The 72089-nt window shown below is 38.5% G+C and overlaps 1 long non-coding RNA gene across 1 annotated transcript; it reads right to left on the bottom strand.

Moving 5' to 3' along the window:
• Positions 1-23872: 23872 nt before the first annotated feature.
• Positions 23873-41198, bottom strand: LOC122683570. The gene is made up of 3 exons (XR_006337779.1): positions 41083-41198; positions 30543-30547; positions 23873-23888 (listed from the first exon to the last, which is right to left on the bottom strand). It is a non-coding gene; the product is annotated as an uncharacterized LOC122683570 (long non-coding RNA).
• Positions 41199-72089: the final 30891 nt, after the last annotated feature.

The raw sequence follows: 72089 nt of genomic DNA, 5'->3' as shown, positions 1-72089 counted from the left end.
ATTTGAGACCTTTCTTATTTTCTACAATAGGCCCTTAATGCTATAAATTCTCCTCTAATAGATGTTTCAGCAACATTCCATAACTGTGGTTTTATTTTCATTCACTTCAAAATATTGCCTAATTCTTCTCATGGTTTCTTTTTGACCCATGAATCACATATAATATTATTTAGGTTCTACATGTTATTTATTTAGAGATTTTTCAGATCTCTTTTATTGATTTCTAATTTATTTTCACTATAGTCAGAGAACATATTTTACATGAATCTTTCTGAACTTATTGAGACTTGGTTTTATGGCCCAGAATATGGTCTATCTTGATAAATGTTCTGGGTGGACTTGAAAAGAATGATGCTGTTGAGGAGAGAGCTTTAAAATGTCAACTGAATCAAAGTAGTTGTCAATATGAAAATCTTCTGTATGTTTGCAGACTTTCTGTCTACTTGTTTTATCCATTATTGAGAGTACAGTATTGAAATTTTAATTTGTGACTGTGTCTATTTCTATATGTTTTTTGCAGCTCTTTTATTACACAGATACATGTTTGGAATTGTGTCCTCTTGATGTTGTCACTGCTTTAATATTATAAATCACCTTTTTTAAAATCCATGGAAATATTCTTTGCTTTAAAATATATTTCTCTGATATAATTATAGCCATTCTAGCTTTCTTTTTTTTTTTTTAATTTTTTTTAAAATTTTTTTTTTTTGGTCATACATTGATATGAATCAGCCATAGATTTACACGTATTCCCCATCCCGATCCCCCCTCCCACCTCCCTTTGACTAGTTTTAGTGTGGTATATCATTTATCATCCTTTTACTTTTCACTATTTGTGTCTTCATATTTAAAATTTTTTTTGGTATGCTTTATATAGTTGAGTATTGATTTTTAAAAGTCCATTTTTAAATGATTCCATATTCTCTCTTTTGCTGGATTATTAACTATAATTGTTTGTTTCATCATATAGGTGATTGTTTTATGTTAAACAACTCTAATCTACCACAATTTACTTTCAAGTGATATTATACCACTTCACATATATATATATAAGAACTGTTGTACAGTATACTTTAATTTTTATCCTCCTGGCTTTAATGCTATTTTTCATTATGTGTTTATACATATGCATCCCACAAAACAGTTATTATTATATTTAATAAGGTATTTAAATAATAAGAAAAATCTTACTTATTTACCAGTTTATCATGTAGTTACCATTCCTTTGTGTGGCTCTAGTTTTCTATTTAGTATTATTTTTCTATTATCTTAAGATCTACTAGTGATGAATATTTATTCTAAAATATATTTTTGCTGGGTATAAATTTGTAGTTTGACAGTTTTTTTCCTTTTAGTACTTTAAAAATATAGCTGTCTTTTCACCTCTGTAAGTTTGCTTTGAGTTTTTTATTTCTTCTCTTTCTCAACTTAATTTTTTAAACATCTGGAATACAGTTATAAAAATAACTTTGTAATGCCCATCTGGTAATTCTAACATCTGTGTCATTCTGATTTGGTTTCAGTTGGTTGATTTTTGTCCTCATTATGGGATATATTTTTTGACTCCTTTCTATGTCTGATAATCTTTAATTAGATGCCTATTTAATTGGCATTGTGATTTTACCTGCTTGGGTTATGGGCATTTTGTATTCTTAAAATTTGTATTTAAATTACTGCTGCTGCTGCTAAGTCGCTTCAGTCGTGTCTGACTCTGTGCGACCCCATAGACGGCAGCCCACCAGGCTCCCCTGTCCCTGGGATTCTCCAGGCAAGAACACTGGAGTGGGTTGCCATTTCCTTCTCCAACGCATGAAAGTGAAAAGTGAAAGTGAAGTCGCTCAGTTGTGTCTGACTCTTAGCGACCCCATTTAAATTACTAGGAAACAGTTTAATCCTTTTAAGTTTGCTTTTAAGAGTTGTTAGATGGAATCAGAGTAGCATTTAGTCTAAGGGTAATTTTAAATTTCTTCCCTTTTACTGAAGCAACTCCATTTGAGTTATTTCCCATGTCTTGTGAATCATCAGGTTTATTGCCTGGTTAGTGCAAAAAGGCACTGCACTCAGCAGTAGCCTCTCCATTCTTTTCTTGGATTCAGATGGTTTCCTCATATTCATACACCAGTCAGAAGTCAGTTAAGTATTTATCTCTAAAATTATTTCTCTGTGAAGCTCTGTCCTGTTCAGTACTTTGTCCTGTAAACTCTAGCTTCCTTGATCTCCTGGACAAGGTCTGCCTCCTCAACTCAGGGAGTCTTCTAGGCTCCTCCTGAGTTCCCCCACCTAAACAGAAGACTATAAACTCTCTCAAGAGAGTAAGCCAGGGTAATAATAGAGCTTGCTTCATTTGCTCTCCGTCTCCCAGTGATCACTGTCCTTTATGTCTTAATTTCTGATGTCTCAAGAACAGCTGCTGCTGTTGGTCAGTTGCTCAGTCATGTCCAACTCTTTGTAGTAGCTTCGTGTATTTTGTTTTTCATTTTTTGTCATTGTTTCTTTTCTGTTTTTTTTCTTGTTGTTGTTCTTATTTCAATTGGAGGTATGAATATGATCCATATTACTCAATCTATTCCAGAAGCAGAAGTAACTAAGCTTTTTCAGTTGCTTTTATTTTATTATAGATTATAATTTTTAATGGTTAGTGATTTCAGTGTCCTGTTTAAGCAATCTTTGACTCTTCCCAGGGAACAAAGATATTACCTTTGTTTTCACTTAAAAGGGTTTATTTGTTTCACCATTCACATTTAGATCTGCAATCAATCTGGAATTAATTTTTATATGGTATAAAGTAGGGGTCAAGAAACATTTTTTTCGTATTAAATGTAATTGACCCAGCACTACTTATTGAAAAGGCCATACTTTCTGTACTTCAGTGTAGCATCGACCTTTGCCATAAATCAGGTGAATGAATGTACATTTATTTCTTTGCTTATGGACTCTGTTGTGTTCCATTTGTCAGGCTGCCTATAATTTCATCAACACTACACTTTTATAATTAGTACAGCTTACAGTGAGTCTTGGTCATAACTTTCTTTCCAAGGAGTAAGCTCCTTTTAATTTCATGGCTGCAGTCACCATCTGCAGTGATTTTAGAGCTCCCCCAAAATAAAATCTGTCACTGTTTCCACTCTTTCCCCATCTATTTGCCATGAAGTGATGGGACCAGATGCCATGATCTTAGTTTTCTGAATGTTGAAGTTTAAGCCAACTTTTCCTACTCTCCTCTTTCACTTTATCAAGAAGATCTTTAGTTCTTCTACACTTTCTGCCATAAGGATGGTGTCATCTGCATATCTGGGATTCTTGATATTTCTCCTGGAAATCTTGATTCCAGCCTGTGTTTCATCCTGCCTGGCATTTTGCATGATGTACTTTGCATATAAGTTAAATAAACAGGGTGACAATATACAGCCTTGACGTACTCCTTTTCCTATTTGGAACCAGTCTGTTGATCCATGTCCAGTTCTAACAGTTGCTTCCTGACCTGCATTCAGATTTCTCAAGACGCAGGTCAGGTGGTCTGGTATTCCCATCTCTTTCAGAATTTTCCACAATTTATTGTGATTCAGACAGTCAAAGGCTTTGGCATAGTCAATAAAGCAGAAATAGATGTTTTTCTGGGACTCTCTTGCTTTTTTGATGATCCAGTGGATGCTGGCAATTTGATCTCTGGTTCCTCTGCCTTTTCTAAAACCAGCTTGAACATCTAGAAGTTCACAGTTCACATATTGCTGAAGCCTGGCTTGGAGAATTTTGAGCATTACTTTACTAGCGTGTGAGATGAGTGCAATTGTGTGGTAGTTTGAGCATTCTTTGGCTTTGCCTTTCTTTGGGGTTGGAATGAAAACTGATCTTTTCTAGTCCTGTGGCCACTGCTGAGTTTTCCAAATTTGCTGGCATATTGAGTGCAGTACGTTCACAGCATCATCTTTTAGGATTTGAAAGTTATGACCAACCTAGACAGCATATTAAAAAGCAGAGACATTACTTTGTCAACAAAGGTCCATCTAGTCAAGGCTATGGTTTTTCCAGTAGTCTTGTATGAATGTGAGAGTTGGACTATAAAGAAAGCTGAGCACTGAAGAATCGATGCTTTTGAACTGTGGTGTTGGAGAAGACTCTTGAGAGTCCTTTGGACTGCAAGGAGATCCAACCAGTCCATCATAAAGGAGATCAGTCCTGAGTGTTCATTGGAAGGACTGATGTTGAAGCTGAAACTCTAATACTTTGGCCACCTGATGTGAAGAGCTGACTCATTTGAAAAGACTCTGATGCTGGGAAAGATTGAAGGTGGGAGGAGAAGGGGACAACAGAGGATGAGATGGCTGGATGGCATCACTGACTCGATGGATATGAGTTTGAGTAAACTCTGGGAGTTTGTGATGGACAGGGAGGCCTGGAGTGCTGCAGTCCATGGGGTCGCAAAGAGTCGGACACGATTGAGTGACTGAACCGAATTGAACAGTGCGTCTTAATATATGGTAGTAAGACCTCCAGTTTTAAAATTTATTGTTCTTAAACATTTACTGGTCTATTCAGAAGCCTTTTCTTTTATGTATGAATTTTAGAATTATCAACCTCTTAGATTTTGAGCAGATTACTTTGAATTGACAGATTAGTTTATGGGTACATTGACATCTTTAAATACCGAATCTTCTCATCCATTAACTAATATGCCCCTGCATTTGTCTATGTAGATTCTTTTGAAAGTGAAAATGTTACTCAGTTGTGTCTGACTCTGTGACCCTATAGACTGTAGACCACCAGACTTCTCTGTCCATGGAATTCTCCAGGCAAGAATACTGAAGTGGGTAGCCATTCCCTTCTCTAGGGGATTTTCCCAACCCAGGGATCGAACCTGGGTATATCCTAAAGTTTTCAGTGTAGAGTATTATACATCTTTGATCTGCTCAGTATTTTAAAAGTTGTTCATATTAATAGGGACCATTGTCTCACTTTCTCTTCAAATATTTCTTAAGATCACATAATGGTAACAAAAACCAGACATGGATTTGTCCTCATGAAGCATAAAATCTCGTGCTACTAAAAAGTTTATCATATTCATAAGTTAAATTGTAATTTTGTATCACTAAAGCAACCATATAACTCATATTAAATTAATATTTAATTTTATGGATTTCATGAGCCTATTTTTGCTCTTAGATTTATTTAAGTTTTATTATATAAAATCAAACAGTTTAATTAACATCATGATAAAAATATTCCATTGTTGGGGATCTACAAGAACTTTTTCCTTACAAAATATATCAGTGAAGTTTGAAAAATTGCTTAGGGAAATATTTTTTGCCTTTTTCATGTTAATTGACAAGTTGAGTGTCAAATGCATAAGTATATAATTGTGGACAAAACAGCTCAAAGAACTTTCCAGAAATAGCCTTTAAATCTATGGTCAAAGATTTTAGTTGCTTTTTTATTTTTATTTTTATAAAATTTTTTATAAGATTTTTATTTTTTCCTGATGTTCTTCCTGAAGAAAATATTCTCCCCCAAAACACTCATTAAATATGAAGTGTCAGAGGAAAAATTCTGACATGTCAGAAGACATAGGTAAGCTCCAAGTCTATGGTCCATGAGAAGTTAACTTGTAGTTTTTGGTCATTTATTTATGGGCCATTGTTCATACCTGGTTGAAACACTGATGCTATCTTGGTAGTGTTCTTCTGAGAAACAAAAAGTGTAAAAATACATGAGCTATTTTTTTGGACTAAATTTAAACCCAATGGATTTTAGAGAATTTTTGTTGAGGTTTTCTTGTTTGTTTTTGTTTTTATATTTGATTTAACAGGATCTCTGGAACATGTTCTATGAGCACTTTGAGTAAGCTAATTGAAGTGTAAAGTAAGACAAGATTCAGGTATATTTATAGAAACACCCAATCTTTGGGTGAAAAGTGAAGACCTTAAAATTGATCAGATTTTTCCAAAGTGGTATATTTGACATCATGTAATTTAAACATTCAGATGTACTATCAGTTTCCTCTCTTCCTCCCTGCCCCCAGTGTTTGACATCAGTAACCATGGTTGTTGTTGTTGTTCAGCCCCTAAGTCACATCCAACTCTTTGAGACCCTGTGGAACACAGCATGCCAGGTTCTTCTGTTCCTCCACTAGCTCTTGGAGTTTGCATAAATTCATGTCCACTGAGTTGATGATGCTATCCAACCATTTCATCCTCTGCTGCTCCCTTCTTTTGCCTTCTAGCTTTCTTAGTATCCGGGTATTTTTCAGTGAGTTGGCTTTTTGCATCAGGTGGCCAAAGTATTGGAGCTTCAGCTTCAGTATCAGTCCTTCCAATGAGTATTTAGGGTTGATTTCCTTTAGGATTGACTGATTTGATCTCCTTGTTGTCCCAGGGACTCTCAATAGTCTTCTGACTGATTTGATCTCCTTATTGTCCAAGGGGCTCTCAATAGTCTTCTCTAGACTACAATTCAAAAGCATCAGTTCTTCAGCACTCAACCATCTTTATGATCCAACTCTCACATCCATACATAACTACTGGAAAAACCATAGCACTGACTATATGGATTTTGTCAGCAAAGTGATGTCTCTGCTTTTTAATACACTGTCTAGGTTTGTCATGACTTTCTTTTCAAGGAGCAAGCATATTTAAATTTCATGGCTGCAGTCACTGTCTGCAGTGATTTTGGAGCCCAAGAAAAGAAAATATGTCACTGCTTCCACTTTTCCCCCTTTCTATTTGCCATGAAGTGATGGGACTTGATGTCATGATGTTAGTTTTTTGAATGCTGAGTTTCGAGTCAGCTTTTTCACTCTCTTCTTTCACCTTCATCAGGAGGCTCTTTACCTCCTCTTCACTTTGTGCCATTGGAGTGATATCATTTGCCAGTCTGAGGTTGTTGATATTTCTCCCAGCAATCCTGATTCTAGCTTGTGAGTTACCCAGCCTGACATTCTGAATGATGTACTCTGTATAGACGTTAAATAACCAGGGTGACATATAGCCTTGTCATACTCCTTTCCTAATTTTGAACTAGTCAGTTGTTCCATGTCTGGTTCTAACTGTTGCTTCTTGACCCACATACAGGTTTCTTAGGAGACAGGCAAGATGGCCTGGTACTTCTATTTCTTTAAGAATTTTCCGCATTTTGTTGTGATCCATACAGTCAAAGGCTTAATCATAGTCAATGAAGCAGAAGTAGATTTTTTTTTTTGGAATCCCCTTGCTTTCTCTGTGATCCAACGAGTGTGTTGGCAATTTGATATCTGGTTCCCCTGCATTTTCTAAACCCAGCTTGTACATCTGGAAGTTCTTGGTTCACATACTGCTGAAGCCTTGCTTGGAGGATTTTAAGCATAATTTTGCTAGCATGTGAAATGAGTACAATTGTATGGTAGTTTGAACATTCTTTGGTATTGCCCTTCTTTGGGATTGGAATGAAAACTGACCTTTTCCAGTCCTGTGGCCACTGCTTAGTTTTCCAAATTTGCTGACATATTGAGTAACCAGGGTGGTAATCTCAAATACCAGGTTCTGTGTTTTATAAATATGTGTTGAATTGAAATAGATTAGCTTATGAATGCAGAGAAAATTTTGTTTGTAAAAAAAAAATAGTGCTGTTAACTCAAGAAAAAGCCATGTGAAAAATAATTTCTATAAAGGTATCATTCATCTTACTATATCTATAAGCTCATTATGAAAGATCTAAAAATGTAGACATTTGAAATTAGGGGAAAGAGAGGCCTTAGTTTTTTTTCAAGATGTTATTCTCCAACTAGTGTGTGACTAATAGGGAAGGTATGTGACTCCTGGGGCATCCCTTAAGGTGGAGTGAATGAGCAAATTCTTAGCTGCATTATGACATCACCAGAGAGCATGACTTGGGTCAAGAGCTTGGCAGGAGACTTGGGAACCGTAGAATCAACAGCAATCAAGACTGGCAAGCCAACACACTGGCCACCATAAAACTGAAAAGGGAGCTTATTGTACCCCATGCACAGCAGCAGGTTTAACAGAGAGTAGACATGTTTATAGTCCCAGATTTACAGCACACCTTATAAACACCTTATTACTTAGAATCCAGTCTGCTGTCCTAGAAACTAAGAATGTGACTTTGTTAAGCAGTAGGATTTGTTGACAGAAATGTCTTGACTAAGTTTGCCATTGTGGTTAACCAAAATGCACTTACCCCTGGGAAAGTAAACACAAGCAAACAAAATGCCTCTTATACTACAATACAGTAAGTTTCAAATTGACCAAACTTAATGCTATGACATAAATATGCTTAATGTTTATGGAATTTTTTAGAAACCTTTTGCCATGTTGGGCTTACCATCCTGTATAAGTCTTACTGAATGGGAATGTGTTTTCAGAATTACATGTGCTTAAAGACTTCATCAGAAATATCCAGAAAACCTGCCATGAATACCAGGGCTGACCACGCAGCAAATAAAATGGGTCATGGTCTCCTTAGACATTAACATAGACAATTCAGTTCTGCACCATGTAATAGCTACATACTGAAATAGTTAGCAACAATTAAAAATAGAGAACTAATGGAAGATAATGTTGAATAAATATTATAAAGCCACATGAAAGTACTTTCAAGGAGAGCAAAGTATCTGGTTGAAACCCACACAGTTGAGGAAATTCCTAGGGAAGAATAAAAATTCAGACCAATCTTCTGGTGTTTAAAAATTCATGTATTTAACAGTAGATAAAATGCCTGGTTTGGAGGTAATAGACTTTTGAAATTACAGACTCATAGCACCATGGGAGTATAACCAAATCAGCTTAGCAGGTTTGTTATCCTTTCAGGCTTATAGTCACCCCTCTCCAAACCTCAAAAATTCTATGGTAAGAAAGTTCTTTATGTCAGATATAAATGGGTATCCATGACTATATAGTTTGGATCTGAAATAATCCATTTTTTTGCAACAAAATTTATATCAACAAAGACCTACAGGTCATTACTAAAAAGATGGTGTCTGTGTTATAAAATGTGAATAAATAGTCATCAATTTACTGAATCCCACGAAGTAGACTTTTTAAATGACAAAAGCCTGGAAATCTTTTAACAAAACTGTGTAACTGACTTCAGGAGCCACAGCAAAGGAAACTAACCACATGAAGCCATAAAAACATTTTTACAAGTTTAAAATATGAGAGATGTTGCTCTATAGTAGCATATTAAAGAAAATCTGTGTTTGTTGACTAAGCTCCATGGATCTCCTCCAAATCAATTGCAATTATAGGCCACATTAACAGAAATAGAATGTTTTAAATGAAAGAGTTGATGGTTGCAATCAAGATAGGAATTACTGTTCACAGTTCTGGGCATACAAATTAAAACTGACATTAACAACCTGAAGTTAATTCAAAGGAAAGCAATTTGAATAAAAAGATTAGTATCACACATTCTCACATTATGAGAAATTAAAAAAAATCAGAGATGTTTGGCTTGTAAAAAATCTTTTTTCTAAGGAATGTGATCATTGACTCAAATACATTGGATAGAGCACAATCTAGTTTTGTCCTAGGTCCAAAAAATAGAGAAATTATAAGGAAACCAACAAAACTTGAGAATGAATTTTCTAAACAAATAAGTAAAGCTGTTCAAAAATAAGAGAGCCTTCCTTGGGAGGACAGACCACTGAAAGTGATGCAATGTTGAATAAGTCAATGGTAGTTGTTGTAGGAGGGAATGAAACTCTGGAGGGAAGAGGGGACTGGACTATAGTTTTAAAATGGTTAAGTGGAATCTTAGCATCTGCAAAGAAACAAAAAGACTGAGTAATATGTTGGGGTTCTGTCTCCCTCTTCAGCCAAAGCATATTTTACTAAATCTATTTTATATGGTGCTCTATCCATGATTTTATTTTATAAAAGGCATGTCCTATTAAAAAATTTATAAACCATCTGGTAAGATGATTTCTGAAGTCAATTCTGATGCTATTCTAGGTTTCAGATCTTCTAGAAAACTTACTTCTTTATGGTGTGACCTACTGTCATTTTACTGACTAAAGTAGCTCTGTTTATTGAAATGCTAGTACTCAGAGTGCTTGGAGCATCACACATGAAGGTTAACTTGCTGTCTGCTGCCAAGAATATGGCTTGGGCAGAAGAGAATAATTCATAAGCAGAGATATGGGGAAGGTAATATCTAGGTAAATCAGAAGAGAAAACCTGCAATTTAGAGATATGAGATATTGCAGTAATTTTCAGGACCACATGAATGCTGCTCACAGCAGTGTGAAAGAGGAAACACCCTTGGCCTCCAAGGAGTTTCTCAGTGCTAATACTACTCAAATTAGATTGCATTTACAGTGGGGCACTAATTTTATGAGTTGCTTGTAGAAAACTTAAATCTCTGAGGACAGGAAAGAAAGAAGGCTGATTTCATTTTTCAGATATTTTAGCATGTTAAGACCTCTGGGTTAATTCCAAATAAAGTGTACATCCTTGTTCAGCCATCCTCTTTCACAGAGAAGCAGTTGATAATTTAGAAGTGTTTTTCCAGACATGATCTCATTTGTCTCTCAATGATGACCGAAGGATACAGGACATGCATTTTCTTTCAATCTCATTTTCCAGATGAGGGAATTGGAAACAATAAGTGACCAGATCAGGTCATACAACTACTAAGTAGGGAGGCCAGGATGAAATCTTTCTTGATCCCAAGTTTAAAGGTCTTTTGCAATATATTTAGCACAAGAATTCTTCAACTAACAAGCTCTGATAAAGCTCATAGTGCCCTAAACTTTGTCTTTTTTCTTACTATTTCTTTGTGTCCGATACACAGTTAACTGCTACTTGACACAGCCTTAGCATTGGATATATAAGTGGACCAAAAAACCCCACTTGGATTCAAATAGTAACATCTCTATTAAAAATCAACAGTCCTCTAGAAATAAACAGGTCTATTTAAAAAAATTTAATTCAGTGACTCAGCAAATCGTGCTGTGATAGCTTTCAGTAATTACTTTTTATTTTTGTTTTTGTTTTCTTAAGTGTCTATGGTAAGAGAAGCATGCAGAAAAACATCATGCTTTGCGTGCTCTTTTATTTTCATTGCCTCTTCTACCACTTGAGAATGTCTGGCCTTTGCCAGCCTTTTGAATGCCTGGCAGATGGACCTGTCTTGGTAAATCACCTTGAATTATATCAGCCAAAAACAAATGTAAGAGCCGGTAAGAAGCAAGATTTTCCCCAAATGGTGTCCTTGAACAGTGTCGGGTTTTTTTATTATTTTTTTTTCCTTTTTATTAAACTTTTCATTTTGTATTGCAGTATGGCCGATTAGCAATGTTGTGATAGTTTCAGCTGGACAGCAAAGAGATTCAGCCATACATATCCATTTCCCCCTAGACTCGCTCCCATCCAGGCTGGCACATAACATTGAGCAGTCATTTTTTTTGATAATTTAATCTCCAGTTTGAGACTTCAAAGTATGGAATGCCAGGGTCTTGGGTGCAAGGATTATTAAAAAAAAAAAGTAAATTCTAGAATGGCCCCTATGGGAAACAGAGAAAAAGCCGCATGGATACTCTTATCTACTTTTTTTTCTTATCTACTTTTATACTTCGAATTTTCTTCACTGTTTTCAAGAAGAGAGTGGTGCTGCTGCTGCTGCTAAGTCGCTTCAGTCCTGTCTGACTCTGTGTGACCCCATAGACGGCAGCCCACCAGGCTCCTCCGTCCCTGGGATTCTCCAGGCAAGAACACTGGAGTGGGTTGCCATTTCTTTCTCCAATGAAGGAAAGTGAAAAGTGAAAGTGAAGTCGCTCAGTTGTGTCCGACTCTTAGCGACCCCATGGACTGCAGCCTACCAGGCTCCTCCGTCCGTGGGATTTTCCAGGCAAGAGTACTGGAGTGGGGTGCCATTGCCTTCTCCGCAAGAAGAGAGTAGATGGTATCTATTAGGAGACCATTTACTCTCGCAACCAAAGCAGAGCAATATCCGTAAGATCAGTTCTGTTCTCTTGGGTTAGTCCAGATGAAGATAGAGTTTCTCAAAGGATAGTCCTTGTCCTGTGCAATATCTGGCATAAGAGCTCCGTTTTCAACCGCATAATATATCCCTTCTGTGCAGAACCATAGTTATATGAGAAATCCCACAGTTAAGAAATTGATTGTTCTTTGTTTAACCTAGCATGTCTCAAAGCTTGTTGGCCATTGTGCTGATCCTGTGCTTGCCCTTTCTCTGCTCTCCCCAAATTGGGGGAAAAGTGGAAGGGAGAGGGCACTCTGGCAAGCTGTGTTTTTTCAGGCTTCCATGGAAACTAGCCTCCTGCTGTGTTTGGCTAATGTCAGGCTATGATGGGAAACTGGGAGAAAAGAAGAAGGAGAAACCAGGGTGTTCTTTCTTCTAATGGGTGGTCCTAGATTCACTTCTTGGAGAAGGAAATGGCAATCCACTCCAGTATTCTTGCCTGGAGAATCCCAGGGACAGCGGAGCCTGGTGGGCTGTCATTTATGGGGTCGCACAGTTGGACACAACTGACGCGACTTAGCAGCAGCAGCAGCAGATTAACTTCTTTCCTTTGCACTGTGAGTAGTAGGGGATTCCTGCTATTGCTAACCTATGAGTTGTTTTCCAAGTGGTGGGCCAGGTGGTTTTCCAGAAGTGTCCATAGCATTCTGCCTGCCAAGGCTCACAGAACACGCTCACTTGTCCTGGTGGTGGAGCACTAGCTGCATAGATGTCAGTATGGTGGAAATATTATTTTAAATAGCAGAGATATTATGGAAATATTTCAGTGCTTTCTGTGTATCTGGCCCAAACTTATAAAGCTATATATGTAGCTATATGTATGTATGTACATTTATAATTATTTAATTAAATATTAAATTAAATTCAATATTAAATATTTAATTAAATATTAATTAAAAAATATAATTTCTTTTCCTAGAGACATCTGAAATTCGTATTTGTAAAAGAGATTTATTTATTCACAAGCATTCAAATTCAGCACTACCAGTAAATTTGGTACATAAATTTGGTACCTCAATTTCTCAAGACTTTAATAACACAAAATTCCTAAATATGAAGTCATTTGGATAAGTTTCTACATTGTAGAATAAAAATCGCTATCAATTTATTCAGCAATTTTATAAATGCTCTACCTAAAATTTTGATAATACAAGTTTTCTATGACACATATCTCTGAGATGGTAGGTCTTAAAATACTTAAAAATCTGCAATGGTCATTATAAAATCACTCCCTCAGAAAAAGAGAAAAGTAGAAATAGAAAGAGACTGAATTTAAATTTGTATTGAAAAAAATCTCAGGTTGGGTATGAAAAAAATACCTTGGGAATGGGTGGCCTCTGCAATCTTAATAAGGTAAAAGTAGGAAGACAGTTGAGTCATGCTAACAGGAAGAATTTCCTGACAGAAATATTTTCTGGATCTGGTTTATGAAACAGATCTCATGATTGTATATTATCATTTATGTTGTTCCTTGAGGAGCCTAAGATATTTCAAAATATGTTACCTTGAATACTTCAAATAATTTTCTTTTAACATTGTTTATATTATTATTTTCCAAAGAAAATTACTTCAAATAGATGTTCCAGAGGAACACTTCTGCCAAGCCTTTATTGAAATGATGTAGATTTTTTTTTTGAAATGATGTAGATTTTATGAGTGGGTCTTGGTCTGAATCCACAAGCTTCTCATAACTTGGTATCTTTAGATAAGCAGAGATTAAGCCCACATCAAGAGTTAAAGATTAGCAACAAGGTTAATGACTGTCACAAAGATCTAATCTCGCTTTATACAGATGGGGTTATATAAATAGCCTTCTTGACATTATTGTGGCCTCACTGAGTATCATGAGGCTTCCTTTATAGCTCAGTTGGTAAAGAATCTGCCTGCAATGCAGGAGACCCAGGTTCAATTCTTGGATCAGAAAGATCTCCTGGAGAAGAAAATGGCAACCCACTCCAGTATTCTTGCCTGGAGAATCCCATGGACAGAGAGGCCTGGCAGGCTACAGTCCATGGGGTTGCAAGAGTTGGACACAACTTAGCAACTAAACCACCACCGCTGAGTGTCACAGAAACACTACCTTAGTTTACAGAAATTCTCACTGGCTTAAAATTCCTTATATTTTAAGGGAATTGTTCCCTCTAAGTCTAGATCAGGAAACAGTGTACACATGATAGTTATGTCATACTTGTGGCATCTAAGCTGCTCAGAGTCTATGCTTGTGGCGGTGGCAAATGGTAAACACCTATATAGCCATCATTATGCACCAGGCACTGCTCCAAACCAGGCCTTCCACAAGCAGCCAGTGAAACCCCAACTACTTCAAACACCTTTAAAGTCAATCACTGCACTACTAGCTATCAGCTGTTTACAAAAATTGCATTTTTCTATTTTCAGTATAGTGAAACCTCATGAGCTCTGGAGTCAATTTGTTTCCACCCTTTACTATTTGAAGTCATAAAAGCTAACTTCTTTGAGATTCCGTTTCCTCATCTTAAAACCAAATAGAACACCCTCTCCTCCCTTTCCCATGCAGAGGGGCCAAGGCAGCTCTGAGTGGGATGCAATGATGTTAGGGCTGGAGTTCAGGTCCTCCAAAGAGAAATTTGGCAGGAGACATTAGCCTTTAGTCAGCCAGGAGCACACACACACAGGAGTGCAAGTCTGTGTTCTTATCAAAGACAGTTGCCAATGAGAGATTTACCACCTGATGATGTGCCAGGGCTCATCTGAACCCTGGGAAAATAAAACAGCCAATTCAGTGCTTGCCTACTGCACAGTCATCACACTTGGGTAAGGACGTGTTGAAATTCTAAGGTTTTTTGATCACTCACACAAACACACACACAGAGAGAATGAATTTCTTCATTAACATACTTTAGGTGGGATGGAGAAGGCTAAGTGGATTTGCTAGCAGGAACATTCCATTCTCTAAGGACTATTTACCCTAGAATGGGGAATTTATAAATTGGGTAAATATCCTAGAGGACCTTTGGAAAGGGATAGGAGAGTTTAGATTTAGAGGTAGCATTCACTGAATAACAACAAGATGACTAACTTGCATTTAGTTGTTATTTTGGAACTATTAAAAATACATTCAAATACAAAAATTACTCTCTACCATGGAAAATTGTATCTTTACAGTGAGTTAAAGCATATCAATTCTGATCAGGGTCATTTTGTCTTTATTTGCATTCATATCTTAATGCAGACAGATGGAAATATAGAAATGAAATTAACAAAATGTTTAAACTCACAACAGTGAGTATAGTTTAGTTTAAAAAATAATAAAGGGACTAGATATCCTGAAAAATTTCCCACTAAAACACATTAAGTACTGAATGAAATACTTCACACGTCTTTCATACTTATGGCTCATTTGAATTCTCAGAGAAAGCAGAGTGGGAAGCTGATACCAAATCTTCAGCTGCTCAGGGCATTTGACAATCTGATGTCTTGAAGCTTGGGTATGAAGGTGGGTGGATGGGGGAAAGCAAGATGTGAAGAAGGAACTGAGACCCCAGATTAAAACTGGGATGCCTGAAGGTCTGTGCCTTGAGTCAGAGTTTGCTGTATTATTCTTTATACATTTTTATATGTCTGGAATATTTCATTATACTTATTTTTAAGTTTTAAAAGGAATTAAAAGCATGGAAAATTACTTTTTTTTTCTTGAGGGTTACATAAATTAATTTTTATTTACCTAGCTAAATATTAAAGTGAATTTTTATTTTAGCAATTTCTAATTTAACAGTTTTTGACCTGTTAGGGGAGTGTAATCTCCTTGGTTCTGTCTTGTCTCAACAAAAATCTGAAGCGACAGACATCAAAGCCCTCAGCATGTCACAGCTCTTAGACAGACCATGTTATAGCTCTCGGGTCTTGAACAGATCATGTTATAGCTGTTAGACAGATCAGTGTCACAGCCTAGTTTTATTTAGAAAATAGCAGGAAAATACATCCTCAAGGTGTAGGGAATGCCAACCCAAAGATGTGCAGAGAAGAGAGGGCCCAGGCCCTTAGGCTCCTCTTTTTATATGCTTTTTCCTCCCCAACGCCCCCGCCCCTGGGCCTGCCCTTGTAAACTGGCCTAGCCAGGAGTGCGGTTTGTTCTACCTGAGGTCCTCACTCTGGTCCTCGGACCTTCCTTTGTTCTATTTTCATGGGCTTTTCCCCTCCTTCTCTTTTAGCCACTGCCATTCTGGACTCCTGTTTCCTGTTCTAACTACCTAACAGACCCATAATAGTATAAAAAAATACTGGATAATTGCTTCTCAATTATGAAAAGTATGGTATGGATAAGCCTGGCTAACTAAAAGTAATTTCTTCTAGGGTTTTGACAGTTTTACAGTCTAGTTACTCAACCAACTTAAGTGGTATACAGGCTACTCTAACATGTATCCCATGGGTTGAAGCCCCTCCCTGCTCACTCAAACACCTCCATTTTTAACTGCTCTTTCTGGTGCTGATCCTCAAGAAGTCTCTTTGGCTCTTTATCATCAGTGAGAGAAACTCCATACCAGTGCAGAAGCCCACATGCCCCCCCCACAGGGAGCACGTGCATGACTAGATTTTGGCTACATAAGCTCTTCCTTGATCTGGCTTTGGTGATAAAGCCACCAAGCAAAACTGGATGCACCTTTTCAGATCCAGACCTTGGAGCATAATTTGAAATAAATAAGAGTGGGCACCAAAATATTAGCATTCCTGAGGAGAATGGATGTACATTTGTTTTCTCAATAAGAACAGCAATCTTCATTATGAGCCAGGAAAAAATTCTAAATACTTTCAATTTATCTTGTTTAATTGTCAAAACATTACAGAAGAAGAAATATAATCATTTCCATTTTGTAAATGAGGAAATTGAGGCTCAGAGATGTTAAGTGTCTTGCCAACACGTTTAGATGTTGATAGAGTCAGTGGTGAAGCCAGCGTTTGGACCAAGGCAATTCATCTCCCCAAATACAGAGTTCTGGGGCTTTTACCTTCTCAATCATGAAGGAAGATGGCTTCGCTAGACAGATATATGAGTAGATGGACTTCTTTCATCTTGGCTAACCTTGGGGAGTAAGTACTAGGGAAATACCTAGCTTATATGAAAAGAATCTTTTTGTTCTGGTTTTGATCTAGTTCCCTGGCAGGCTTCTTAGGATCTGTCTTAACACATACATTTCCCTTGCCAAAGCACACGTGGTATGTTTGGACATATGGTCTCATTTTTATGATCTTTTAACCTTTACATATTTTAAATACTTCATGTTGGGGTTAATTATTTGTGGTGACCAAGATTGGCAGCAGGTCTGATGAGGCCATGTTTAGCATCCCTAAGGAATGAGAGGATTGATGCCCTGTAGAACATACTTTCAAAGATAAATATATAAATGCAAAGGAGAGATTCTTGACACACATTAATTAAAAAAAAAACCCTAGTGATATCTCACAGCAAATTTGTAAATTTATTGTGAGACCTATAATTATAAATGGTTTTGTGATCAACCTTACTGTACTTTGAGACATTTTTTTTAATGGATAAATATTAGGTAATCTGAATTACTTAGAAAATGATCATTTTAGTCTTTATATGTACTGAAGACATAGTTGGGCCGGAATGGTAAAAAAAAAAAAACTGAAAACAGTAAGATTGGATATATGATTCCAACCTTATTAAGCTTTAAAAATTTGCCTCAGGTAACTGGATGGTGTGAATGTCATAGAATTATAAATAACTGTAAAATGTGATAGTAAATCAAGTTCTTATGTCTCTAGGAACTCTTTGATAAGGCAGTTAAAAATGAAATAAAGTGAGTGAAACACCAAGTGAAGTCAAGAGCAGATGTATGCTATTCAAAGACCTTATACAATATAAAATTTATATGGTACACATATAATATATGTTTACCATTGCTTGTCAGACTTTATTTTTTTGGGCTCCAAAATCACTGCAGATGGTGATTGCAGCCATGAAATTAAAAGATACTTACTCCTTGGAAGGAAAGTTATGACCAACATAGATAGCATATTAAAAAGCAGAAACATTACTTTGCCAACAAAGGTCCATCTAGTCAAGCTATGGTTTTTCCAATGGTCATGTATGGATGTGAGAGTTGGACTGTGAAGAAAGCTGAGCGTTGAAGAATTGATGCTTTTGAACTGTGGTGTTGGAGAACACTCTTGAGAGTCCCTTGGACTGCAAGGAGATCCAACCAGTCCATCCTAAATGAGATCAGTCCTGGGTGTTCATTGGAAGGACTGATGTTGAAGTTGAAACTCCAATACTTTGGCCACCTCATGCAAAGAGTTGACTCATTGGAAAAGACCCTGATGCTGGGAGGGATTGGGGGCAGGAGGAGAAGGGGACGACAGAGGATGAGATGACTGGATGGCAACACCGACTTGATGGACATGAGTTTGTGTAAACTCTGGGAGTTGGTGATGGACAGGGAGGCCTGGTGTGCTGCGGTTCATGGGGTCGCAAAGAGTCGGACATGACTGAGTGACTGGACTGAACTGAACCATTGCTTCAACTGCTTGGCTTTAACAAACATGTCAGTGGACATGAGTCTGTCTGTAGAAGTACTGAAGAGGCTAGATTCTGGGACATAGTTTACTGAAGTTTGAATCTATCATATAAGGTTGTGGGTCTAAATCTTGGACACCTGAATGGCTTGTTTCCCTACTCTATAAACAAGCAGCAATTTTTACCCCCAGGGGACATTTAGTAAAGTCTGGAAATATTTTTGTTTGTCATAACTGTGAAGGGGGTACTACCAGGGATCCTGTTAACCATTTGACAATGCATAGGAGAACTGCCCAACCCCACAACAAGGAATTATTCAACCCCAAATAAAACAGTGTTGAAGGTGAGAAAGTTTATGTAAACCAAGATCACCTAAGTTGGTTTTTATAGATACAAGCAGGTTTCTGATTGGATCTTAGAAAAGTCTCTCATGCTGTGCAGCTAATTAAAAAGGTCAATCCTGCTCTCCAAAGGCTCCCATCCTACCCCACCTGGTGGGTAGCCTCTGCCAGCATTAGTGTTCCTCCAAAGTGGCTCCTGCTCTGGGGGTCAGCCCCACATAGCCACAACAGTTGTGGCCAAAATTCTCAGCCAGCCGACCCACCAGTCTACCTGCAGTAGTCAGAACTCAACCAAAACAGGAGAGCATGTGCAGCCCACACGTGGGGTACCCTGGAGCACCTAGCTCTGGTGCCCAGAGGGGATTGAGCCACTGGGCACCACAGGACACCAACTACATAAGGTCACTCTTTCTAACTGGGAAATGCAGCTGATCTATATGCAATACACAGAGACAAACACAGAGTTAGGCAAGATAAGAAGACAAAAGAATGCCTTCCAAACAAAAGAACATGCCCCCTCCAAATAAATGAAATGGAGATAAGCAATTTACCAGACAGAGTTGAAAGTAACAGTCATAAATGTGCTCACTGAACCTTGGAGAAGAATGGATGAACACAATGAGAACTTTGACTAAAAAGTAGAAATTATTTTTAAAAAAAGGAACCAATCAAAACTGAAGAATATAACGACAAATAAAAAATATACTAATGGGAATGAACAGCAGATTAGAGCATGTAGAAGAATGGATCAATAATCTAAAAGACAGGGTGGTGGAAATCACCTGGTCAGAACACCAAAAAGATAAAAGAATGAAGATAGGGACCTCTGAGACAACATCAAGCATACTTATTGTTGCATTTTAGAAGTCTCAAGAAAAGAACAGAGAGAAAAAGGGTTTGAAACACCTATTTGAAAAATTAATGGCTGAAAACTTCCCTAACCTGGTGAAGGAAACAAAAATCCAAGTCTAGGAACACAGTGAGTCCCAAAAAAAGATAAACTGAAACTCACACCAAGACATATTATAATTAAAATGCCAAATGCTAAAGATAAAGAGAGACTTTTAAAAGTATGAAGAGAAAAACAACTAGTTATGTACAAGGGAACTACCCTATAGAACTATCAACTGATCTTACAGCAAAAACTTTACTATCCTGGAGCAACTAATACTATATATTCAAAGTGTTGAAAGAAAAAGAAATTACAGCCAGGAATACTTTACCTGAGAATGTTCTCATTCAGAACTGAAGAAGAGATAAAGAGTTTCTAGACAAGCAAAAGCTAAAGGAGTTCATCACCACTTAAGCTGCCCTTACAAAAAATATTAAAGGGGCTTTTTTAAAAGGAAAAGGTAATAATTAGAAATAAAATTATGAAGGAAAAAAATCTTACTGGTAAAAGCAAACATATAGTACAGGTAGTGGACAACTACCTATTAAGCTATTATGAAAGTTAAAAGGCAATATAGCAAAAATCATCTATATCTACAAAAGTTAATCAATACACAAAACAAAAAGATGCAAAATATGATGCCAAAAACATAAATATGTGGTAAGACAGGCAACCATCAACTTAAAATAGACTGCTATATACAAAGGGTGTTATAAATGAACCTCATGGTAACCACAAACCAAAAACCCATAACAGATATAAAAAAAAAAATAAAGAGAAAGGAGTGCAACCGTAGAACCAAAGAAAGTCATCAGGGTTTCCCTGGTAGCTCAGTGGTAAAGAATCCACCTGCCAAAGAAAAAAAAAGAATCTGCCTGCCAATGCAGGGGACACAGATTCAATCCCTGGTTTGGGAATATCCCACATGCTGTGGAGCAACTAAACTTGTGCACCACAACTATTGAGTCTGAGCTCTAGAGCCTGAGAACCACAACTACTGAGCCCACGTGCCGCAACTACTGAAGCCTGTGCGCTCTAGAGTCTGGGCTACACAACAAGAGAAGCCAACGCAATGAGAAGCCCATGCACCACAGCTAGAGAGTAGCCCCTGCTCACCACAACTAGAGAAAAGCCGTACAGCAACAAAGATCCAGCACAGCCAAAAATAAATGCATAAAAAAAGAAAGTCATCAAATCACAAGAAAAAATAATCAGAAAAGAAATGAACAGAGAACTACAAAAATAATCAGAAAAAAATGATCAAAGTAGCAATAAGTACATATCTATCAATAATTATTTTAAGTGTAAAGGGACTAAATGTTCCAATTAAAACACATAGTGTGGCTGGATGGAATTTTAAAAAGATCCATATATATGCTGCACACAAGAGACTCACTTCAGATCTAAAGACACACAAACTGAAAATGAAATGTTCCATGGAAATGGAAATGAAAAGCTAGGGTAGCAATACTTAAGGCTGACAAAATAGACTTTAAAACAAAGACTGTAACAAGAGACAAAGAATAGCAACACATAAAAGGATCACTTTAAGAAGAAGATATAACACCAGGTAGCTCAGTGGTAAAGAATCTGCCTGTCAATGCAGGAGGCACAATTCTGGGTCTGGGAGGATCACCTGGAGAAAGAAACGGTAACCCACTTTATTTTTATTTATCATTTATTTTTATTAGTTGGAGGCTAATTACTTTACAATATTGTAGTGGCTTTTGTCATACATTGACATGAATCAGCCATGGATTTACCTGTGTTCCCCATCCTGATCCCCCCTCCAACCTCCCTCCCCATCCCATCCCTCTGGGTCTTCCCAGTGCACCAGCCCTAAGCACTTGTCTCATGCATCCAACCTGGGCTGGTGATCTGTTTCACACTTGATAGTATACTTTCAATGCTATTCTCTCAGAACATCCCACCCTCGCCTTCTCCCACAGAGTCCAAAAGTCTGTTCTACACATCTGTGTCTCTTTTTCTGTTTTGCATATAGGGTTATCGTTACCATCTTTTTAAATTCCATATATATGCGTTAGTATACTGTATTTGAGTTTATCTTTCTGGCTTACTTCACTCTGTATAATGGGCTCCAGTTTCATCCATCTCATTAGAGCTGATTCAAATGTATTCTTTTTAATGGCTGAGTAATATTCCATTGTGTATATATACCATAGCTTCCTTATCCATTCGTCTGCTGATGGGCATCTAGGTTGCTTCCATGTCCTGGCTATTATGAGCAGTGCTGTGATGAACATTGTGGTGCACGTGTCTCTTTCAGATCTGGTTTCCTCGGTGTGTATGCCGAGGAGTGGGATTGCTGGGTCATATGGCAGTTCTATTTCCAGTTTTTTAAGGAATCTCCACACTGTTCTCCATAGTGGCTGTACTAGTTTACATTCCCACCAACAGTGTAAGAGGGTTACTTTTTCTCCATACCCTCTCCAGCGTTTATTGCTTGTAGACTTTTGGATAGCAGCCATCCTGACTGGCATGTAATGGTACCTCATTGTGGTATTCTAGCCTGGGAAATCCCATGCACAGAGGAGCCTGTTGGGCTACAATTCATGGGTCAGACACAACTTAGCAACTAAACAACAACAAGAACAAAATACGTACCCAACATAGGAGAATGTAAATAAATAAATAAATAAAGCAAACAGTACTACATATAAAGAGAGACATTCACAGTAATATAATAAGAGTAGGGAACTTTAATAACCCCCTACATCAATGGATAGATCATCCAGACAAAAAAACAATTAAGAAACAATGACCCTTGAATGACACGTTAGCCTAATGAACTTGATAGCTAAACAGAACAACACACTAAAAAACAACAGAAAACACATTGTTTTTAAGTGCAAATGGTACTTTCTCCAGTATATATCATATTTAGCCATAAAACAGTCTCAATAAATTTAAGTAGGTTGAAATCATATCAGGCATCTTTTCCTACCGCAATGGTATGAAACTAGAAATTAATTACAAGGAGAAAACCGGAAAAAGCACAAACAAGCAGAGGCTAAACCAGATGCTATTAAATAACTAATGGATCATGAAGAAAAAAATACCTTGAAGTAAAGGAAAATGAAAACATAATGTTCCAAAATCTATAGGATGAAGCAAAAAAAGTTCCAAGAGTGTGGTTTATAGTGATACAGGCATACTTCAGAAAACAAGAAAAAGTCTCAAACAACCTGAGCTTACACCTAAAGAAACTAGAAAAAAGAACAAAGCATAATGTCTATATACTAATAAAAAGCTATCAGAAATAGAAATTAAGAAAATAATCCCATTTACAATTCCATCAAAAAGAATGAAATACCTGGGAGTAAATTTAACCAAGTAGGTAAAAGACACTGAAAACTATAAAGCACCGATGAAAGAAATTAAAAACAACATAAATAAATAGAAAGATATACCATTCTCATACTTAACAATATTAAACAATATCTTAATATTGTTAAAATATTCATATTACCCAAAGCAATCTATATATTCAATGCAATTCCTATTGAAGTATTGATGACATTTTTCACAGAACTAGAACAAATACTCTTAAAATTTGTATGGAACCACAAAAGACCCTAAAAAGCCAAAGCAACCTTAAGAAAGAACTAAGCTAGAGGGATCATGCTCCCTGGTTTTGAACTATACTACAAAGCTATGTTTTTTAAAACTGTATGGTAATGGCACAAAAAGAGACACAGAGATCAATGGAACAGACTAGAGAGTACAATACAGTAAGAAACCCACGTTGGAGTTTTCAATTAATTTATGAAAAAGGAGCCAAGAATATATGATGCAGAAAAGACTCGTCTCTTTAATAAATTGTGCTGGGAAAAAATTGGACAGCTATATGCAAAAAACTGTTAACACTTGGTTATACCATATGAATAAGCTCAAATGGGTTAGACTTAAATGTAAGACTTGAAACCATAAAACTCCTAGAAGAAAACACAGTATGGTTCCTGACATCAGTTTTAATAATATTTTTGAATCTGTCTCCTCAGGTAAGGACAACAAAAGCAAAAATAATCTACCTCAAACTTAAAGGTTTTATACAGTGAAGGAAACGACCAACAAAATGAAAAGTTAATTTAATGAATTGGAGAGGATATTTGCAAATGATTCAACCAGTATCCAAACATACAAAGAACTCACAAAACTCAATAAGAAAATCAGATTAAAAATGGTTCAGTCAGTCAGTCAGTTCAGTTGCTCAGTCGTGTCTGGCTTTTTGCGACCCCACGCACTTCAGCACGCCAGGCTTCCCTGTCCACCATCAACTCTCGGAGCATACTCAAACTCATGTTCATCGCATTGGTGATGCCATCCAACCATCTTATCCTCTGCCGTCCACTTCTACTTCCGCCTTCAAACTTTCCCAGCATCACGGTCTTTTTTAATGAGTTGGTTCTTCGCATCAGGTGGCCAGAGTATTGGAGTTTCAGCTTCAGCATCAGACCTTCTGAAGAATATTCAGGACTGATTTCCTTTAGGATTTATAAGTTGGATCTCCTTGCAATCTAAGGGACTCTCAAGAGTTTTCTCCAACAACACATTTCAGAAGCATCAATTCTTCAGCACTCAGCTTTCTTTATAGTCCACTTGTCACATCCATACATGACTACTGGAAAAACCATAGCTTTGACTAGATGGACCTTTGTTGGTAATGTAATGTCTCTGCTTTTTAATATGCTGTCTAGGTTGGTCATAATTTTTCATCCAAGGAGTAAGCATCTTTTAATTTCATAACTCCAGTAACCATCTGCAGTGATTTTGGAGCCCCCCAAAATAAAGTCTGTTTCACTGTTTCCATTGTTTCCCCAACTATTTGCCATGAAGTGATGGGACCAGATGCCATGATCTTAGTTTTCTGAATGTTGAGTTTTAAGCCGACTTTTTCACTCTCCTCTTTCACTTTCATCAAGAGGCTCTTTAGTTCTTCTTCACTTTCTGCCACAAGGGTGGTGTCATCTGCACATCTGAGGTAATTGATATTTCTCCCCGCAATCTTGATTCCAGCTTGTGCTTCATCTAACTCGGCATTTTGCATGATGTAATATGCATATAAGTTAAATAAACAGGGTGACAATATACAGCCATGATGTACTCCTTTCCTGTCTATACTCCTGTACTCCTCAACTCCTGTCTATAGTTGCATGTCCAGTTCTAACTGTTGCTTCTTGACCTGCATACAGATTTCTCAGGAGGCAGGTCAGGTGGTCTGGTATTCCTGTCTCTTTAAGAATTTTACAGTTTGTTGTGATCCACACAGTCAACGGCTTTGGTGTAGTCAATAAAGCAAAAGTAGATGTTTTTCAGGAACTCTTTTGCTTTTTCAATGATTTAGCGGATGTTGGCAATTTGATCTCTGGTTCCTCTGCCCTTTCTAAATCCAGCTTGAACATCTGGGAGTTCATGGCTCATGTACTGTTGAAGCCTGGCTTGGAGAATTTTGAGCATTACTTTGCTAGCGTGTGAGATGAGTGCAATTGTGCAGTGTTTGAACATTCTTTGGCATTGCCTTTCTTTGGGGTTGGAATGAAAACTGACCTTTTCCAGTCCTGTGGCCACTGCTGAGTTTTCCAAATTTGCTGGCATATTGAGTGCAGCACTTTCACAGCATCATCTTTCAGGATTTGAAATAGCTTAACTGGAACTCTATAACTCCACTAGCTTTGTTTGTAGTGATGCTTCCTAAGGCCTACTTGATTTCACATTCCAGAATGTCTGGCTCTAGCTGAGTGATCACACCATTATGATTATCTGGGTCATGAAGATCTTTTTTGTAGAGTTTTTCTGTGTATTGTTGCCACTTCTTCTTAATATCTTCTTCTTCTGTTAGGTCCATACCATTTCTGTCCTTTATTGAGCCCATCTTTGCATGAAATGTTCCCTTGGTATCTCTAATTTTCTTGAAGAGATCTCTGGTATTTCCAATTCTATTGTTTTCCTCTATTTCTTTGCATTGATCACTTAGGAAGCCTTTTTTATCTCTCTTTGCTATTCTTTGGAACTCTGCAATCAAATAGGTATATCTTTCCTTTTCTCCTTCACCTTTAGCTTCTTTCTTTTCTCAGCTATTTGTAAGTCCTCTTTGGACAACCATTTTGCCTTTTTGCATTTCTTTTTCTTGGGGATGGTCTTGACCACTGCCCCTGGACAATGTCATGAACCTCTGTCCATAGTTCTTCAGGCACTCTGTCTATTAGATCTAGTCTCTTAAATCTATTTCTCACTTCCACTGTATAATTGTAAGGGATTTGATTTAGGTCGTACCTGAATGGTCTAGTGGTTTTCCCTACTTTCTTCAATTTAAGTCTGAATTCGGCAATAAGGAGTTCATGATCTGAGCCACAGTCAGCACCCGGTCTTGTTTTTGCTGACTGTATAGAGCTTCTCCATCTTTGACTGCAAAGAATATAATCAATCTGATTTTGGTATTGACCATCTGGTGATGTCCATGTGTAGAGTTTTCTCTTGTGTTGTTGGAAGAGGGTGTTTGCTATGACCAGTGTGCTCTCTTGGCAAAACTCTGTTAGCCTTTGACCTGCTTTGTTTTGTACTCCAAGGTCAAATTTGCCTATTACTCCAGGTATCTCTTGGCTTCCTACTTTTGCATTCCAGTCCCCTATAATGAAAAGGCCATCTTTGTTGGGTGTTAGCTCTAGAAGATCTTGTAGGTCTTCATAGAACTGTTCAACTTCAGCTTCTTCAGCATTACTGGTTGGGGCATAGACTTGGATTACTGTGTTATTGAATGGTTTGCCTTGGAAATGAACAGAGATCATTCTGTAATTTTTGAGATTGCATCTAAGTACTGCATTTTGGACTCTTTTGTTGACTATGATGGTTACTCCATTTCTTCTAAGGGATTCTTGCACACAGTAGTATATATAATGGTCATCTGAGTTAAATTCACCCATTCCAGTTAGTTCGCTGATTCCTAAATGCTGATGTTCACTCTTGCCATCTCCTGTTTGACCACTTCCAATTTGCCTTGGTTCATGGACCTAGCATTCCAGGTTCCTGTGCAATATTGCTCTTTGCAGCATTGGACTTTCCTTCCATCACCAGTCACATCCACAAATGGGTGTTGTTTTCTCTTCTAACACTTTATATAATGTGACAATAATGAAAGGAAGACTAAAACTAGAGTCAGAATTACAAGGCTGTGATATGAATTCAACTGCTCCCTCCTAGCTTTGTGACCTTGAACAATAGAGTACAATTACAGAATTGGAGGGACTGAATTAAATAATCTTTGAAACACCGTCTAGAATTAACTTTCTGTAGTTTGGAGCATGTTTTCTTTAGGTGGGGCCTCAGAATAGGGTGGAAAGAAAGCATAATAGGGAGAAAAAAAAAAGAAATATAAGGGGAAACAAAAACAAAGCAGGAAAAGTTAATAGGAAAGGAGCGCAGTGAGAAATAGGAAGTAAATGTATGCAGATTCAATCAGACAACTGGTTGACATTTTTTTCTTTTTAAAAATATTTTCTATGTTTAAAAAACATAGGCTTATGTTGCACAGTGAATGGGTCATTTATTCACAAAATAACCTGGTTGATATTTTTAAATTAAGCATCCCCTGTATGCTAGGTCCTGGGGATAGGATGACGGACAAGCCCTCATAGAATTTATAGATGATTATAGAATATGTAGACAGAGAGTCAGAAAAAGAACAGAAGAAGCTAACATCATCTGGAGACTCAGAGGAGAATTCCCCGAGAAAGGGTGGTAAAAGTTGGGACCGAGAATTCTGGGTAGAGAAAACAGCATTTACAAACACTGAGAGAGCAGCAAGCCTAATTTTCAAGAGCTGAATGATTTCATGTGTGGTTGCAACTGGGAAGAAAATGAAGCAAGAAAGATAAAGCACATCCTCTAAGGATGTCCTGCTAGTAGGTTGAAATGGAAACCATTCCATTTCATCCCCTGTGTGTGCTCTGATGTGGATGGCCACGTGCAGTCGACTCCCTTTCCCAATCAATCGTCCTGTAATAAGGAAGAACACAAGCCCTACCCCAGAGAATCCCTCTCAGGTCATCTAAGGGCAAAAGAGAATGGTGCATTTTGACAAGGGAAATTCCTCAGGAAAGAAAAGTAAGGAGATGATGTTAAATATGCCTCCTTGTGCTTCCTCCCGGCCCTCATTCCTGTATCTAGTGCATGCAAAGTCTTCCTCCTTTTCTCTTAGATTCTATTTCCCTTCCCCAAGAACAGCTTTTCCCCCCTCTTTTTTTTTTTTTCCTTTTTTTCCCCCCTTTGGCCCAAACCATAGTGCTGAAAATGTAAAACCTGCAGTTTTGGGTATGTTACCAAATGAAACAGTTTTACTTAACATCTTGTTTTTGCCAAAATATTTTCAAAGCAGCTGGAGAGCTGTCAGACCACAGTGACTCTCAGCTGCGTTTCCTTCTAGCATTTCCCCAGGTTTTCCCAGCACAGCACTCAGTAACTGGATATTATTTGAGGGGGGGGGGAAGTGCTGCACGAGACAGTTTGTAGATTTAAGAACTGTCCTCTGGGTACTGAAGGCCAGAGATTGAAGGTGCTCAGTTGCCAAACTCCAGGGCTGGGTGGACTGTGTGTCATTTTCAGATGATGCTTTCAGCAACGGGACCTAGAGGAAAAACGCTGGCAATGGTCAAAATTTAGATTGTCATTCCAAAGCCTTTTAGATTGTTTTCTGCCTTAGTCATGTGACTTTGACCAAAAGAATTGATTCTGATAGAAAAAAAAAAATTACTAAATGCAGCTTGAAATGACATGCAGTTTGGCTTTGCAGATACTGACAGCCTTCCCCCATCCTTAACCATCTCTTCTAATCCTCGCTAGCATTTGTGGGTTTTATGTACTAGCAGAATAATTTAATAGTAAGCAATCAGCCTTTATGCTTCTCTAACAATTTTCTTCTAAGACGTTAAAGGAGGAGTTTAGGGAGTTTAGAAACAGAGGCAGTAGTTACTATGTCTACTTAACTCAAGCAGAAACTGAAGTTCTGGAAAGTGACATGACTTTTTTAAGGTCATGTAACAAGTCGAAGCTGTTCCCTTCCTTCTAATATACTACTAATCCATTCAATTATAAGACATTATAAAATGAAGCAAATAAAATATAATAAAATAAATTCAATAGCTGTGTGGAAATTATGATAATATCAATCCAAATGATAACCACTAATTGACAATAGATTGGGCCTCAGGGTTTAAGTGTTATTGGTTTAGTCAAGTCTGACATTTGTGACTGCATGGACTGTAGCCTGCCAGGCTTCTCTGTCCATGGGATTCTCCAGGCAAGAATACTGGAATGGGTTGCCATTTCCTTCTCCAGAGGATCTTCCCAACCCAGGTATCAAATCTGGGTCTCCTGCATTGCAGGTAGGTTCTTTATCGACTTATTATGAGGGAAGCTCCAAGTGCTATTACCACTAATTTATCTTTACCAGTTCTACTATTGTCATTTGGGTCCTGCCAAAAAACAGATGGCATACTCCAAGGCAGTAATATAGTTAAATGGAGTGGATAGGGTCAAGGGAACCACTGAGAGGGTAAAGCACCCAGGACTGGGAATACTGAAAAGCAGTTGTCACTCCATCAGTGCTTGGCCCAAGAGAGGCTGAAGAAGGAGCGGTGACCAGAGCTCAGTGAAACTTCTTGCTACAAGAGAGGGGCTATCAGCCATGGACATGACCCGGGGGTGGGAGTGACCTCCCAAGCTCCCACCTTTGCTTTTCTCTCATCTCTGCTTTCCTACAAGTGCCCTCTGATGACCAAAACCAGCAAGAAGCCAGAGAATTAAGAAGTCTGGGTGATGCTGTCTGAAATGCTCAGATCTCTTCCCTTTTCTTTATATACCATTTATATGCTGATGACTGCCAGGTTTCTATCAAAATTTCTTAAATTTTAATTCAGTGAATTGAATTTCAGTTTACTACTAGGAATCCCCTAACTGAGCACCTGTTCTTCTCCCAAATTCTGTTCCTCCTACAATCTTCTCCATCTCAGTTGTTACCCGTCTCCCACCAGTCACAAGTCAAAAATCTTGCAGACATCACTGTCTCAGGACCAGCATCCTGTTCTTCAGCAAATCTTATTGACTCTCCATCATTTAGCATCTATGTGGACTCTTACCACTTCTCACTGCTTTAATACCACCACCACAATATGAATCCTAATTATTAGCTGCTTAGAATGTTATACTAGATACACTATTTGCACCCTTTTCTTCTTTAGTTTCAACAGAAAATAAAGTGGTTCTTTGAAAAAACTAAGTTAGATCATATCAGACTTTATACAGGAGTCTAATAGCCTTCAATTTTACTCAAACTAGAGGAAGTTAAATCCTTACAATGTCCTATAAGTCCCTACAAGATCTGTCTGTCCATCCTTTTAACTCTTTGGCCTCATTTCCTATTTACCTCTCCCTCGTTCAACCATGGCTCAGCTGGGTTGACCTGGGTTGGAAAGATCCCCTGGAGAAGGGAATGGCAACCCACTCCAGTATTCTTGCCTGGAGAATTCCACAGACAATAGTCCATGGGGTTGCAAAGAGTCGGACACGACTGAGCGACTTTCACTTTCAACCATTCTGCTAACACTAAACACTTACCATGTCTAAAACCAGGTATATTTTCACCTATAAACAATGTTTACCCTTGCTATATACTCTGTGTGGCATGCTCTTCTTCCAAATGTCTGCACGACTCAGGCCCTAGTCTTCATCATATTTTGTTCAAAAGTCATCTTCTCAATAGGACCTTTCTGACTTTTTTTTTTAAATTAAAATAGAATCCCCTCAACACCTTACCTAGCATTCCTGACCTGCTTCACTGTTTCATTTTTCTCCATAGCGCTAATGATCACCTGACACATTTTATATTTTACTTTTGTTTGTTTATTGTCTGCCTTCTCTTGCTTGTATCTCCATCCCCACTATAATGAAATTTAGGAGCTTGACATGCACAGGGCTAAGAGGAGTCATGAGCAACTGCCAAAGGTTTCACTGCATGAAAAACTCTATTTTTTTGTCTTTCTCATAGCACTTGACAGTACTTGGTACAGGGATGTATAAATGCTCCCTAGTTTGAAACAGAGCTTTAGATATACCCAGAGGTGGCTCAGTGGTAAAGAATCTGCCTGCCAATGCAGGAGACGCAGGAGATGCGGGTTTGATACCTGGGTCAGGAAGATCCCCTCGAGGAGGAAATAGAAACCCACTCCAGTGTTCCTGCTTGTAAAATCCTGTAGACAGAGGAGCCTGGCAGGCTACAGTCCACTGGGTTGCATAGAGTCGGACATGTGACTGAGCATACATGTGCACAGAGTAGCCTATGGCAAGGGGTCTAAGTTTGAAATCATGGCAACATTTGAGACTTTTCATTAGAAACAAGTTAAAGGGATTCCAGAGACCTCCTTGGAAGCTGGGAGGGCCAAAGACAGCCCTCTTTCAAAAAAAATATTAGGAGTAGATTATCTAAAATCTCTCAGGGCCAGAGCTTATCCAGAGAACAAAACACTGGTGAAATCTGAGCCAGGGTCGCAGGTTAGAGTTCAAGAACTGTGAGAAAATGAGAACAGCTTCATAGAAGTTGAGCCATGGAAGGATTCTCTCTGTTCTTTTTAGTCTTGGTAAATGTTCAGTCAAAGGAAGTCCTAGATATATTTTCCAGACTCATTTCAATGTGTTAAAGATATACCAATAAGCTAATATTTGCTGAATCAGTACACAAAGCTTTGTCCAACTTCAGCAGAATGGAAAAGGTGAAGAGAAATTAATTTAATTACCACTGAAGGTTTTCCTTATGGAAAAAGTAGAATAGGCATTAGTCAAGTATTAATCGTATGATTTCAGGGTTCTAAGATGCCCCAAAATGATAAGCTTGCTGATACCTAAAGTTCTACATTCCATAATCTAACCACTTTTACTTAAGGATTTAATCCTGATTAAATGCAGATTTCCCCTAGGTAAGGTCCCTCACCAGTTATTTATTCCTTAGAGTGAAAAAATTTGAGAACAAATTTCATCAAGCACTACAGGGGATGGGTATAGTGGTCTTGAGAAACTTGTGATCCATGAAATAAAGGGTTAAGGGGCTTTGACAACAAACCTCACCTATCTCAGCTTTGCTTAGATTCAGCTTTGCTACATCTGTTTCAAAGATTCCTCATCATCAAAATGAAATGTGTTTCTGGGTAAGCTGTCATGTCAGAAACCAGGTCAGCTTTCAAATATATGGCCATGGAATTGGGGGTGGGCAGAGGGTGTGAATTACACCATCCTCCCTTTATTCCTTACCTGACACCCATAACGTTCATTTGCATCTTTATAATGAGAGTTGGACTATAAAGAAAGCTGAGCACCGATGAATTGATGCTTTTGAACTGTGGTGTTGGAGAGACTCTTGAGAGTCCCTTGAATTGCAAGGAGAGCCAACCAGTCAATCCTAAAGGAGATCAGTCCTGAATATTCATTGGAAGCACTGATGCTGAAGCTGAAACTCCAATACCCTGGCCACCTGATGTGAAGAACTGATTCGTTGGAAAAGACCTTGGTGCTGGGAAAGATTGAAGGCAGGAGGATAAGGGGACAACAGAGGATGAGACGGTTGGATGGCATCACCGACTCGATGGACATGAGTTTGAGCAAGCTCCAGGAGTTGGTGATGGACAAGGGAAGCCTGGAATACTGCAGTCCATGGGTCACAAAGAGTCTGACACGACTGAGTGACTGAACTGAACTGAATGAGTTAGGTACAATCAATGAGCCCATTAGCAAATTTAGTCATAGAAGAAACTGACAGTATGACTAAAATCCTCAGTACATGAGTGGACTTCAATTACTTAGCCTTTTTTTTTTTTTTCCAATTATCCAAATTCCCAACTGATGTGAAGATAATTCACATCAAGATGCATGTTCAGGATGCTCATTTTCATAGTAGTTTTCTTTCAAAAACTACTGGATTTCTTTATCACCACCAGATATTGTATTATATTAAAGAACATATGAGGAAACATTACATAGTAAATATAGGATTATAGAAGCTTCCTTCCCTAAACATAAACTATTAATGAAAATAAGAAATAAAATGAATGAAGAAAATAGAAATACTACTCTTACAAGAGAGAAATAATCATGAATCCTAAAATTTTTAAGGCATCATTATATAATGAAGATTCTGAAAATAATTCAAGTTTCTCTATCTATCATCTCTTTCTTCCAAATACAATATCACACACACACACAAAGAGAACAAACAGAAGCTGTACCATGGGGATAGAAAGTGAGTGGACAAAATCCTGAAAAGTCTCTTGACGGCACAAAAAATAGGACTGAGGGTGGGTGAATGAGAAGCTGAAAGAACTAAAAAGAGTCATGAATTTGTTTTTCCTGGCCCAGAGGAACATGAGAGAAATACCTCAGGAAGAATTATCCAGAACTAATTGTCTATAATAAATAAAAGTTTGGCAAAATAAAAGATGAGAATAAAAGGAAAATACCATTCCTCTAACCACTGAATACTTTTCCATAGTAGCTAAAAAGCATCATGTTGATTGTTGGAACAACCTCTACATTTTGAGTATTTCTCCAACATGACCACAGCTGGGCGTGAAGCAGAAGAAATGCTGGGGGAGTGGTGAGTTAAGTAGTGGTTGTTTTCATATAGCCAAAGATTTAGTGAGCCTGAACTGGTAGACTCACTGTGAAATAAGGAAACAATGCAATACCCTCATGTATCTGGTAATGCCCCCTAGACAGTAAAAATCTGATAAGAGATGTTTAACAAATTTCCAGAGAGATTAAAGACAAAATCTGTGAATGGAATCAATACACACCTCCAGCTTTTTTCTCTCACCTTCATCCTACCACTGCCCCTCCCTAGGTAACTATTGTGAAAAGTTAAACATAGAACTCAGTCATGGGTTCAGAGATATTTACAAAAATGATCAGATAAAGCAGAAAGTTGGCAAGGAGAAACTACCCACATATTTTGGAAAAGAGATGGAGAAGTGGAAAAGATAGAGCAACTACACTGAAACAATACAGAAAAACAAAACATTAAAAAAAAACTGTATATTTTGCAATCCCATAAAAATAATCCATTCTGGATGAAAATCAGTTCAGTTCAGCTCAGTTCAGCCGCTCAGTCGTGTCTGACTCTTTGCGACCCCATGGCTGCAGCATGCCAGGCCTCATTGTCCATCACCAACTCCCAGAGTTTACTCAAACTCATGTCCATCGAGTCAGTGATGCCATCCAACCATCTCATCCTCTGTCATCCCCTTCTCCTCCTGCCCTCAATCCTTCCCAGCATCAGGATCTTTTCAAATGAGTCATTTCTTTGCATCAGGTGGCTGAGGTATTGGAGTTTCAGCTTCAGCATCAGTCCTTCCAATGAATATTCAGGATTGATTTCCTTTAGGATTTACAGGTTGGATCTCCTTGATGTCCAAGGGACTCTCAAGAGTCTTCTCCAACACCACAGTTCAAAAGCATCAATTCATCAGGGCTCAGCTTTCTTTATAGTCCAACTCTCACATCCATACGTGACTATTGAAAAAACTATAGCTTTGACTAGACAGACCTTTGTTGGCAAAGTAATGTCTCTGCTTTTTAATATGCTGTTTAGGTTGGTCATAACTTTTCTTCCAAGGAGCAAGCATCCTTTAATTTCATGGCTGCAGTCACCATCTGCAGTGATTTTGCAGCCCCCCAAAATAAAGTCTGTCACTGTTTCACCATTGATTTGCTATGAAGTGATGGGACCAGATGCCATGATCTTAGTTTTATGAATGTTGAGCCTCAAGCCAACCTTTTCACTCTCCTCTTTCACTTTCATCAAGAAGCTCTTCAGTTCTTCAATTTCTGCCACAAGGGTGGTGTCATCTGTGTATCTGAGGTTATTGATATTTCTCCCGGAAATCTTGATTCCAGCTTGTGCTTCATCCAGTCCAGCATTTCTCATGATGTACTCTTCATACAAGTTAAATAAGCAGGGTGGCAACATACAACCTTGACATATTCCTTTCCCACTCTGGAGCCAGTCTGTTGTACCATGTCCAGTTCTAACTGTTGCTTCTTGACCTGCATACAGATTTCTCAGGAGGCAGGTCAGGTGGTCTGGTATCCCCATCTCTTGAAGAATTTTCCACAGTTTGCTGTGGACATAGCCAAAAGCTTTGGCATAGTCAATAAAGCAGCAGTAGATGTTTTTCTGGAACTCTCTTGCTTTTTCCATGATCTAGCAGATGTTGGCAATTTGATCTCTGGTTCCTCTGCATTTTCTAAATCCAGCTTGAACATCTGGAAGTTCACAGTTCTATACTGTTGAAGCCTGGCTTGGAGAATTAAATATCAATTATCAAAAATCTTTGTGAATTAAGTACAGTTAAAGAGAAGGTAGTGCAGTGGTAAAGAATCTGCCTGCCAATGCCTAAGACACAGGAGACTCGGGTTCAATCTCAGGGTCAGGAAGACCCACTGGTGGATGCAATGACAACCTATTCCAGTATTCTTGCCTGGAAAATTCCATGGACAGAGGAGCCTAGTGCGATATAGTCCATGGGGTCACAGAGAGTCAGACATAACTGAGCGACTGAGCACACAAGGGAAAGCTGACATTTTTGAAAGAATAAATTCATGGTGAAATGATGACAGCAAAATAAGGTAAAAATGACACTAGAGAATGAGCTAGAGAGAACATAAAATTATTTTAGAACTGATTATTTATAAACAGCAATTAATTAGTGTTCACAGTGAAAGATCAAGTTGATGAAGAGCTCTAGAAAACATTACAGAATGCAGCTAAAATAGACAAAAATAGAGATGAAAAAGAATAGAGAAGCTATGATGAACTGACAGAAAGGAACCAATCATATATAAATTGGTTCCCTTGATGTGGTATATACAACTAACAGAACAGAAAGAAATTTCAAAATAAAATGAAAAAACTGAATTTGCCATCTGCAAGTATAGTGTACTATTCTAGGACAGTTTGATAGACAATGGTCAACACAGACATAGCCTATTGAAAATATTGGGCTTAAAGGATTTTTAAAAAATAATCTGATTTCCAGTTTCAGCTCCAACACATAAAAAGCTTGGAATTCATCACTCCTGCCCTTACAGTGAGAAAAAAGTTGAACAAACTACAATTCAGTGACTCCTTGGACTCATTAGAGAATGAGGTACAAGCAAACAGACACCACACACTCTGCAGAGATGGGCTCCGGTATAATAATGGTGGGTCACAGATGAAAGATAATGTATTTTGAGGTAAGAGTATGTTCCTTTACTAAGCATGATATTATAAGAGCTCTAAAATTCAATAGGTCTAATTGTGTTACATGGTCAGATCACATAGCACATTATGGAGTTCCTTCTGAATCTGTAACTAGAGACCAAAGTTTACATCTTTTCTGACTGAAATGCTATGAGATTAGAAATCAACTACAAAAACAAACAAACAAACCTTTAAAAAACCCACAAACATGGGAGGCTAAACAATATGCTGCTGCTGCTAAGTCACTTCAGTTGTGTCTGACTCTGTGTGACCGCATAGATGGCAGCCTACCAGGTTCCTCTGTCCCTGGGATTCTCCAGGCAAGAACACTGTAGTGGGTTGCCATTTCCTTCTCCAATGCATGAAAGTGAAAAGTGAAAGGGAAGTCGCTCAGTCATGTGGGACTCTTCGTGACCCCATGGACTGCAGCCTACCAGGCTCCTCCGTCCGTGGGATTTTCCAGGCAAGAGTACTGGAGTGGGGTGCCATTGCCTTCTCTGCCAAACAGTATGCTACTTAATAGCTAATCAATCAACAAGGAGATCAAAGAAGGAATATAAAAATACCTAGAGACAAATGAAAACAGAAACATGACAATCCAAAATCTTTGGGACACAGCAAAAGCAGTTCCATCCTAAAGGAGATCAGTCCTGGGTGTTCATTGGAAGGACTGATGCTGAAGCTGAAGCTCCAATACTTTGGCCACCTCATGCGAAGAGTTTACTCATTGGAAAAGACCCTGATGCTGGGAGGGATTGGGGGCAGGAGGAGAAGGGGACGACAGAGGATGAGATGGCTGAATGGTATCACCAACTCGATGGGCATGAGTTTGGGTAAACTCTGGGAGTTGGTGATGGACAGGGAGGTCTGGTGTGCTGTGATTCATGGGGTCGCAAAGAGTCAGACACGACTGAGCAACTGAACTGAACTGAACTGAAAAGAAGTTCCAAGAGGGAAGTTTATAACAATCCAATCTTATCTCATGAAACAAGAGAAATTACAAATAAACAGCATAAATTTACACCTTTAGTTTAAGCCTGAATTTTAATATGAGGAGCTGATGATCTGAGTCACAGTCAGCACCAGGTCTTGCTTTTGCTGACTGTATACAGCTTCTCCATCTTCGGCTACATAGAATATAATCAATCTGATTTTGATTTTTGTTTTTGTTTCTTTTAAATCTTGAAGCATTAGCAGTTTATTTCAAGATTTGGTTTAGACTCCCCCCCCCCCAATTATTTTTATTAGTTGGAGGCTAATTACTTTACAATATTGTGGTGGTTTTTGCCACACATTGACGTGAATCAGCCACAGATTTACATGTGTTCCCCATCCTGAACCCCCCTCCAACCTCCCTCCCCATCCCATCCCTCTGGGTCATCCCAGTGTACCAGCCCCGAGCACTTGTCTCATGCGTCCAACCTGGACTGGCGATCTGTTTCACACTTGATAATATACATGTTTCAATGCTGTTCTCTCAGATCATCCCACCCTCACCTTCTCCCATAGAGTCCAAAAGTCTGTTCTATACATCTGTGTCTCATTTTCTGTCTTGCATATAGGGTTATCATTACCATCTTTCTAAATTCCATATATATGCATTAATATACTGTATTGGTGTTTATCTTTCTGGCTTACTTCACTCTGTATAATGGGCTCCAGTTTCAACCATCTCATTAGAACTGATTCAAATGTATTCTTTTTAATGGCTGCATAATATTCCATTGTGTATATGTGCCACAGCTTTCTTTTTTTTTTTTTTTAATTTTTTTATTAGTTGGAGGCTAATTACTTCACAACATTTCAGTGGGTTTTGTCATACATTGATATGAATCAGCCATAGATTTACACTTATTCCCCATCCCGATCCCCCCTCCCATCTCCCTCTCCACCCGATTCCTCTGGGTCTTCCCAGTGCACCAGGCCCGAGCACTTGTCTCATGCATCCCACCTGGGCTGGTGATCTGTTTCACCATAGATAGTATACATGCTGATCTTTTGAAACATCCCACCCTCACCTTCTCCCACAGAGTTCAAAAGTCTGTTCTGTATTTCTGTGTCTCTTTTTCTGTTTTGCATATAGGGTTATCATTACCATCTTTCTAAATTCCATATATATGTGTTAGTATGCTGTAATGTTCTTTATCTTTCTGGTTTACTTCACTCTGTATAAGGGGCTCCAGTTTCATCCATCTCATTAGGACTGGTTCAAATGAATTCTTTTTGACGGCTGAGTAAAATTCCATGGTGTATATGTGCCACAGCTTCCTTATCCATTCATCTGCTGATGGGCATCTAGGTTGCTTCCATGTCCTGGCTATTATAAACAGTGCTGCGATGAACATTGGGGTGCATGTGTCTCTTTCAGATCTGGTTTCCTCAGTGTGAATGCCCAGAAGTGGGATTGCTGGGTCATATGGCAGTTCTATTTCCAGTTTTTTAAGGAATCTCCACACTGTTTTCCATAGTGGCTGTACTAGTTTGCATTCCCACCAACAGTGTAAGAGGGTTCCCTTTTCTCCACACCCTCTCCAGCATTTATTGCTTGTAGACTTTTGGATAGCAGCCATCCTGACTGGTGTGTAATGGTACCTCATTGTGGTTTTGATTTGCATTTCTCTAATAATGAGTGATGTTGAGCACCTTTTCATGTGTTTGTTAGCCATCTGTATGTCTTCTTTGGAGAAATGTCTGTTTAGTTCTCTGGCCCATTTTTTGATTGGGTCATTTATTTTTCTGGAATTGAGCTGCAGGAGTTGCTTGTATATTTTTGAGATTAATCCTTTGTCTGTTTCTTCATTTGCTATTATTTTCTCCCAATCTGACGGCTGTCTTTTCACCTTACTTATAGTTTCTTTTGTAGTGCAAAAGCTTTTAAGTTTCATTAGATCCCATTTGTTTAGTTTTGCTTTTATTTCCAATATTCTGGGAGGTGGGTCATAGAGGATCTTGCTGTGATTTATGTCGGAGAGTGTTTTGCCTATGTTCTCCTCTAGGAGTTTTATAGTTTCTGGTCTTACATTTAGATCTTTAATCCATTTTGAGTTTATTTTTGTGTATGGTGTTAGAAAGTGTTCTAGTTTCATTCTTTTACAAGTGGTTGACCAGTTTTGCCAGCACCACTTGTTAAAGAGGTTGTCTTTTTTCCATTGTATATCCTTGCCTCCTTTGTCAAAGATAAGGTGTCCATAGGTTCGTGGATTTATCTCTGGGCTTTCTATTCTGTTCCATTGGTCTATATTTCTGTCTTTGTGCCAGTACCACACTGTCTTAATGACTGTGCCACAGCTTTCTTATCCATTCGTCTACTGATGGGCATCTAGGTTGCTTCCATGTCCTGGCTATTATAAACAGTGCTGCGATGAACATTGGGATGCGCATGTCTCTTTCAGATCTGGTTTCCTCAGTGTGTATGCCCAGAAGTGGGATTGCTGGGTCATATGGCAGTTCTATTTCCAGTTTCTTAAGGAATCTCCACACTGTTCTCCATAATGGCTGTACTAGTTTGCATTCCCACCAACAGTGTAAGAGGGTTCCCTTTTCTCCACACCCTCTCCAGCATTTATTGCTTATAGACTTTTGGATAGCAGCCATTCTGACTGGAGTGTAATGGTACCTCATTGAGGTTTTGATTTGCATTTCTCTGATAATGAGTGATGTTGAGCATCTTTTCATGTGTTTGTTAGCCATCTGTATGTCTTCTTTGGAGAAATGTCTGTTTAGATCTTTGGCCCATTTTTTGATTGGGTCATTTATTTTTCTGGAATTGAGCTGCAGGAGTTGCTTGTATATTTGTGAGATTAATCCTTTGTCTGTTTCTTCATTTGCTATTATTTTCTCCCATTCTGACAGCTGTGTTTTCACATTGCTTATAGTTTCCACTGTTGTCCAAAAACTTTTAAGTTCCATTAGGTCCCATTTGTTTATTTTTGCTTTTATTTCCAATATTCTGGGAGGTGGGTCATAGAGGATCTTGCCGTGATTTATGTTGGAGAGTGTTTTGCCTATGTTCTCCTCTAGGAGTTTTATAGTTTCTGGTCTTACATTTAGATCTTTAATCCTCAATATGATTTTGGTATTGACCATTTGATGATGTTCACATATAAAGTCATCTTTTGTTTTGTTGGAAAAGGGTGTTTGCTATGACCAGTGCATTCTCTTGGCAGAATTCTGTTAGCCTTTGCCATGTTTTATTTTGTACTCCAAGGCTAAACTCACTTGGAGTAAGGTAAATCTTCACTTCCTACTTTAGAAAGCAAGGAGATCAAACCAGTTGATCTTAAAGGAAATCAACCCTGAATACTCTTTCAAAGAACTGATGCTGAAGCTCCAAGACTTTGGCCACCTGATGTGAAGAGCTGACTCACTGGAAAAGACCCTGATGCTGGGAAAGATTGAAGGCAGAAGGAGAAGAGGGTGATGGTTAGATGGCATCACCGATTCACTGGACATGAACCTGGGCAAACTCCAGGAGAGAGTAAGGGACAGAGAAGCCTGACATGCTACATGGAGTCACAAAGAGTTGGACATGACCTGGCAACTAAACAACAACAATAACAACAACGAACCTAAAGCAGCTAGAGAAACAAAACCCAAAGTTAGTAAAAGGAAAAAAAAATCATAAAGATCAGGGCTGAAATAAGTAAAATAGAAAGGAAGAAAACAATAGAAAAGATCAACGAAACTAAATGCTAGTTCTTTAAAAAGGTAAACAAAATTGACAAACTTTTAACCAGAGGCATCAAGAAAAAAAGTGAAAGGGCTCAAATTAATAAAATTAGAAACAAAAAAGGAGAAGTTACAACAGACACCTCAGAATACAAAGGATCATAAAAGACTACACAAACAACTATACGTCAATAAAACAGACAACCTAGAAGAAATTGACAAATTCTTAGAAAATTACAATCTTCCAAAACTGAACTAGGAGGCAATAGAAAAAATAAAGGCCAATCACAAGTACTGAAATTGAAACTGTGACTGAAAAACTCCCAACAAACAAAAGTTCAGGACCACATGGCTTAACAGGAGAATTCTATCAAACATTTAGAGAAGTAGTAACACCTATCCTTCTGAAACTATTCCAAAAAACTGCAAGGGGAGGAACACTCCTAAACTCATTCTGTAAAGCCACCACTACCCTGATACCAAAACCAGACAAAAAAAAAAAAAAAAAGAAAAAAAATTAGAGAACAATATCACTGATGGACATATTCACCAAAATCCTTAACAAAATACTAGTAAACTGAATCCAACAAGACATTAAAAAGATCACACACCATGATTAAGTGGGATTTAACTCAGGGGTGCAAGGATTTTTCAATATCCACAAATCAATCAGTGTGATAATGCACTACATTAACAAATTGAAAAATAAAAACCTTATGATCATCTCAATCAATGCAGAAAAGGCTTTTGACAAAATTCAACAACATTCAGTAATATTTCTGTAACAGCATATTGTATTATTTGAAGATTAGTAGGTCTTTGGGAGGGGGGCAGGGGCAATTTCTATAGAGAAAGAACCAGTGTTTGTTGTACAACTACTGGGGGGGGGGGGATCTAACCCACGTGAAGCTATTGTTTTTCTGAATCTTATTGTTTCTTCATTTGTGTCCTCCACCATTCCCTTCCTGGCTGACATTGATATGCCTGTCAGAGTGTCATCAAGGATCATGCTTCAATAAAATGTGCTAAAGACAAAAAAAAAAAAAATAAAAAAATAAAAATAAAAAGATAAAATCTCTCCAGAAAATATGTGCAGAGGGAATTCACCTCAACATAATAAGGGCCATATATGACACATTCACAGCTAACATCATACTCAACAGTGAAAAGCTAAAATCATTTCCTCTAAGATCAGGAACAAGACAAAGGTGTACACTCTTGCCACTTTTATTCAACACAGTTTTGAAAGTCCTAGCCATGGACATCAGAGGAAAAAAAAAGAAATAAAAGGAATCCAAATTGGAAAAGAAAAAGTAAAACTGTCACTGTTTGCAATTGACATGATACTGTACACAAAATATCCTGAAGATGCTACCAGAAAACTACTAGAATTCATCAATGAATTCCATAAAGTTGTAGGATACAAATTTAATACACAGAAACCTCTTGCATTTCTATACATTAACAAAGAAAGATCAGAAAAAGAAATCAAGGAAACAATCCCACTTACTATTACATCAAAAAGATTAGGAATAAACCTACCTAAGGAGGCAAAAGACCTGTACTTTGAAAAATAAGACTTTGATGAAAGAAATTGGAGATGACACCAGTAGATGGAAAAATACACCATGTTTATGGATTGGAAGAATCAATACTGTCAAAATGATTCTACTCCCCAAGGCAACTTACAGATTCAATGCAATCCCTATCAAATTACCAACGGCATTTTTCACAGAACTAGAACAACAACAACAAAAAAATCTGTCTGGAAACACAGAAGACCCTGAATAGCCAAAGCAATCCTGAGGAAAAAAAAAAACAGAGTTGGAGGAATCAGAATCCCTGAGGGAAAAAAGAAAACAGAGTTGGAGGAATCAGAAACTATACTACAAAGCTACAGTAATCAAAATGTTATGATACTGGCACAAAAAGAGAAACTTAGAAATGGAAAGTCCAGAAGTGAACCAACACACCTATGGTCAGTTACTCTATGACAAAGGAGACAAGAACATACAATGGAGAAAAGACTATCTCTTCAATAAGCAGTGCTTGGCAAACTGGATAGCTACATGTGAAAGGATGAAATTAGTACATTCTCTAATATCATACACAAAAATAAGCTAATGGATTGATGTAAAACTGGATCTAACAAAATCTTAGAGGAAAACATAGGCAGAACACTCTTTGGCATAAATCCCAGAAACATCTTTTTGGATCCACATCTTACAGTAATGAAAATAAAAACAAAAATAAACAAATGAGACCTAATTAAATTTAAAAGGTTTTGCACAGCAAAAGAAACCATCAATAAAATGAAAATACAACTCACAAAATGGGAGGAAATATTTGCAAATGATGTGACTGACAAGAGGTTGACTTCCAAAACTACAAAAAGTTCATTCAGCTCAATCAAAAAAGCAAAAAAATTAAAAAATAGACATTTCTCCAAAGAAGACACACAGATGGCCAAAAGGCACCTTAAAAGATGTGCAACACTGCTAATTATCAGAGAAATGCAAGTCAAAGCTACAATGAGGTATCACCTCACACCAGTCAGAATGGCCACCATCAAAATGTCTACAGATAATAAATGCTAGAGAGGGTGTAGAGAAAAGGAAACATTCCTACCCTGTTAGGAGGATGTAAATTTGTACAACCACTATGGAGAACAGAATGAAGATTCCTTCAGAAACTAAAAATACAACTACCATATGATCCAGCAATCCCACTCCTATGCACATAGCCAGAGAAAAACAGTTTAAAAAGGTACCTTCACCCAGTGTTCATTGCAGCACTATTTACAATAGCCAAGACATGTAAGCAACCTAAATGTCCATTGACAGGGGAAAAGATAAAGAACATGTGGTATGTATATACAACAGAATATTACCCAGCCGTAACAAAGGGTGAAATAATGTCATTTGCAGCAACCTGCATAGACCTGGGGATTATCATACTAAGTGAATTAATTCAGACACAGAAAGAAAAATACCATATGATATTACTTATATGTGGAATATAAAAATGATACAAATGAACTTATGTATGAAACAGAAACAGACTCACAGACTTATAAAACATGGTTACCAAAGGGACAGGCTGGGGGAAGGGCTAAATTAGGATTTGGGGATTAACATATACACACTATAAAACTGATAAGTAACAAGGACCTATTGTATAGCACAGAGAACTCTCTTCAATATTCTATAATATCCTACATGGGAAAAGAATCTGAAAAAGAATGGATGTACGTATATGGATAACTGAACCATTCTGCTGTACATCTGAAACTAACACAACACTGTAAATCAACTATATTCCAGTATAAAATAAACCTTAAAGAAATAAATTAAAAAACCAACTTCTATGGCATTGTCACCCAGGACCCCTAGTCTTTGGCTTTCCTTTGGTTTCTGCCAATGAGCAGCACCCATAGGAGACTGGAGAACGTTTGGGATATTCACTCTTCTTGTTTTCTCCTTGTCTTACTATCAAGGACTTGATAGTCTTGTGTCTTGTACCTTGTAGTCTTGTATACTCGACAATCAAATATCTTGATTGTCTTACTGTTGGTACTTGCCATGCCTTTAAGTCCACAGTGTCTCTCAGGTGGCCCTTTTGCTACAGTTCAAGTTCTCAGCAGCCTCTATTAGTAGAACTCATGTTTCATTCTTTCTTGCTGGTTGCCCTTGCTCTGCTCACACCTCCACAAATAGTCTCATCCAAAACTTTACTCAATTCAGCATTTTCCAGTGAGTCATTTGTTTCCTGTAGAACCTTAACTGGCAGACCTGGTATCACCCCAGTAAATGTCTCTGGATCTAACTTTCATTTCTACACTGCTTCTACACTATTGTTAGAATCATGAAGTATTGGTAGCTCCAAGTTTATGGGATCCAGGGGTTTGTTTTGGAATCACTGGCAAGTGAAAATGAGACTGCATTTTAAAAATGGGCAAAGTAACATGATTTAACTTGCTTTCTAGATATTTCTGAAAACACAATAAACAAAGGAATATTTCAATCTAGATTCTACAACACGGTCATTCAGCAATGAAATGATTCTAGAAAATTTAGCTTGGGAATACTTCTCATTCATTGCATCATAAGCATTGTTTCAAGTAGAAACTGTGAGTTGCTACGGTTTCCACAAACATTTGAGGGCAACTATCCTGACACACATCCAAACAGAACCATCTTCATAAAGCAGACTAGTAAGTTTACCATCATGCCAAGACACTCTGAGGAGCTTTCAACGATGACAAAACATTTTGCTCTCATGCCTTCACTGGGAAAAAGCAAATGTAATACACATGTCACTTAGGAGTGCCTTGACCTTTTCAGAGTCCATCAAACTCCCAATTTCAGAACCTAAAATGTACAGTGGCCTCCCAATGACCTCTGTGAATATCTGATTAACATCTAGTGGATCAATTGTTTTCATTCTAGAATCCATGCTTATCAGTTAGATTTAGCATCTTGTACAAACATGACACAAACCTTTTCTCCATTCCTGCTTCTGCAGAAAACTCAAATATATCAACCACATTATGATTTGCAGATTTAATGAAGAATTTTGGGGTCACTGTGAGGGAATCACACTGAAAAACATCCTGCTACCCTCTCTCCGGCTACCTTCCTTTTTCCTTTCCCTTCTTATCTCTCCTCACTCTCGCCTCCACTTTCTCTCCCTCTCCCCTACCTCCTCTTACTTCTGTATTCTCTCCTTTCTTCCTGCTGCACCTTCCATAAGGACTTCTTTCCTGCATATGACTGCATTTTTGCCTCTTGTGAGAGTACCTATAATCCATATTGTCACATCCACTGCCCTTTCCAAAGGAAATTCTAGTGAACATATTTTCTCTGCTTTTATGCACAAGTAATTTACATAAATACAATTACTGAGAAAGATGCCCAATTAATTCCTTAGAGAAACCGAAGGCCTGCTACAAAGAATATGCCTTTAAGAAATTAACTAAGGATTTCACCAGTGATCCAGTGGTTAAGACTCCATGCTTCTATTGCAAGGGGCACAGGATTGATCCCCAGGGAACTAAGATTCCCACAAGTCAGACCTAATGGCAGATAAAAATAAATTTTAAAAAAATACATAAAAATAAAGAATAACTAGAGAATGAAGTTTAGTAAAGGTACACTTTGAGCCTCTCAACAATTGAAAGAGGCTCAGACATTTAAAATATAAAGCATTTCCAAATATTTTGTGATGGTTAAAATCTGTGAATTAACACATTTTGTCAGAACCCTTTAGAAAAAAACCATGTCCTATATGCTGGGGGCAGACTAGTGACAGCAAAGGTATTTCCATCAGAATTTGCTCTTATGAGTCAGAATCATTTTACAGATGTGAAGGTCATCCCTGTCACAGGTTGTGTTCCCAGTAGAGGACTCTGATATGAAAATCTGTATACAAAATTGTATAAAGAAGTTCTCCTAGAAGACAAGGAAGGAAAGAAACCAAGCAGGGGTGTTTTATTAAGCAAAGTCTATGGAGGGAAGCTTTATTTTAATCCTGCAGGATTAGAATGTGAGCTATGTTACATTCTGTGAGAAAGGGTTTCCCCATGTCAACTCCCTGGCACTTCTGGCTTAGGAGCACAGCGGCTCAACCTGAGGGCAGTCCTCCAAGAAATAGTCACAGTGGCAGACTCTTACAAGCAAAGGCACTCCAAAGACAAGGGAGGGGCACTCTAGTAACCTTAAAACATTCCCACAAATATCTCTAACACTGATCCCCTCAGAAAGAGCCCAGTTCCCCTTCCCTTAAATATGGACTTGCCCTAATGATTCACTTCTAATGAACAGAAGTGACACTGCATGAATTACAAGGCCAGGTTCAAAAAGGTTTACACTTGCCTGATTCTCACTCCCCCTGTTGGGCTGGTCTTGCTCTTAGAACTCAGGTCCCAGGTAATGAGGAATCCCAGACCACATGGAGAATCCCACACCCTTTCTCACTGTCTGTCTCACAGTCCCCGCTAAGATCTAAGTCCATTATCAGCATCAACCACAGACATGTGAATGAGGTAGACTCCTGATGGGTCCATCTTTACCCCGGACATCATGGGCAGAGGGTATCCTGTCCCTGCCGTGCCTTGTTCAAACTCTCAATCTGCAGAATCTATGAGCATAATAAACAGTTGATTTCTGCCACTGACTTGTGGGGTAAAGCCATGAGATCTGGAATAGGCACAGAAAATGTAAACACTTCTGTGGGAATATCTGAAGGAATATGGGTGGAGTATTGGAATCTGTGACATTCCTAATAATATTTTATTGAGAATACCATTTCTACCTCAGAGACTGGGCAGACCCCTAGGATAATGTGATTTAGTGGAAAAAACACTGGCCATGGAGTCACAAGACCTGGGTTCATATTCCAACTTAGCCGCATGTCTGAATCTCTTAGAGTTTTCTCACCGGTAATACAGAAATAACTATACCTATCTAACAGGTTGTCTGTGAGGAATATGCAGAAGTATTTGATACATGGATACTGTGTGTAGAGTCTCACTGAGTCTAGTTCCTCTATCAAGTGTGCACCCACTTTGTGAAGACCAATGTTATCTCAGACAATTCTTGTTCAGGTGAGTAGTTCTCTTTGCTGATAGAGGAGAGGCTCAGATTCTTCTTTGAATTAGGGCTTTTTTCTGTGTTAAAAAGACTCAGTTAATGATCTCAGAGGACACTTGCATGAACTTATTTTTTCAATTCTAAATAGACGTTCTGTGCAGTTAAGTCTCAAATAGAGTTCTTCGGGGTGGCATTATTATTAAATAATGTGGCATTCTCTACTATAAAAACAATCTTGACTGTTGGAAGAATTGTCAAAACCATATTTGGTAAACCAGGAATGAAATGCATCTTTATTAAGTTATTCAACAATTTCAAAATTTGCACTTGGAACCACTCAGAGAGCTCTTTTTAAGCTATTAAAAATTAATTTCACACGAGGCAAGGAAGACATGTCTAGACAAATGTTCTTTAAAGGAAATATCTTAAAATAAAGCCTTTTCTGAAATGGCTATATAATCTCGTGCCTGAAAATTTTACTTTGAACTCACTGAGATATTTGCTTTCTTGAAAGCAAGCTAGTGTTCTGTGAATTAACCAGACTTCAGAGAGTTCTGATTTTTATAATGACACATTTTCAGGGTTGTGAAAAAAAACCCAGTTTTGTTAACAAGAAGATTTTTCACAGAACATTTTTATAGGGATCTTTTTCAACTGAATGAGATTTATGGGCCTATGGACACACAAAAAAACACAAGAAACAAAACAGAGTGGGGGACCATACTCTGGTCATTAGAAAAGTCCAATATGAATATATTGAAAAATCAAAATAATAACCTTTACAATTTACAGTGGCATATCATTTGGTTATTGGTAAAATGACCTGAAAAGACCATGGAATTTTAAGATCTTATTTGGCTCCCTCACATTGATGACTTTCTCAATGAGCTGTGTTTGGCCATATCAACATGATCCAAACAAATTATGGATGACAAAGTAAATAAATTAGCTAAACTCACAATTTTTGTGAAGCTGATGTCTGGCAAATTTTCCTCACCTGTGAGGGGCTTTCTAGGTAAAAACACTGGAGTCATTTAGGACCACATCCTGTCTAAATATTTCTGTCCTCTTCAGTACCATCTCCAAAGGGGAAAAAAGTCACTCTTGAGAGAAATGTCTTCATGAATCTCTCTTACACAGATTCTCATAACATGGTCTGAAATGTCACCCAAGAAAATGTCTCCCTGCCATCATCCCGTAGGTAATCTGAATGACAGTTAAATCTAGGACTTTTGCAGTCAAGGACAGTTTGACTTCTTTATAACTTTGGTAACTCATTCATTCATACATGCAGCAAATATTTACTGAGTGCCTACTACATGCCAGGCACAACTCTAAGCACCGAGATAAACCTGAGACAGAAAAGTGAGCATGGAGAACAGGAATTACGATTACATGGGGTGACCTAGGAAAGACTTATCAGAGGTAACATTTGAACAGAGACCTGAAGGAGATAATGAGACAAGCCCTTCAGATACCTGGGGGAGAGCAGTCCAAGTGCAGAGAGCATCAAATGCTCTCTCCTCAGAGGAGAGTTGGCTTGGCCAATACTATGCCAAAAAGACTAGCAATGCTAGAGTGGAGGATAAAGGAGGGAAGAGTAGGAGTGAAGGTCACAAAGGTAGTGGAATAGACTATGGAGCTAAACTCATGCAGTGAGTCCGAGAATTAAGGGAGTCTCTGAGGAGAAAGAGCATAAGATATCAAGAATAGAATTTATGGAAATACTTCCAATCAGGGAGTAGAAAAAGATAAGGACATAGGAAAGGATACTTAAAAAAAAAATGTCAGGGGACCACAGGAGAAAGCAGAGCCACAAAGCCTTGGGAAGAGAAATTAATAAAGGGGCTGTTCAACTGTGTCAACTGTTCCATACTTCATATTTTACATGAAAACAAGAACTGAGTAAAAGCCTGGAAATTAGAGGTTATAAGATATCTTTGAGAGAATGGTTTCTCCTGAGTGGTAAGAGTGGAAAGTAAGAGTGAGTGGTGAAGAAAAGCAGGTAGCACGTGAAGGCTGCTTTCTGTGCCACCCCTTCCTCCTCCTCCTCCTTCTTCTTCTTCTTCTTTTTTTATTGATAAATTTTATTACAAATGGGAAAAGGAAAATAGGATGATACTTTGAAAGCATAGAAAGTGTTTGGAAGAACAGCTACTGTCTTTCCCTCTTTGTGAATATATGGCCAGTGAATGTAGCCATGCACAATTGAGGGCAAATTGGAGGCTCACAATCCATTTCGCCAAGGGACGGTACAGTTGCTTATGGTGACTCACATCAATAAACTCACTGGGAGCCACCACTCCTTTAGGCAGCTCTTAAGATAAAATTAGTTTTTTGCTAGGGTTATTTATCCATCTTCTCCCATTACAACTCATTGCCAATTTGACAGAGAAGTTTAGTTATTCCATTTCATCTTGGCACACTTGTAAAGATAGTGTAAGTAGTATTCTTAAGCAGGTACTATCAAAATAGATCAGTGATGATGAGTTTTGGTGGAAAGGATTAACTAGATTTTCTTTTGGTTTCATACTACAATGGTTATAGAGATATTTCATAATTTTTTAAATAACTGCTTTAAAAATTGGCAGATGTATGCTAAACTAACTGGCAGGTACTCTAATTTTGTGATTTGTTCAATTTCTAGGGCAGTAATGGTATTCAATAAATGTTATATGTTAATATTAATACTATCCATGTTGCCTTCATCAAGCTTTTATACCCTAATTAAATAGTGATTACACTGGAAGGAAACCAGATCATTGAATGATTATAAAATATCTCACCCCTGAAAGTCGAAGATCAACATGTTAAAATCCAATGAATGCTGTTCATAATTGACCAAAGAAAGCAAATGTATGGTACCACGTATAAAGTGTGATTTCCTTTCCTCTCCTTAAACTAGAGAATAAAACAAACACCCGGTGATGTTTTTGGCTGCTTGGCCTCCCCAGGATATGCTGCCTTTGGGTCAGCCAAATCTTGCCTTCACACAAACAGTAAGAGGCTACGCTTGAAACTCCCACTAGAAAAAAGAAATTTTACAGTAGAAATTAGAATCCAGCTTTTTCAGGCACTGCCCATCCTAGATCACAGAACAAGGGAAAAGGAAAATTAATGCCAAGGGGACTGATCATGCTAGTAAAGTTCTTGGTAAGGGATGCTGAGAATTACATAATAGTACTTCTAACCAATTAAGGTGGGAGACAAGTGAAATTTCTGTCTTGGAAATATATTATTGGAGACAAGGGAAGCTTTCCATTCCAAATCATCTAAATCAATGCTAAATGTAAAGGGAGGTGAGGGTGAACAAAGAAAATAGTTTACAAAATATACACTGTAAGATCTAGAGGAAAACTACAAGTTCAATCTTAAAACACTAATTATTAAAAATATTCCCCTAATTAAGTTTTCCAAATCCTTTGGAGAATTGTCTTTATTTTCTTGCATTTTATTTGTGACTCATTAGTTGTAGCATTAATTGTGTTTTGTTTTTCAAAAACTGTAGCTTTCAAAAGATATTTGTAATCAAAAGATTACCATATCAGGCTGTGTGTACGTGTACTTGCTAAGTTGCTTCAGCTGTGTCAGACTCTGTGTGACCCTATGGACTGTAGCCCACCAGGCTTTTCTGTCCATGGGATTTTCCAGGCGAGAATACTGGAGTGGGCTGCCATGCCCTCCTCCAGGGGATATTCCTCCAGGGACCGAATCAACGTTTCTTAAGTCTCCTGCATTGGCAGGTAGGTTCTTAACTACTAGCACCACCTGGGAAGCCCCCATTATCAAGCAGGGTGTTCTTCAATCACTTGGTGAGTATGAGCCTCTAAAATGCAGGTGTTCCCCCCTGCAGGGATTAAATGGGATCTTTTCAATCTGACAAAATTATATTACAATTTATTACAATTGTATTCTACTTTTACTGTAAATGGAGCAATAATCCAATATTCATTTGACTGGCAACAGCCAATTAGAAGTAGCCAAGAACAGAGAGAATGTATATATTTCAAACTCTGAAGATAAAATGGGGGGGAAACAGGAGAAATTCATTATGAGAATGTAAAAATGCTCGTACATCATTAATGTCTGACTGATCACCCTTGTGAGGAAGTGATGCATCTTCACAGAGGTACAGCAGCGGGAATGGGAAATAGTACAGCTTTCAGTTGTTTTCCTTCTTCCTTCAATAGGCTTTTGCCTCTTCTTTTCTCAGGGACTATATACATTGGAAACCACTGGTTGAGATTTAGAATGATTCTGAATTTATAATACATTCAAGTTCCAAGTATTGATTGATATCTGTGATATGGAAAAGATTAACTTCATTTTACTGGAAAGGGGGACTGCCCTGGTGGCTCAGACATTAAAGCGTCTGCCTACAATGCAGGAGACCTGGGTTCAATCCCTGGGTCAGGAAGATCTCTGGAGAAGGGAATGGCAACCCACTCCAGTATTCTTGTCTGGAAAATCCCTTGGATAGAGGAGCCTGGTAGGCTACAGTCTGTGGGGTCGCAAAGAATCAGACACGACTGAGCGACTTCACTTTCACTTTCACTGGAAAGGACCCACTCTCTCCTGGCAATGGTGACATATCTTCAGTACAATCTGTATACCCAGTCACAGTATTCTGGTAGGCAGAAATTTAATAAAAGAAATAATATCTATTACGAGAAAGCTAGTCAATCCCTCTTATAGGAAACCAACAAGTTTCCTTAAGGACCTTAAGTGTCATCTATATAGCACTACTTTTCTGCTTCTGCCTACCAAGTAGATTTACATGACTTTCAGTGGTCTGAGTGTTGTGGGAGCTGTGAGGATTAATGAGTGTGATAAATCTGTTAAGAGTGATTTCCTCTTTGCAGGAGGATAAAATAATCTAAGACAGTTTGTAGTCCCTAATCTCAATGAGCCACTTTGACAGCATATTCTACATGACTATAAGTTCACTGGAGAAAGGCAAAAATTTTGGATGCTCTCATATTTCAACACTCTTTTAAAAAGTATTTTCTCTGTTTTAAAAGATCATTGGCCTAAACATTCTCTACCTTATTTCAGGTTTTCCCCTTAGTTCATCTAGAACGTGTCATGGATTCAGCTCTATGGAGGCTTCAAGTACAAGTAGAGATTGGAGTAGTGTCCTTAGAAGGACAACCAACTGTAGTTAAAATGACCACACCATTTTAATTAACAAGTTTCCTCCTCAAATTCCTGTGAAAAATGGTTACTAATTCAGAAAACAATCAGGGCAGAAGTTTCAGTGGGCAATAATTGGTTGCCACGAGGTCAGAAAGCCTCTCCTTCTCAAAGTTGTCTTCCATAAACACACTGTGGATAACAAATGTTCTTCTGATCAATCACCTCCCAAAAGAAAGTCACATATTTAGGTTCCCAATTCCAGACATTCTTTCTTCTATGTCTTATGAAGTTGATTCTGGTACCAAACCAAAAAAGATTGTGGGTTCAAACTACTAGGAAGTAATTAGGTGTTGATGGAGTGTACCGTCTGCTGGCATTATGGAGGATGAGGGCCTTGGAGCTGAGATCTTAGATCCAAAATTCAGTATGGCAGACCACCCACAAAATCAGTCTTCTAACAGACAACCGTCAGGAAAATGCCTACTGCAAGAGACTATAAACAAGGGGCAGACTAAACTAAGCATGGTTTCCTTTAATAGAAAATCATTCTCTCCAAACATACACACACACACACACGCATGTTCAAACATCACATTCCATATGGATATAAAATCTCTAATTCCTTCAATATCCTGTCTTTAATTGCTTCCCAAATATGACCAATCTAATTGGCTTCAGAAAACAGGCTGCATGCTAGCACCATGGAAAGAGATACATCAAGCTGAGAGGGGTATACCAGGAGGAGTAAGAAAATATTTTCTGTTCAAGAAGCTTAAAGTTTAGCATTGCAGCAATTGAGTATAATATTTTTCATGCACTGATAAAGACAATATGTATACAATTCAAAGTGGAGTTAAAATAATCACTGTAAGGGAAGTACAAGGTGTTAAGGGTAAATGAGGTGTCTGTTTGGTTTTATCATCCTTATAATAGTGGCGTCCCCAGTAGCTCAGATGGTAAAGAATCTGCATGCAATGCAGGAGATCCGGATTCAATCCCTTGGTTGGGAAGATCCCCTGGAGAAGGAAATGACAACCCCCTCCAGTATTCTTGCCTGGAGAATCCCATGGACAGAGGAGCCTGGTGGGCTACAGTGCATAGTGTCCCAAAGAGGAGGACAGAACTGAGCAACTAACACTTTCACTTTTCATCCTTACAAACATAGCATATATAATTTAACCTTGAAGTATAACAAGGCACTTAAAATGCAATCTTATTAACATATGTGTTTTCTATGTGTTTATGATGCTATTCATAAAACACTTTTGTTAGCAGACATCATCATTATTATTATACTGCCCATACTGAATGTACCAGTGTGTATTAGGCATTTTATTTTTTATTAAGAGTTTTAATATTTTTCAAATGAATGAATGACATGTTAGAAATGGAATGCCAACCAAGGAACCAGTTGATTCCAGAGCCTTTGCTCTTTTCATTACAATGTGCTATTTTTTAAAATCAGTTGTCTCAACTTTGGCTACACATTGGAATTTTCTAGGGATCCAGAAAAAGTACTGATGCCTAGGTACCATGTTCTAAAATTCTCATTTAAGTTGTCTGGAGTACACCTCGGGCATCAGAACTTTTTAAAGCTCCTCAGCTACTTTTAATGTGCAGTCAAGGTTGAGAATCATTGCTCTAAATATACTCTTTCTGATGAAAAATACTGAAGCTTTTGGTTGCTAGACAAGAGGTTTAACAGTTTAAACAGGAAACATCATTTTAGTGCAATGTTTTAGGCTAGATTTAGACCATCGGTATATAGTTAAACATTTAAACATGAGGCAGGTGGTACAGTTAGAAGATTATTTAGTATTGAAAAAAGGAATGGGCATGCATGTGTGTTAAGTCACTTCAGTCATGTCCAACTCTTTGCGACCCTATGGACTGTAGCCCACCAGGCTCCTCTGTCTATGGGGTTCTCCAGGCAAGAATACTGGAATGGGTTGCCATGCCTTTCTCCAGGGGATCTTCCTGATCCAGGGATCGAACCCATGTCTCTTATGTCTCCTGCATTGGCGGGAGGGCTCTTTACCACCAGTGCCACCTGGGAAGCCCAAAAGAGGGAATAGTTCAAGCCAAAGTTAGAGATATATTTAAGTGAATAGAACCGACATTAACTATAATTACTTTGTATGACTTCCTTTATGAAAATCTATGAGGTAATTAGGCACAAGGGGGCTTTCTCTTATTTGTTTTAAGAATTTCCCAAATGTCTGAAGCAATGTATTTGTCAGATTTGAAAAGTTTCATTGAAATTCTAGGGCCCCTCCATGTATACCTGAGTTTGATCTAGACGTTCCCCACAGACCTATCCATAGTTACTTCCGTTTATCCACTGCCACACATTTGGATCAAATGTATAGTAATTCATACCAGTAAATTTATTGTCCAACCTACAAAAAAGCCACATGAAAGGAGGGAAAATCTGAGATCTATAATGTGGTCATTGCTAACTCAGCCAAAACTAACTCTTTGATATCTTTATGTTATTAACATCTGCATTTTGCTCAGTCTCCAGTGTGGTAGGAGAAGCAATAGAGGAGACAGATGAGAAAAAAGTGGAGGAAAAACAGCCCTCCAAAAACTGTATAATAAATTATAATAATGTATCTTCATTAATCATGCCCAGCTATGGTTTCAATTATTTATTTTTCAGTGGAGATTTCGGGGCAAGTGAGTGAGGCTTTCTTTCAAGCTGTTTTATGATTCTTTAAAAATCTGGGATGGAAAAATTCTCAGGCTTTACTACTAAGATACTAATTGAAGCCTTATTTCTACTGAAGCTGACAAGAGGATGAAACAAAGAGATATCCCACCTTGGAGCTCACAAATCCCTTTTAATTGGGATTAAATTAAAATCCATGTACCTTTAATTGGTACATGGGATCAGGTCATTGTCTCCCCTCAGCAAACTAACTTAGCTGTATTTTTTTTCCTCACATTTTAGAAATGATATTTAAATTCTTTCATAGAATTGTATTTCAGTAGCAGAAATTATCTTCCTGGACCATTAAGACAGAGTTCCTACACAATAGAGTGAACTTGCTTATTCTAGGATCAGTGCAAATTATCTCATGTCTTTTCATGATTTTGTACTAGACTTCAAGTCACAACATGACTGGAATAGTTTAAAAAAGATCCCTCTCTTCCATGCCAGCTGACAGTGGCCTTTTCTGGAAGCCCACAAGAGATGGAATGTCTGAGATCCTGAAGGTTTCTCTCTGGAGTTTTAAGAGAGTCCACGCTTCCTCAAAGACAGTGCCAAATTCACCAAACTTCTCATAAGTCTGACCCAAATTGCAGACTGTGCACAGGGCCAATCACCAAGCCAAAGTCATCTGGTTCAAATGTATAATTTCATTTGTAAAACAGGCTGCATCTGGCAGATGGGATAAGTAGAGCAGCACTGGTGTACAGCATGTGAGACCAGAAGCTGCAATAGGCACAGGCCTAGCAGAAAGGGAGCTTATACTGGGTCTGGAGCTCCAGAACTGCTAAAGCGAGGGAAGCCAAGTAGTAAGTAAAACTAATATGTATTTTAACAAAATTGCCCATTTTCTTCAAGTTTGAGAAGTCTGGACAAATTATAATGAATACAATTTGCACTTCAAATACTTCACCACTTTTGTAATTGGAGTTCTGTTTCAAGTGGCTGAGGTTGAAAAAAAGAAAAGAGATATGGCCATGAGTCTAAAGGCATGGCTTTAGAAATGGGGAGTGTCCCTGTTGAATCTCTGGGTGGGAGTAACATGCAAAAGGGACCTAGTGGCTTGGGACAGATGCTGGGTCCAAAAGTTAAAAACAGTGAGACCCTGGAATTCTATTTCTTCACATCTGGTAACCGCATGCTCCCTTCATACTTTGGGATACAGAAGCAGCAACTTTTCTCTATCCCTATCAATGAATATGTTCACATGAAGATGTCCACAAAAGAAAAGGAAGAACTGTACCTTGAAACGTGATTGAAACACTCTTCCTCCTTCTCTTTTTTTTCTCATGATCATTGTATTAGCCATTGGCTCAATGCAGAAAAAGATAATTGGGTCAGAAAACTAAAGAGTAATGGACAAGTGTTTTAAAAATTATGGACCATCAGCCATGCAGGCAGGAAATCAGAAATCAAAAGAAAATAATACCATAAATGGTCAGACTCAATAAGCAAAAATACACTTAAAACTTGGTTAAGATTGAAATCATATATAGGTCAAGTCAGGAAATCCATAAACTGAGAAAGAATAGCAATAGTCCTGATCACTGACGTGAAGGACACTAAAAGCATTTATTCAATACTGTTGAGACATAGTCCCTATCTTTATTGCATGATAATTTGTCATGTAGTTGAGACAAATAAAAGTCAAAATTTCACCAAGATAGCAAGCAATACAAGCCATAAAAAATGCTGAACACAACAAACTATAGTATAAGGAACAAGTGCTGTGACAGTTGGGAAAATAGATTATTATTCAGGAAATAGTCAGGGAAAGTGGGTTTCCCTGGTGGCTCAGATGGTAAAGATTCTGCCTGCAATGCAGGAGACCTGGGTTTCTTCCTTGGGTTGGGAAGACCTCCTGGAGGAGGGCATGGGAACCACTCCAGTATTCTTGCCTGGAGAATCCCCCATGGACAGGGGAGCCTGGCGGGGTACAGTCCATGGGGCTGCAAAGAGTCGGACATGACTGAGCGACGAAGCACAGCGCAATCAGAGAAAGTATTATGGAATTGTAGATATGAACTTCACTGTGAAGGATGAGTGAGATCAGATAAGTTAGAAAAGGGGAAAGGTCATCTGACCTCACGATAGGGATCTGAGCAGGAAAAGAGGAGTGTAAATTCAACTTGAGCATTTTGAAGAATATCAAGTAGACCAGTCTGGCAGAAAAGTAAAAGGTATATGTAGATACATTAACAGCGATGTTGGAAAGAAATATAAGGAAACAGGTCTGAGGAATCTAAGCACCATACCAAGGAGTGTGGATATCAGCCTATAGGTGAGCAGAGTCACTTGGAAGATTTAGAGGAAAATGACAGAGCATTGTTTTAGGAAAGTTAATTTGACAATAAAGTATAAACTAGAATAAAGAAAGAAAACAGGGACCAAACAGAGAACATCATTCAATGAATACTATTTGAGTGGCTTCTCAGTACAAGGAATTGTGAAAGATATTAATATCACAGACACATAGATGAATAAGATACGGTCATTTCCCAGAACAGTCTTGCAGTCTAAAAGAGGAAATACAACAGTGAATTTTTAAAATATACAATTATTGAAAAAAAAATCTACGGAACTATATTGGAGAAGGCACTTCATCTGAGTTTGAAAGATCAATAGATAGTCCTTTGGAGACAGAGTGAGAAAGGCCAAGAAATAGGATGAACAACCAATCAGAGATAGAAGAAAAGGGATATGGAGGCAATTATGAATATTTTTTAAAGACTAAAGTATACAACATATGTTGAAGAGACAGAGGTGATGAAGCTGGAGAAGCAAGTAAAATGTAAAATGCAGTTAAGTAGTTCAAACCACTTGTATTGTACGCAAAGAAAACATAGAAAATAATTTTAAGTAGGGGAGTAACATAATATGATAATTAATTTATAAAGATAACTCAATTGTTAAGGAGCTTAATTAGGAGTACATAAATTGATGGAGACCAGTTAGCAGATTACTGAAATAGTTCAGGTAAGGAATAATGAGAGATAAAACTTAGGTGGTCACATGTGTAGGGACTAAGAGAATGAAATCAACCAGTACCTAGGAAATAGAAACAACGGAATTCAGTGATTGATGAAGTGTGGCTAAAAGAGAGAAAGGCAAGAGGAGATCATGACTTAAAGATTCCTGGCCTGGGTGACTGGGTGAATGATGGAAAGAAAGGACAACCTTTAGGAATGGGGTGGGGAACTGAAAGGTGAGTTCAATTTGAGACATGTTATGTTTCAGGTATCTGTGAGTTAACCAAGTGAAGAAAGACTATTAGGCAGTTTAAATATGGTCTGGAGTCAAGGAGAAAGGTTTAGACAGGTGCTATGAGTCATCAACATACAGGTGATCTCTGAAACTAGGGAATGAATGAGATCACTTGTGGAAAAAATAAAGAGAAGGAAAACTTAATGAGGACTTAATTATAGGGAACATAGGACCTAAACATCTAAAATCAGAAAGAAACCAGACGAACATTTTTAAAAAGCCAAGAAAAAAGTGAGTTAAGGAGAACAAGAAGAAAGCATATAATGAAAACAGTTGAGAAATTCTGCAGCAACAGGTGGGATTAGGGGTGATGCAAGGGTCAAATGATGGAGAGAATTCAAGAATGGGGACGTCCAAGACTGCTCATAAATGATTGAAATTTGACATCCTTTGGGAACCTGGAAAGAGCAGTGTCAACATTGCAGTAGAGTCAGTCCCCTTTCTGTAATGATGGGACAAACAGATTGGAAATGAAACTGAAAATGTGTAGTCTTTGGCCTACTCTCTTAAGAATGCCAGGGCTTCCGTGGTGGCTCAGAGGGTAAAATGTCTGCCTGTAATGCGGGAGGCCAAGGTTCAATCTCTGGGTTGGGAAGATCCTCTGGAGAAGGAAATGTCAACCCACTCTGGTACTCTTGCCTGGAAAATCCCGTGGATGGAGACGCCTGTAGGCTACAGTCTATGGTAGGCTACAGTCTATGGGGTTGTAAAGAGTCAGACATGACTGAGCAACTTCACTTTCACTTTTTAAAAAAATTAATTTGTTTATTTTAATTGGAGACTAATTACTTTACAATATTGTAGTGGTTTTTGCCAAACATCAACATGAATCAGCCACAGGTGCACTTGTGTTCCCCATCCAGCCCTCCCCTCCCACCTCTCTCCCCATCCCATCCCCCAGGGTCATTCCAGTGCACCAGCCCTGAGCACCCTATCTCATGCATTTTCACTTTCTTAAGAATGCTATTTGGGAAGGAAAGAAAGGCAATGCCAAATTATGTTCAAACTATCATACAATTGCACTCATTTCACATGCTAGCAAGATTATGCTCAAAATCCTTCAAGTTAGGCTTTAGCAGTATGTGAACCAAGAACTTCCAGATGTACAAGCTGTGTTTAGAGAAGGCAGAGTAACAAGAAATCAAATTGCCAGCATCCATTGGATCATAGAAAAAAAGTAAAGGAATTAAAAAAAAATCTGCTTCATTGGCTATGCTAAAGCCTTTGATTGTGTGGATCACAACAAACTGCATAAAATTCTTAAAGAGATGGAAATACCAGACCACTTTACTTGTCTCCTGAGAAGCCTGTATGCAAGACAAGAAGCAACAGTTGGAACTGGACATGGAACAATAGAATGGTTCCAAATTGGGAAAGGAGTACGTCAAGGCTGTATATTGTCACCCTGCTTATTTAACTTATATGTAGAGTACATCATGAGAAATGCTGGGCTGGATGAATCACAAGCTGGAATCAAGGTTGCCAGGAGAAATATCAATAACCTAAGATATGCAGATGATATCACTCTAATGGCAGAAGTGAAGTCACTCAGTCGTGTCCATGTCATTTCCCTCTCCAGGGGGTCTTCCTGACCCAGGGATCGAACCTGGGTCTTCCACATTGTAGGCAGACGCTTTACCATCTGAGCCACCAGGGAAATTCTAATGGCAGGAAGCTAAGAGGAACTAAAGAGCCTCTTGATGAGGGTGAAAGAGGAGAGTAAAAAAGTTGGCTTAAAACTCAAAATTCAAAAAACAAAGATCATGGCATCTGGTCCCATCACTTCGTGCCAAATAGATGAGGGAAAAGTGGAAGCAGTGACAGACTTTCTTTTCTTGGGCTCCAAAATCACAGCAGACAGTGACTGCAACCATGAAATTAGAATTCCTTGGAAGAAAAGCTATGACAAACCTAGACAGCTAACAAAGTAGTCATGTACGAAGGTGAGAGCTGGACATAAAGAAGGCTGAGTGCTAAAGAATTGATGCTTTTCAATTGTGGTGCTGGAGAAGATTCTTGTGAGTCCCTTGGACATCAAGGAGATCAAACAAGTCAATCCTAAAGGAAATCAACCCTGAATACTCATTGGAAGGACTGATGCTGAAGCTCTAATACTTTGGCTACCTGATACGAAGAACCGACTCACTGGAAAAGACCCTGATGCTGGGAGGGATTGTGGGCAGGAGGAGAAGGGGACAACAGAGGATGAGATGGTTGGATGGCATCACTGACTCAGTGGACATGAGTTTGAGCAAACTCCAGGAGATAGTGAAGAACAGGGAAGCCTGGTGTGCTGCAGTCCATGGAGCTGCAAAGAGTCAGACACGACTTGGCAACTGAACAATGAACAACAACAACAGCAAGCAATTAATGGAAGAAAATAAAGAACAGAGAGAGGACTTTTATTTTATAGAATTTCTTTATAGACTGGCTGAAAAAATCAGTAGAGAGGCAGTGGGAATAAGGAATATGTGGCACAATTAGCATTTTAAAAAAAACGGAAACAGAAATAGTCTGAGAATTTCATGTAGAAACTTTGAGGGTGAAAAGAGAAGGTAAGGGGGTTCTTACACTAATGAGTTGTCTTTCTCTGAGAAGTAGGGAACCAAGCCATTTCCTAAGAGTGAGTATGGTGTAAGTAAGATAAAAATTTGTGAATATGGATTAGGCAGTGGAATGACCAATATTAGAAATGGAAATACAAATTTTTAGGTGTAAGTAAAAGTAGTTTCGAGTAGCATAGAGTCCCTAAATGATCTAAGAAAATTACACGTGTTTCCTCCAAACACTTGGAAGTCTAGGTGTAGTAGTAAAGAAGGGAGATGTTTTGACTGATCTGGCTTTGATAACTGAAGGAGCAGATAGGATAAACAGACAAAGGAATTCAGAATATTGGTGAGAAAGCAAAAACAAGATGTATGATCGTGTCTGAATAGTTTCGGGTAAGGAATCCCTAGGATAGAAAGAGCTATCTTTCTATCAAGAAAGATAGATACAGAGCTAAGCTAACATATTAGTACTAAACCTCTGATCATTTCTGAACTTTCACTCAAAAAAAAAAAAAACAAAAACCTTTTCTCCCACTCTCCATCATTAGCCCAACAACTTTGCTTCCAGAAATTTATCTAACAAATATTACTATACATATGCAAACTATATTCACTGCAACATAGTCTGTTTTAGCAAAAGACTAGAAACAGCATGAATTCCCATCAATAGAGATCTGGTAAATGAATAACAGTGCAACGAAATAACAGAATACTAAGCAACAATTAAATAGAGTGAGGCAGGTCTACATGGACTAATATGCTACAACTCTTAGGATGTGTTAAGTGAAAACACAAGATGCAAATGAATGTGTATTATGTGTTACCATCTGTATAAAATCAAAGTAATGTGTGTGGATGCACACACAAACATACACACATATGTGCATCATCTCTCTGGAAGGATAGGGAACATCTGGATATGGTGTCTGCTCTAGAGCTGGTGCAATATGACTGGGGAAATGGTGAGGAGGAAGGACTTACCTTACCATGTATATTTCCTATTTTTTCAATTTTTTAAAACATACATATAATCACTTGGACAAAAAAAGATTTTAAAATTATCTGCTATAACTAGATACTCTTTCCATTAGAGCTGAGGGCTTGTGGGGTTAGATGCTTAAATACATCTGTGCTTGCCTTTATTCTGAGTCCTTCTGGACTAGTTGATTTTTAGTTATACTAGGTAAAGTGAGGTAGTTTAGTATCGTAATATTCATTACGCTCTATACCAGCAAGACTTTCAGCTAAGGTTCCAAAGAAGAGAGGGCTATTTCTGATAACAATGACATGGGGAATGATTGTCCTACTGACAAATGCTAAGCTGAAAGAGACTTCTATAGAAATGCACATCCATCTTCTTCAGAGCTTAAGGCGTAGAATGAATTTATGGATGTTCAGGTATAATTCTACTGAAACTTAAATATAATACTTTAAGTAACAAATCTTTCTTGATTATTGAATTTTCTCATAATCTAAGAGAAATTTTTATTTAAACATCTCTAGGAGTATGGCTTAGCTATGAGGGAATGTACCTCCTAAGTGAAAACTGTTAGTACTTTTCTCCATTTATAACAAGCTAGAGATAGTATTAAGCTTCTATCTATATAGACAACACTTACATTTCAGCCTTATTTCTGAAGAGACATAAGTAAGATTATGTACCCGATAGCTTGCTAAATAAGTCTGGATAGAATCCAGAGTCATATTATTTGGTGGGATATCCCAAAAATCCTGTGCAAAGCTGTAAGGTAGACACAATACAAATCCTGAAAAAAAAGTATAATGTACCACACAGGCAGCTCTTGTAATTCCCAAGTCTGGTATGTATTCATCACTCAAAATTAACAGCAACTACTGCCAAGGCCCACATTGTTTTCTGTGTTGATTTATATTGTGGTTGGAGTAGGGGTGTAGGGAGGAAAAAAGAGAAAAAACTAAAGAGCAAAAGACTAAGTTTTTACACCAAATATTAGTTTCAAGTGTTCTCTTCTTTGGTTTATTGGAAATCAGATAATTTTGAGCCATTTCATCAGCCAGTCTCATCATTAGTGTACCTGTGTTTGGCTGTCAACTCAGAAGGTGAGCCAGGGTTCAAAAAGAAACATAGACAGCACTGCTCCTCCTGTTGATAATAAACACTCTTGTGAAACAGTGGAAACAGTGGCTGATTATTTTTCTGGGCTCCAAAATCACTGTGGACGGTGCTTGCAACCATGAAATTAAAAGACACTTGCTCCTTGGAAGGAACGTTATGACCAACCTAGACAGCATATTAAAGAGCAGAGGCATTACTTTGTCAACAAAGGTCCGTCTAGTCAAGGCTTTGGTTTTTCCAGTGGTCATGTATGGATGTGAGAGTTGGACTAAAAAGAAAGCTGAGTGCCAAAGAATTGATGCTTTTGAACTGTGGTGTTGGAGAAGACTCTTGAGAGTCCCTTGGACTGCAAGGAGATCCAACCAGCTCATCCTAAAGGAGATCAGTCATGGGTGTTCATTGGAAGGACTGATGCTGAAGCTGAAACTCCAATACTTTGGCCACCTGATGCAAAGAGCTGACTCATTTGAAAAGATCCTGATGCTGGGAAAGATTGAGAGCAGGAGAAGGGGACGACAGAGGATGAGATGGTTGGATGGCATCACCGACACAATGGGCATGGGTTTGGGTGGACTCCAGGAGTTGGTGATGGACAGGGAGGCCTGGCGTGCTGCGGTTCATGGCGTTGCAAAGAATCGGACACAACTGAGTGACTGAACTGAACTGTGTCTCTACAATCTAAGACTCCTCTTGACCTTGACTAGAATTCATTTTACTCCTTTTAAGCCTGGAGAGATAAACATCTTTCCAAATTTGGTTTAGATGTCCTTTCTACAGTTCTCTCCCTGCTTCAATGCTCCCAGGCATCAGTCTTTTTCTTACTACAATTCTGTGCCGCGCTAAGTTGCTTCAGTCATATCTGACTCTTTGTGATCCTATGAACTGTAGCCTGCAGGCTCCTCTGTCCATGGGGATTCTCCAGGCAAGAATACTGGAGTGGGTTGCCATGCCCTCCTCCACGGGATCTTCACGACCCCGGGGTCGAACCTGTGTTTCTTACATCTCCTGTATTGGCAGATGGGCTCTTTACCATTAGCACCACCTGGGAAGCCCACTATAATTCTACATTTACAATCTATTATAGCACTTCCCACAGGATTCTATGATGATTAATTTATGTCTATACCTATAACAGTGGAGAAGGCAATGGCACCCCACTCCAGTTCTTGCCTGGAAAATCCCATGGACGGAGGAGCCTGGTAGGCTGCAGTCCATGGGGTCACTACAAGTCGGACATGACTGAGCGACTTCACTTTCACTTTTCACCTGCACACATTGGAGAAGGAAATGGCAACCCACTCCAGTGTTCTTGCCTTGAGAATCCCAGGGACGGGGGAGCCTGGTGGGCTGCTGTCTATGGGGTTGCACAAGGTCGGACACGACTGAAGTGACTTAGACGCAGCATACCTATAACAGAGCTTTCTAGGTGACTCAGTGGGTAAAGAATCTACCTAACACGCAGGAGACTCAGGAGACACGGGTTTGATTCCTGGGTTGGAAAGATCCCCTGGAAGAGGGCATGGCAACCCACTCTAGTGTTCTTTCCTGGACAATCCCATGGAAAGAGGAACCTAGGAGGTTATAGTTCATAGACTCACAGAGAGTCGGACATGACTGAAGAGATTGAGCACACATGCATACCTGTAACAATGAATATCTGCTTCATCACTGGACTGTGAAGTCCCTGAGGGCAGAGGCCTTATCTTTTTATCTTTGAATCCCCAACAAATGACAATGACTTGGGGGGAGGGGCACAGACTCTCTCAGCTTCAGTTTCCTCATATGTGATGCAGAAAGAATAATTTCAGCCTTGAAAGGTTATTGTAAAGATTAAAAATAATACATATGCATTGCTGACAGAGGAAAACCAAGAGGGGCTTAAGACCAAGAAAACACTTAGCAGCCATATTCTACTCTGGGTAGTCAGATTTTGTCAGGCAGCTTTCAGGGCAGAGAGAGTCTACAGAGAGAAGAACGACATGCAGAGAGAAGCAGGGATGAGAAATGGAGTAAAGTCATGCATGGATCTTCCTACAACTTTCCAATTTCAAGTTCCAGTCTTTCTGCAGAATACCTGGATTCTTCAGCATTAAAGTAAACGGGCTTAAAGCATAACATGCTCAAGAAAGAAACATTTTTTTTTTATATTTAAGTGATAATCAGCTTCCAAAGAGGAGAACAGAAATAGAAATGGCAAACTAGGAGGAGCTCATATAATGATGTGTATATTATACCTTTTGGCTGTCTTGGGATGATTTGTTATGAGACATTCAAGGTTTCCTTGAAACATATGTATGAACATAAAACATGCTGGCACTTTCCATAGTCTAGAGTATGCATTGTGACTTCCACTAGTTGGTATATAAATATAACCTGACTTGCCAAGCAAATGGTAGGATCCTAGAGTGGGAAAATTATATCTTCTTCCTTTCTATTCCCCATAAAGCCTAGTCCACTGTTGAACGCATAATTGATACTCAGTAACTTCATCAATATTTGTTAAATGAATGAGTCCAACTTTAATTAAGATGTGATACTTGTATGAGATTTTTACATAATATATTTAAGAGGGATCTAGAGACTAATGAATCAAAGATGGATGTTAAAGACTCTTAGCCTGCACACTCCTGGGTGATTCAATACATACCCAGAGTTTCAACTACTACGCAGGTACTATAGTGCTCATGCCTTTATCTCCAACACATTCCTATAGCTTGTGCTATAGATCCTCTTTCCCATTGCTCATGGTAGCTGAACATAACTGCCTACAGGCATCCAGCTCTCAACATCACGAAACACTGATCTACAAGTATCTCAAAATATCATGTTCTCTTCCAAACTTGCTCCTCAACTGGATCCTGGGTCTAAGAATACAGGCACCATCAATTGCCATTCAGTGTAACTTGCTGGAAAACTGTGGGTCATCCCTGACTCCTGAATTTTCTTCCCTTCTTGAACCTGGCAGGAAGAGCAATGTGGCACATATAAAAGGGCATAGGCTTAAAAATCTTACAGGTCTGGATTTGGGTTCTGCCATTTATCAGTTGTGTGACCTTAAAAACATTCAGTCCAGTTCAGGCGCTCAGTCATGTCCGACTCTTTCCAACCCCATGAACCGCAGCACACCAGTCCTCCCTGTCCATCACCAACTCTCAGAGTTTACCCAAACTCATGTCCATTGAGTCAGTGATGCCATCCAACCATTGCATCCTCTGTTGACCCCTTCTCCTCCTGCCCTCAATCTTTCCAAGCATCAGGGTCTTTTCAAATGAGTCAGCTCTTCCCATCAGGTGGCCAAAGTATTGGAGTTTCAGCTTCAACATCAGACCCTCCCATGAACACCCAGGGCTGATCTCCTTTAGGACGGACTGGTTGGATCTCCTTGCAGTCCAAGGGACTCTCAAGAGTCTTCTCCAACACCACAATTCAAAAGCGTCAATTCTTTGGTGCTCAGCTTTCTTTATAGTCCAACACTCACATCCACACATGACCACTGGAAAAACCATAGCCTTGACTAGACGGACCTTTGTTGGCAAAGTAATGTCTCTGCTCTTTAATATGCTGTCTAGGTTGGTCATAACGTTCCTTCCAAGGAGCAAGCATCTTTTAATTTCATGGCTGCAATCACTATCTGCAGTGATTTTGGAGCCCCAAAAAATAAAGTCTGACACTGTTTCCCCATCTATTTGCCATGAAGTGATGGGACCAGATGCCATGATCTTAGTTTTCTGAATGTTGAGCTTTAAGCCAACTTTTTCACTCTCCTCTTTCACTTTCATCAAGAGGCTCTTTAGTTCTTCTTCACTTTCTGCCATAAGGGTGGTGTCATCTGCATATCTGAGGTTAGTGATATTTCTCCTGGCAATCTTGATTCCAGCTTGTGCTTCTTCCAGCCCAGCGTTTCTCATGATGTACTCTGCATATAAGTTAAATAAGCAGAGTGACAATATACAGCCTTGACGTACTCCTTTCCCGATTTGGAACCAACCTGTTGTTCCATGTCCAGTTCTAACTGTTGCTTCCTGATCTGTATACAGGTTTCTCAAGAGGCAGGTCAGATGGTCTGGTATTCCCATCTCTTTCAGAATTTTCCACAGGTGTTATGATCCACGCAGTGAATGGCTTTGGAATAGTCAATAAAGCAGAAATAGATGATCTTCTGGAACTCTCTTGCTTTTTCGATGATCCAATGGATGTTGGCAATTTGATCTTTGCCTCTTCTAAAACTAGCTTGAACATCTGGAAGTTCATGGTTCACATATTGCTGAAGACTGGCTTGGAGAATTTTGAGCATTACTTTACTAGTGTGTGAGATGAGTACAATTGTGCAGTAGTTTGCGCATTCTTTGACATTGCCTTTCTTTGGGATTGGAATGAAAACTGACCTTTTCCAGTCCTGTGGCCACTGCTGAGTTTTCCAGATTTGCTGACATATTGAGTGCAGCACTTTCACAGCATCATCTTTCAGGATTTGAAATAGCTCAACTGGAATTCCATCACCTCCAGTAGCTTTGTTCATCATGATGCTTTCCAAGGCCCACTTGACTTCACATTCCAGGATGTCTGGCTCTAGGTGAGTGATCACATCATCATGATTATCTGGGTCATGAAGATCTTTTTTGTAAAGTTCTTCTGTGTATTCTTGCCACCTCTTCTTAATATCTTCTGCTTCTGTTAGGTCCATACCATTTCTGTCCTTTATTGAGCCCATCTTTGCATGAAATGTCCCCTTGGTATCTCTAATTTTCTTGAAGAGATCTCTAGTCTTTCCCATTCTATTATTTTCCTCTACTCCTTTGCATTGATCACTGAGGAAGGCTTTCTTATCTTTCCTTGCTATTCTTTGGAACTCTGCAATCAAATAGGTATATCTTTCCTTTTCTCCTTTGCTTTTCACCTCTCTTCTTTTCACAGCTATTTGTAAGGCCTCCTCAGACAGCCATTTTGCATTTTTGCATTTCTTTTCCTTGGGGATGGTCTTGATCCCTGTCTCCTATACAATGTCACAAACCTCCATCTGTAGGTCATCAGCCACTCTGTCTATCAGATCTAGTCTCTTAAATCTATTTTTAATTTCCACTGTATAATCACAAGGGATTTGATTTAGGTCATACCTGAATGGTCTAGAGGTTTTCTTCACTTTCTTCAATTTAGATCTGAATTTGGCAATAAGGAATTCATGATCTGAGCCACAGTCAGCTCCAGGTCTTGCTTTTGCTGACTGTATAGAGTTTCTCCATCTTTGGCTGCAAAGAATATAAACAATCTGATTTCAGTGTTGACCATCTGGTGATGTCCATGTATAGAGTCTTCTCTTGTGTTGTTGGAAGAGGGTGTTTGCTATGACCAGTGTGCTCTCTTGGCAAAACTATTAGCCTTTGCCCTGCTTCATTCTGTACTCCAAGGCCAAATTTGCCTGTTACTCCAGGTGTTTCTTGACTTTCTACTTTTGCATTCCAGTCCTCTATAATGAAAAGGACATCTTTTTTGGGTATTAGTTCTAAAATGTCTTGTAGGTCTTCATAGAACTGTTCAACTTCAGCTTCTTCAGCATTACTGGTTAGGGTATAGACTTGGATTACTGTGATATTGAAAGGTTTGCTTTGGAAATGAACAGAGATCATTCTGTCATTTTTGAGATTGCATCTCAGTACTGCATTTTGGACTCTTTTGTTGACTATGATGGCTACTCCATCTCTTCCAAGGGATTCCTACCCACAGTAATAGATATACTGACCTTCTGAGTTAAATTCACCCATTCCAGTCCATTTTAGTTTGCTAATTCCTAGAATGCTGATGTTCACTCTTTCCATCTCCTGTTTGACCACTTCCAATTTGCCTTGATTTATGGACCTAACATTCCAGGTTCCTATGCAATATTGCTCTTTACAGCATCAGACCTTGCTTCTATCACCAGTCACATTGTTGTTTTTGCTTTAGGTCCATCCCTTCATTCTTTCTGGAGTTATTTCTCCACTGATCTCCAGTAGCATATTGGGCACCTACCAACCTGGGGAGTTTATCTTTCAGTGTCCTATCTTTGCCTTTTCATACTGTTCATGGGGTTCTCAAGGCAAGAATACCGAAGTGGTTTGCCATTCCCTTCTCCAGGACACAACATTCTGTCAGACCTCTCCACCATGACCTGTCATCTTGGGTGGCCCAACATGGCATGGCTTAGTTTCACTGAGTTAGACAAGGCTGTGGTCTGTGTGATCAGATTGGCTAGTTGTCTGTGATTGTGCTTTCAGTCTGTCTGCTGTCTGATGCCCTCTCTGAGCACCTACTCTCTTACTAGGGTTTCTCTTACCTTGGACCTGGGGTATCTCTTCATGGCTCAGCCGCTGCTCCTGACCTTGGACGTGGGGTAACTCCTCTCAGCTGCACTGCTACCCTGGGATTATCATAATCTTTATTTGTAAAGCGGGACTACTAATGTCTATCTTAGAAGCATGTTTAATAATGGGATATAATTTATCTAGAGTTGTAGACTCCAACTCCCATTTAGTGCCCTGGATATGCCTTTATTGTGTCCTAGGGCCCAAAATAGATGGTTTATTTCTAAGTCTCCACCAGACTCTAAGCTCTTTGAGAAGGGGGCTCTAATACTTCTCTCTGAAACTCTAAACTGAATGAACAGTAGCACAGTTTTTCCTAAAAGCTTCAAAACCATATGTCAACAGAATAAAAGACAAGAAACAGTGGTAAGCATATGACCCAGCATTCCCACTGCCAGGCACATGCCCTGAGAAAACCATAATTCAAAAAGATTCATGAACCACAATGTTCATAGTAACACTATGTATTAATACAATAGCTAGGATATGGAGGCAACTTAGAGGTCCACTGACAGAAGAGTGGAGAAATAAGTTGTGGTACATATATACAATGGAATATTACTCAGCCATAAAAAGGAATGAATGTGAGGCATTTGAACTGAGGTGGATGGATCTAGAGCCTGTTATACAGAGTGAAGTAAGTCAGAAAGAGAAAAACAAATAGTTTTTGATATTTAACACATAAATAACACACATATATGTAATCTAGAGAAATGGTGCTGATGAAAGTATTTGCAGGGAAGGAATAGAGACACAGGTGTAGAGAACAGACTTGCAGACACAGTAGGGAAATGAGAGGGTGGGATGAACTGAGAGAATGGCATTGACAGGTATACACCACCATGTGTAAAACAGTTAGTGGGAAGCATGGGAAACTCAGTTTGGTGCCCTGTGCTGACCTAGAGGGTTGGCATGGGGGCAGGTGGTAGGGAGGGAGGGGATATATACTTACAGGTGATCCACTCTGTTGTATAGTATAAACCAGCAAAACATTATAAAGCAATTATCTTCCAATTAAAAATTTAAAAAAGAAACAGTGGGAGAGTGAATAAGAAACTATTTTACTAGGCTTTGTCTCTAATGTTTGCATATATTATTATAGATATGACAACTATTTTTTCAAAAGCATTTGCAAAAAGGTAAGGAAGGTTATAAAAAAGGAAGAATAAGCTACCCTTTTCAGAGTGGAAGTAGAGTACAAATTATCTTGATAGACAACCTAAATCAGACAGAAATCCTTCAGAAAATCAAAAACACAGTTAATATGGAATGTTTGGTCTGGCTAGCTGGGGGAATGGGGTGGCGGGGAGAAGGCACGGCCAAGAATTGCATTTCTGTGACTCACTACTTCTACAAAAATGGTGGCTTCTGAGAAATATAATTTAGAAGAAAATACCTATAATAAATTGTGTGGATTATGTGGTGCCATACCAAAAATAACATTCGCTTCAAGGGGGAAGCCCTCAATTAATTCCACTTAGAAAACAGAACCTTGAAATCACTGAGAATTGACCTGAAGATCTCAGGAGATCTGTTCATTTATTGGTTCACTCATTCACTTATTCAATCAATATTTATTAAGTGCCAGCTACAAACCAAGACTGTGACAGGTATGTGTGGGAACAGAGCAAGCACAGTTCCTGTACTCAGGGAGATTATAATGTGACAGGAAAGACAGACAAACAACAAAAATTGATAAAATGTGATATATTTTCTACTGTGTGCTATTCTGGAGTGCTATGGAAGCAGACAGGAAGAGCACTTAACCCATCTGGGGTTAGAAGGAAGCATGTTCCTTGAGGTGAGGAAGGAGTGGGAAGATTATCAAGTGAGGGAACAATTTATACAAAACCCTGAAGGCAAGAAGTGTCCCAATGAAGTAAACTTAAAAGTTCAAGATGAAACAGCTAGAGATTAAGCTTCAGAGAGGTGGAAGTTAGGATATGAAATGAACTTTTGAAATGAACTGAATTGTGTGATCTATGTTTGACAAAATGCATACATTTAAGGTAAAATGAATTTTGACAAAGTATGTAATGTATACTACACTCCAATCAAGATACAGAACATTTTCACCTCTGGGGAAGGTTTGTTAGCATCCCTTTGTAGTCATCTCCCTTCATGTTCCCCATCTTCTGAGCTCAGGTGAAAATTGCTGTTTTCTTAAAAATTGCTTTTATGGATTGTGTTTGCTACATTCCATTTTAATAGGATTTTCCGGTATGAATTCTTTGTTCTTTTATTCAGCATAATAAGTGAGATTCCTCCATGCTATGTGTATCAGTAGTTTATTCCTTTCATTACTGATACTATAATTTATTTATTCTGTCATTGACCTGAATCTGTCATTATTTGGGTTGTTTCCAGTTTTGGGTCACTATAAATACAGCAATTGCAAGCATTCATGTACAAGTCTTTTTATGATTTTCATTTCTTTGAGTAAATATCTCAGAAAAAGATTTGTTAGGTCATATGATAAGTATGTTCAATTTTATAGGAAACTGGCAAATGGTCCTCAAAAGTGGTCATGCCATTTTACACCTCACCATAAATGTATGAAAGTCCTTGTTTCTCCACACCCTTGCCAAAACATTATATGATCAGTCCTTTTAATTTTAGTCATTCTATAGGTGTGAAATGGCATTTTATTATTTTAATTTTGTACTGAACATCTTTTTACATGATTATTGCTTATTTTTATTTTGTCTTTTATGAA

The sequence above is a fragment of the Cervus elaphus genome, chromosome 25 (assembly GCF_910594005.1).
Source record: "Cervus elaphus chromosome 25, mCerEla1.1, whole genome shotgun sequence".
Classification (NCBI taxonomy): domain Eukaryota; kingdom Metazoa; phylum Chordata; class Mammalia; order Artiodactyla; family Cervidae; genus Cervus; species Cervus elaphus.
This window is presented reverse-complemented; position numbering and strand designations above follow the sequence as displayed.